This window comes from Pyrus communis, chromosome 8, assembly GCF_963583255.1.
Source record: "Pyrus communis chromosome 8, drPyrComm1.1, whole genome shotgun sequence".
Taxonomy (NCBI): domain Eukaryota; kingdom Viridiplantae; phylum Streptophyta; class Magnoliopsida; order Rosales; family Rosaceae; genus Pyrus; species Pyrus communis.
In genome coordinates, this window is record NC_084810.1 from 26,357,547 (window position 1) to 26,428,100 (window position 70,554).

Here is a 70,554-nt window from a genome sequence, read left to right on the forward strand (position 1 = left end):
CTAAGGATTGTTTTTAAAAATATTTTCACCAAAAACGCTTTCAATTATTTTAGAAATGTGATTTTTCGTTAAAATGAATAATACCGCGAGTTTTTCGTTAAAACTCTTATAATAAAAGGCATTTATGATGCTTAGGATCCGTTAGACAGAGAATTAAAAATTGTTTCTGAAAGACTACTTGCGTCTAAAGTAGGGAACAAAAATTAAAAAGTAGAGAAGTCTATGCGTAGACTTCCTCAGGTCTACAAGTAGAGAGAATTATCTGATGAGCGAATAGCTGTGCTAACACCCCATCCCAACAGCAACCTAGTCGAAGTTCAACTGGATGGCCATGGCGACGGAGAGTTGGTGAATCAAAGCTCAGATCATCAAGTTGTCAGGTATAGAGAGAAAACGCAGATGTACAACCTGTTAAAAATTATGTATTTAATTTACTTGATTAGAAATTGGCTTCAATTTTTTTTATTTTTTTTGGCAAACTGATCATTATGTGTTATATCAACATGAGTTCGAGAGGTGTTAATAAATAGAAAAGAGGAAAGTACTTTTGAGTGAATGAATTAAGGTTGTCATTTTGTTTTCTAAAGGGATTTTCTTAATTCTCTGTCAATTTAAAACTACTAAGTAATTTTAAAATTATGGATTTTAATTTTTTAGAATTTGTGGACTTTCTTATTTGTCTAAGGATCTAATAATATAATAAATGTAAATACGGAAGGTGGTAGTTGGTAGTTGGTAAATGTGCTAGGGACTACGGTGATGATCTGAGTGATGGAGGCAGTTTGATGATGGGTGGTGGGGATGGTGGCAGTGTTGGTAGGGGAAGCTATAGTTGTGGTGTTGTACAACGATGGTGGTGGGAGTGGAGGTAACGGTTGCGTCGGTGGCACCTGCGGCGATAATGGTGTGCTAGGGCTGGTGATAGCAAGGTGTTTGTGGCATGATGGTGGGGTAGAGGTGAGGATGAGGATGATGAGTGTGTAAGAGTGAAGGTACCGTGATGATAACTCTCACTTATAGAAATTTAGAAATGAAATTAAGGCATTTAGATCTAGCCCCAAAAAAGCAACATAGGTTGAGTCCAATATTATACTAGACATCATAGTATTGTCATAAAGATAAATTCAACATAAATCCAATTTTGTGAGTTATTATTAGGAATAGTCCACATTTTAAAAATTGGTCTAAGAAATATTATCTTTTTGTTAAGTTTTTGACAAAACTGAAAATTTTAAGGAATTGTAATATCCTAAATCACAAAAAATAAATTCCTTCAACAGTGCATTCAATCTTTTTACTTATTTAATATACCCATATTATAGATTTTTTGCCAATAATCTACCTATATCACAGATAAATCGTTTTTAGTTACCTATATTGTAGATTTTTTTGCTTATAAGCTACCTCTTCAAAATTAGTTATATTCAATTATATCAATATATTTCTCTTGAAAAATTTTGTAGTCTTATTATGATATAAGTATGTTACAATTGAACTCGGTTTAAAAAAACAACTCGAGTTTTTGGACCTGGATCTATACTACCCCTTTTTAATAGGAAACTACATTATTATCCCTTAATAAGATCTATTATATCTGTGCATTTGATATAGGATGAAAGATAAAGGAGAATGGAGAAGAAAGGGAGAAAATGAATGAAAAACAATTAATGAGATGGAGAGAGATTAAAAGGCTTTTAGAATTTCATTCCCAATCTATTATTATTTTAATAAAGAAAATTAATTGAATTAATTAGATTACATCTCAACCCATAAAAAAATGTACAAATCTAATGACTTAAAACTTATGTCAAAACTTGTGTAAAATATGTGGTGCCACCGATTCGTCCCATATATATAGAGGAAGAAGGCAAAATTAGTGAATCCCATAATCTAAAAATTGCCCTTCTCTCTATAGGATTTCAAAAGAAAAAATAAATTCACAAAATTGCCCTTTGAAAATTATGGTATTTATTGTTTTGTTCATTGTGTGTGCATATTAGTTCATTTGTTTGGTTTTGTGCATTGTATGAACAAATTTTTATGTACAATTTATTTCTCATTAACAAAATATTTTTAAAAGTCTTCATTTTAAATTCCTAAAATTTGATTTGTAGAAGTCGAAATTCCTATTTTTAAAGCTTAATTGATGATCAAATTAGGAATATTAGAAAGAAAATTCAAAAATAATAAAAGTGGGCAAGGCATTTCATATGACGTGATAATGAAATTAAAATAAAAATAATAAACATATGACGTGATAATGAAATTGAAAAATAATAAAAGTGGGCGACGGTATTTCATATGACGCGATAATGAGTTTTAAATGTTGGACTAAAGTTAAATTTATAAAAGCATAAAAAATAATATTATTTAGGCCCTTAAGTCTAAAGGAATAGGATATTCTTCCGATCTTCTTTGTGGAGATCTAGATGATCAATTAATCGTGTTCGTTCATCGTACATCATGTGATTAAAAATTATTTTAAAATTTAAATTTTAAATTGAATATAAATATTACTTAACGAAAACTGACCGCACTATGTACGATAAACGGACATAATTAATTGATCTCTAAATCTCCACAAAAAGGATCCAAGAGGATCCTTGTCCAAGTCTAAATGACCCTTTTTTGAATTAACAAACAACTAAAATGTCACAGTTGAAGTTTGGCTAAAATTTAATTTAACTTCAAGATAGGAAGGATGATTGGAGATGTTCGAAATTGTTTAACGAGTCTAGTCCCAGTCCTACTCCGAAAACTGCAAACCAATAAAATATTAGTTCTTCTTTTCTCTGCTGATCCTTCGTCTACCGTTTCTGTAATCAGACATCAGAAGAACCAAGCTTAACCATCCGCACATTTTCCATGACATTCGTCCAAGGCACAAAACGTTTTAAAGTCTGTACCAGTTGAAGCTAAGGAAGATCCAGGTTAGTCATCTAGTTATCAAATTCCTACATAGTTTTTCTCCGTTTTTGGTGGTATCTATTTTATTGTTTGAACTTTGAATCTTATATTTTTCTCCCTGTTAATGTTTTATTTTAAAAAGGAAAGGTATGGAAATTGTTAATCTCGTACTACAAGTCGGTGAGTTGTTATGGACTCCAGTGAAGCGTAATGTGGGTTACTTGGTGCATTACAAGAGACACATACAGTCTCTTGAAGTTCTGGTAGGAAAGCTTGAGACCACGCAGAATGATTACCAGCGAAGCGTAGATGCGGCGTTAATGAATGGAGACGAAGTTAAGTCCGAAGTTCAAAAATGGCTCAAGGATGCTGACAAGGCCATAATCGATGCCAAAAGACTGAATAATGAAGCCGGAGAAAACAAAACATGCCTTGGGGGCTGCTGCCCGAATTTGAAATGGCGTTGCACTTTAAGCAAGAGAGCAGTTAATGCGACAGAAGAAATGAACAAGCTTAATGAAGAGAAAAGGTTTGAAACAGTTACACTTCAAGTTCGCCTGCCTGTTGAGTTTGAGTCCACCATGTCAACAGGAGATTTTGAAGTATTTGAAGCAACAAGGCAAGCCATGGATGGGGTCATGAAGGCGCTGAAAGACAATAACATCACTGTCATCGGGGTTCACGGAATGGGAGGCATAGGCAAGACAACCATGGTGAAACATGTTGGTTTGCAAGCGTGTAAAGACAAGCTCTTTAATCATGTGATTATGGCTGTCATTTCCCAAAACCCGAACCTGGTTAAGATTCAACAACAGCTTGCAGAAATGCTGGCCTTGAATTTGAATGAGCAGACAGAAATAGCCAGAGCAGCTAGATTGAAGGAGAGAATAATGAGAGGGAAAAAGATCCTTATAATTTTAGACGATATTTGGAGGGCAATAGATTTGTCTCTCATAGGGATCCCCGACGACTACGAGCTCCAAAACTGCAATTCCAAGGTCCTTCTCACCACAAGGTTACAGAATGTATGTCATGCAATGAAGAGCCAAGAAATGATCCATCTCGATTTCCTAACAGAAGAAGATTCTTGGGCCTTGTTTGTGAAAAAGGCTAACAGGTCTTTTGAATCAACCAATTTCTATGACATAGCGAGGAAGGCAGCTGGAGAATGCGGTGGTCTCCCAATTGCTTTGATTGAAGTTGCAAGAACACTCGGAGATAAGGACTCGGAAGAATGGAGAAAAGCAACTCGACGACCAGAGATGTTCCAAATTACCAACCTTGATGGCGAGGGAGATGTGTTCAGATGTATAAAGTTGAGCTACGATTACTTGAATAGCAATGATGCCAAGTTATTCTTCTTACTTTGCTGCTTATTCCCGAAGGACTCTGATATTCATATCGAAGACTTGCTGAAGTGTGGTATCGGGAAGGGATTGTTTCGAGATGTCGACTCAATGCAAGAGGCCAGAAGTACGGCACATTTGGTGGCCAAGTACCTTAAAGCTTGTAGCTTGGTTTTGGATGGTGAACATGACGGATGTGTAAGAATGCATGAAGTGATCCGGGACGTGGCAATACTAATTGCATCATCTGGGGATGGCCAAGGGTTCTTTTAAAGGATTGGCCAAAGAATTCAATCGAATTAATCTAAAACATATTCCGTTCCTGTAATGAAAAAAAAAAAAAAAAAAAAAAAAAAACAAAACAAAACAAAACTGCAACCAGTGATGCATAGCATATACACTTTAGAATTTTCTAAAGAAATGGAGAATGGAGAAGCCAAAGAAATGGAGAGCCGAGAGGCCAAAGAAAATTATAAATAAGTTCCTCAAAAAAAAAAAAAAAATTATAAATAATGGCACATATCTTATTTAATGCAATAATAGTACTAGACTTGTATTGGAAGTACTCTTAAAGATATTTACTACACGAATTTCGAAATTCAGACTTATTTAAATATGATAAATATGATGGTAAATATACAGCATACTAATTGGTGGTGAACAAAAAAACTCTCTAAGATAACTAAAACTTGTATCATAGAAGCACTTATGATCATGTTTGGCAAGTTAAAATGCTTATGAGTTAAAAAAAACAAAGTCTTTCTGCATAAACATTTCATTGTGCTTCTAATAAAAGAAGTTTAAAAGCGTTTATGAATAAAAGTGTTTTTTAAAGAAACACTTGCAATCTAGTTACTTAAAGTACAATGAAAAGTAGATGATCCAAAATCAAGAAAGTGCTACTTAAGGGTGTTCGACAAAGGTAGTAGAGTACGATGAAAAGTAGATGATAATATATGACCTTTTCATATAATGGGAACTTAATAATAATTGTCGATGATAAATAACATTTAGAGTAAATTGTAGCAATGGTGCTTTAATTTTAATCAAGTTGGAGCAATGGTCTCTCAACTAAAAATTCATTAATATTGGTCCCTCAACTTATCAAAACGTGTAGCTATAGTCATTTTCATCAATTTCGTTAAAATTTTGTCAAAATAAGTTATGCTGGAATAACCATTTATATAATAAGAGTCCCTCAACTCATCAAAGTGTGTAAGTATGGTCATTTTCGTCAATTACGTCAAAATTTTTGTTAAAACGAGTTATGTTAGAAGGACTATTGCTACAATTGGGTTAAAGTTAAGGGACCATTTCTCCAGTTGAATTAAAGTTGAAGGATCATAGCTGCACGTTTTGATGAGTTGAGGGACCAATGGTAATGAATTTTTAGTTAAGGGACCATTGCTCCAATTAAGTTAAAGTTAAGGGACCATAATTACAATTTACTCATAACATTTTTATTGTTTATGAGAATTAATATATAACCTACACACAAAAAAGTTCAATAATTATTACAATCTAATTAATATTCAAAAATTATAATTAAATGTCGAGGACTATAGGTATTTTTTCATCTTAGATAAGGTTTTATTTTTTTTATGGATTAGAATAGAATTTTAAATTCATGGTACATACGTCGGGTACCCTACATACATCCAATAAGCCTTTAATAGCCTATTTTAAAGAACAAAGCAGGACAATGCAATATAAAAAAGAACATGGAAGGACTAAGCCTTTAAGAGCAAGTCCATCAGGAGCCCTTAGGCCGTCCTATAGGCCGGCCTAGAATGTGTTGAGCTAAGGCCCGGCCTATGTAACATCATGCTGACGCCATCATGACATCACAGGCTAATTTAAAATTTTTTTATGTCAGGCACATGGGAAGCACACGCGAGTGGGTGCGTGTCCCCGACAAGAAAACGTGGGCGGGGCCAGCATGTGCAAGCGCACTTACGGTTCCAACGGAAAGGCCACGTAGCTCGTTCTAGGCCATTGGATTTCCAGCAGCTAGTTTTTTGGATCGTTGGATTTCCAACAGCCAAAAAAATTTGAATTTGAAAACGAACGGCTAGTAACGTGGCGTGATCTTTGCCGTCTGATCCAAAGATCAACAGTCCACGTTTTTCCCTCAAAAATTAAAAAAAAAAAAGGCACAATGGTCAGAATTATGACTGTTAGCCATGTGTCAACATGTGGATTGTTGGATTTGAATCTTTTTCAAATCCAACGGTCTAAATTAATTAACTAAATTAAAATTATTAAAAATTGTTAAAAAAATACTGAAAAAATTAAAAAAAATATATTTATTTTTTATATAAATACCTAGCCCTCATCTTCCACCTTACACCACATTTCAATATTTTCAACACTTTCCCATCCTCGTTATCTCATCCACTTGATTTGCAGATGCTCCATATGCTAGCATCCGCAAGGCAACAGTAATTTTTTGCTCAGGAAGAAGACCTTGAACATGAAAAATGTCTTTCTGTTTTTTTTTTTTTTTTCACAAAGTATGGATCATGGTTGCAAATAGCATTCATGATTTTGTCGAACAAACTTTGTTCCATTCTAAAATGACGTCTAAAAATATGATCAGGGAATACACAGTTGGGGATAAAATAATCTTCCAAGAGACCTTTACCTCGGTTTTCCCTTTTTCTATCCAAGTTTGCAGCACGTCTGGGTTTAGATATTTGACCCATAGCTTCCATGACATGGCTGGAATGTAAGGCCCTCTGCCTTCTATGTTCATCGTCCTTATCCTTCTCTATTGCGAAAGCCTCATCTCCACCTTCCTCGAGATTGAACAATTCTTCCTGTCGTGCCGACAATCATTTCTGTTGCTCCTCAAACTGTTTGGACAATCTCCTTGAAGAAGACATTGTAAGAACTCAGGATTTAAAAACGATGAAGAAGGATTCTGAGCTAAAAAGAAGGATTGAGTTTGGTATGTGAATGATGATGGATGTAGGGTATATATGGACAAAAAAAGAAAGGTTGAGGTTCTGGACACTGCCACGTGGCACTACGTGATTGGTTGAAAATCTTATCGAAATCTTGGCTAAATTATTGTAAACAAATAATGACATGTGGCGCGTCGGGATTAGTTAAAAATCTAATTGGAAATCTATCCACAAATAGAACATTCGGATAATGACACATGACATGACAAGATTGGTTGAAAATCTTATTGAAATCTTGGCTAAATTATTGTAAACAGATAGCGACATGTGGCGTGACGAGATTGGTTAAAAATTCTATTCGAAATTAAAACTAAATTTAAATGAAATTTATTATTTATAAACAAATTAATAATATTTTAAATGGGCTGGGTGCTAGCACATTTTGTAGGGGTGGAGATCGTTTGTGCCAGTGTATTTTTTAGGGGTGGAAAAGCATTTGGCCAATTTACTGTTCATAGGGTATATCACTGTTTACTGAGTGGATTAAATGAGCTGAGTGTCAACACATTTTTTTAGGGGTGGACTTGCTCTGATAGCCTATTTAAAGAACAAAGTAGGACAATGCAATATAAAAAAGAACATAGAAGGATAGACCTGGGTGGAAGGTGACTTGAACTTGGTGTAATTTAGGGGTTAGGGAAGGGAAATATTAACTATTTCAAATTAAATGAAGAAAATGAGTAACTAAGTATGAAGAGTCGCGAAGAAGAAGCAAAGAATGAGAGAAATGGTTGTGACTTTTCAAATTACTTTCTTTGAATGTAAAGCTTACTTGATATGCTATATATAGTAGTTTACACTAGCCGATGACTAAGCACGTCCTTTCCAGCACATCTTCAACAACCTAACTAACTTCTAAAAAACCAACCAACCACCAATAATCTTAACCATATTTGGCTGACATGGCATATACTCAATCAACTAATGACATGTGTCTACACTTATCATCCCCCTCAATCTTAGTTGGGTAAGCCAAGCTTAAGATTGCAACAATGTTTAAAGAGAGCTGGACCATGCAATCCCTTGGTAAGAATATCTGCAGTCTAGTATTCTGTTGATATGTTTTGAACTCGTATGTCTTTCATTTGAACTTTCTCTCTCACAAAGTGAAAGTCTGCGTCAAGATGTTTGATCCTTATGTGAATAACTGGATTTGAACATAGAGCTAGTGCTGACAGATTGTCATAATGAAGCAAAGGTGGTTCAGAGATAAATTGATGCAAATCTTTCAACAAGAGTCTGGTCCAAACTACATCTGCAGCATAATGCGCTAGTGTTTTATACTCTGCCTCTGTTAAACTTCTAGAAACTGAAGATTGTTTCTTAGACTGCCATGACACTGGATTTTGACCCATGAATACTACAAAACTAGTAACAGAACTTCTAGTGTTGGGATCTGCAGCCCAATCAGAATTTGAGAAATTAGTAATAGAATTGTCTGAAGATGCTGAATATGTAATACCGCAGTGAAGAATGCCCTGTACATATTTCAAAATTCGCTTGACAAGACCAAAATTTTCATTGGTTGGACTAGTCATATATTGACATACCAAATCAACAGCATATGACAAGTCAAGCCTGGTAAATGTTAGGTATTGTAAAGCACCAACAAAACTCCTATATGTACTTGGATCATCCAAAAGAGTACATTCATAAGCAAGAAATTGTGTTTGAAGCTTACATGCAGTAGGCTTGCAATTAACCATACATGCAGTAGGCTTGCAACTAACCATTCTTTAATTGATTGATGAAAATATCCTCATTGTCTCTATATTCAACCTGTAATTCTAGAAAATAGGATAGCTTGCCCATGTCTTTTAAATAAAACACATCACCAAGTTCTTGAATAACAACTTGAACCTTTGAAGCATTGGACTCTGCCAATATTATGTCGTCAACATAGAGTAATAAAGCAATCACATTAGTACCATCATGCTTAACAAAAAGGCTTGTATCAGCTTGTGACATTTGAAATCCCAGAAAGATAGACTGTGAACTTTGAATTCCAGGCCTTTGGTGCCTGTTTCAAACGTACAAAGACTTTACAAGTTTGCAGACATAACTTGGCTGAGATGAGTCCACAAAACCCTGAGGTTGCTTCATATATACTTCTCTTCTAAGTCACCATGCAAAAATGTATTTTTCACATCAAGCTGCCTTAACTCCCATTTGTAACGTGCTGCAAGAAATATAATCAACCTAACTGTAGTGTGTTTAACAATTGGGCTTAAGGTTTTAGAGTAATCCAAACCATGTTCTTGAGTGAACCCTTCTGCCTCTAAATGTGCTTTGTACCTTGAAATAGAACCATCTAGATTTTTCTTCAACTTGTATATGCATTTACTGCCAATGATTGACCTATGTTCTGGTGGAGGCACCAAAATCCAAGTACCTTGACCCTTTAAGGCATTAAACTCCTGTTGCATTGTCTTTTGCCAATGTACGTTTGTTGCTACACTTTGGAAAGATATAGGTTCTGCTATATCACTTATTTGAGATACAAAAGAAAATCCCCCAACAACATACTCATCTTGATCATCTATGTTAAATGTTGATAATTAATGTAAAGTAGCAATAAAACTTGAATAATTATTCCTTTTGTATAGTTACAATTTGTAATCTTGTGTTCATTTTGTGAACTGTGTTGTCAGTGTGCAAATCAGAAGACAAAAGGGGATCAAAAGGTAAATCTAATTGTGTAGGATCCAAGATAGGTAACATTGAGGCTGTAATTAGAAGTGAGTGAGTTGTTTCAGATGTTTGTGATGCTAAAACATTTTCTTGAATACTTGATATTATTGCATAACTTCTTGTTGAACTTGAATTCCCAATATCCACTTATTCATGTTCGATAGACCTTGATTTTGGGACAACTTGCCTTGGCCGTAATGGAATGTTCACTATTACTGGAGAATTTGATGAAGCCTCAGCCTAAGATTCATCCTGAATATGACACCTTGAAGTACCGATGATATTTTTGCTGGGAAACACACTCTCATCATGTATCTTATATCATGATATAATCAGTTTTTGAGTCTGTAAATGATAGCATATAACCCCTTTATACCCAATTGCATATCCAACAAAAATACATAGTGATGAATTTGATTGCAGCACAAAGAAACTAAATTTAAGGATTGAATTTTGGGAAAGTGGAAGACCATAGAAACTAAAGAAAGCAAATAGAAAAAGTGACCACTAGAATCCATAGCGTGAGTGTCACATCCTGGCTGGGGCCCCCCCACCACATCCCGGGCTCGACTCCACTGTAGCACGATATTGTCTGCTTTAGGCTCCGGCCACGCCCTCACGGTTTTGTTTCTGGGAACTCACAGGATAACTTCCCAGTGTGTCACCAATCCTGGGAATGCAGTCGCACGAACTCACTTAACTTCGAAGCTCCTACGGAACCCGAAGCCAATGAGCTCCCAAAAGGCCTTGTGCTAGGTAGAGATGGGAATATACATATAAGGCTTACATGATCAACTCCCCTAGGTGATGTGGGATGTAACAATCCACCCCCTTAGGGCCCCGACGTCCTTGTCGACACACTTCCGCCCAGGGATTGGCTTTGATACCAAATTGTCACATTCCGGCTCGAGCCCCTACCATATCCCGAGCTCGACTCTACTGTAGCACGATATTGTCCACTTTGGACCCCTGCCACGCCCTTACGGTTTTGTTTCTGGGAACTCACACGAGAACTTCCCAGTCCCATCCTGGGAATGCACTTGCGCGAACTCGCTTAACTTTGGAGTTCCTAAGGAACCCGAAGCCAGTGAGCTCCCAAAAGGCCTCAGGCTAGGTAGAGATGAGAATATATAAGGCTTACAAGATCCACTTCCCTGGACGATGTGAGATGTAACAGTGAGCCTAGTGGCTCTGATACCATGTTAACTATTGTAAATCAAATGAAGAAAATGCAGAACTAAGTATGAAGAATAGCAAAGAAGAAGCAGAGAATGAGAAAAATGGTTGTCACTTTTCAGATTACTTTCTTAGAATGTAAAGCTTACAAGATATGCTATATATAGCAGCTTACACTAGCTAATGACTCGACACTTCCTTTCAGCTCATCTTTAACAACCTAACTAACTTCTAACAAACCAACCAACTGTCAACAATCCTAACCATATTTAGCTAACATGGCACATACTCAATCAGCTAATGACGCGTTTATACTTATCAAGAAGGGTGATAGGAATTTTACCACCTGCAAAAGTAGGGATAAAAACACTTAAAATACTTGCAAGAGTACAAGGTAATTGTAGTATAGATGGCTCTAGCAATGTCGTTTTTCGTAGGGATTGAATGTATAATCTATGTTAAATCAAATCTTAATTAATTATTTAAAACAAAGTTTGAGAAAAAGTTGATTTTATGATTTAAAATAATAAAAACGAATTTAATAGAAAATAATTAAATAAAGTGCGAAAATAAAACAAACTAACATAAAACAGTTTTTGAAAATTAAAGTTGTAAAAGCCTAGTGTCACATCCTGCCCCAGGTCCCCACCACATTACGAGTTCAACTCCACCGTAGCACGATATTGTCCGCTTTGGGCCCCGACCATGCCTTCATGGTTTTGTTTCTGGGAACTCACACGAGAACTTCCCACTGGGTCACCCATCATGGGATGGCTCTCGCGCGCTACTCACTTAACTTCGGAGTTCCGATGGAACCCTAAGCCAATGAACTCCCAAAAGGCCTCGTGCTAGGTAGGGATGAGAATATACATATAAGGCTTACATGATCCATTTCCCTGGGCGATGTGGGATGTTACAATCCACCCCCTTAAGGGCCCGACATCCTCGTCGGCACACCACGACCAGGGTTATGCTCTGATACCAAATTGTCACATTCTGACCCGGGCCCCACCACATCCCAGACTCGACTCCACCATAGCACGATATTGTCACCTTTGGGCCCGACCACGTCCTCATGGTTTTGTTTCTGGGAACTTACACGAGAACTTCCCACTGGCTCACCCATCATGGGATTGCTCTCGCGCTCTACTCGCTTAACTTCGGAGTTCTAATTGAACCCGAAACCAGTGAGCTTCCAAAAGGCCTCGTGCTAGGTAGGGATGAGAATATACATATAAGGCTTACATGATCCATTCCCCTGGGCGATGTGGGATGTTACACTTAGGGTTTTGCCATCACCTTAACAATCATATGTAGTTCTTTCAATTACTTATGAATTACCCATGCATATGTTTGAAGGTTAGGTTTTCCTAATATATATCTTACTTGGAACCTCCAACATAGAATGTATATCTAACATGCAACCTGTCCGGACGTTCGGATCAAATATGAACATGAAGGACTCATTATGCTTTATGAAAACCCTTTGAAAAACCATGCAACCTTTAAGACATGGTGTTCATCCTAAGTGAAATTACAATTATTAACCACAAGAAGCCATCTTTAATTTCAGGGAATCTTCCGACCAAAATTGCATCAAATTACTTTTGTAAATATCCTAATGGTCGTCAATCACTAAGACACTTAGGCCTGGTTTGGTATTGAGGTGATTATGAAAAAAACTGGTATAAAAAAAAGTTGGGAACTGTTTTTGTGTTTGGTAAACATTTAGCTTCAGTTTTTTTTCACAGTTTTGGATGAAAAAAAAGCCAAAAACAAGAAGCTGCAAAACTCAGCTTCGAAAAACCGGTTTTTTTTTACATCAGTTTTACATAAAAGTTTACCAAACACTATAATATTGCCTTTTTTTTTTTTTTTCAAAAGCACTTTTATAAAAAAGTTTACCAAACACTCTGCTGCTTTATTTCACAGCTGCTTATTCTCATAGCACAGCAAAAACAACTTTTTTTTCAAAGCACAATAATATCAAACCAGCCCTTAGATAGTTTAAAACGATGATTAATAATTTAAAACATGCATGCATAATATCATAAGTAAATTGAAAAGAAACTACATATTCTTGCTAAGGCTCATGGCCTCGCCCTAGCAAACAAGAATTAGTTACTAACAACCATAAACAAAATATTATTAATTACAAGGATAGAAAACACCTTGAAAATAAACTTCAAAAACCATCTAAAGTAGTGCGTGCGTTTCCTCCACTCTTCTCCTCCTTAACCCTAATGGCTAAATATCTTATTTATACTACTACAAAATAAAACCCTAGAAGGTCTTAGAATAAAACTAGGAAACATAATAAAAAAATAAAATAGTAAATAAAAGGTTTCCTATTTGAACTAAAATTTAGACTTCTCAAAAAATCATACTTTTGACTGACCAAATTAACTCCAATTTGATCCCAAAAGGTCCCTTTTGAAAGCTGAAGACGTCCCCTACAAATCCTCAGAAGGAATCTTCCTCAAAATATGCCATCTTGATCTCCAAAATACCCAAAACGTCTAGGAACGTCAATCTAGGAAAACTGCGCGTTGGGCCTTAATTTCATCACCACAGTCAAACGGCTGAGTAGAAAAATCTAGAATTTTGATACAATCATCTTAAAAGGCACACGAACATCCTTCAATTGGAATCACTCCAAAATTCATCATTTTGACTACTTTTTGCTCCAGAGAAAGTCGAATGTCCTATATTAAGAATATAAAACAAAATATCAAAATTCTCATAAAATAACTAATAAATTAATACTAAGTATAAAGTAAAATATATTGTATAATATCGGCTCATCAAAAGGAATATTGGGATATCCACTTGACTGGCAAAGAAGGACAACGCAAAAACATAGAGGGGCAGACCCGCGTGGAACGTGACTTGAACCTGCTACAGTTTAGGGTTTAGGGAAAGGGAAAGAAACATTGCCATACCCACTTCACTTGACAAAGCAAAGAAGGACAATGCAATATAAAAAAGAACGTAGAAGGCGAGGAGGGTAACTTGAACCTGCTACAGTATAGGGTTCAGGGAAGAGAAAGGCTTGACACGCCCACTTGACCTTCACACTGGTTTATTTATTTTTCCCGTACACCAACCACTTCGGATTGTTTTCTAATAGTTATAATACCACCACGTACGTTTGATATATAAAAAACAAATAAATTAAACTTCTAATTAATGAAGAAACTTACTTAAATTCATCAAAATGTGTTATTTTAACAAACAATAGAACTTCAACATCTGTGTAACACAACTTTGAATGTTTGTATACACTTAATACAAAGTGTGCATTATTTTTTTTTCGTCAAAAAAATTTATTTATGCTGTTTTTTTTAACTTCGATGGTACGAAGATCATTTTTATTCATTTTTCACACAATTCTCTCTTAGTTGAAACCATATACTAGCTTCAATTCTCGCTGGTGACAATTTATTTAATTTTTCTTGTTGGTGGGGGAGGGAGGGCAAAGTCAGCTAGTGGAGATTCTCTCTTGGAACTAAAAATCTAAGATATAGTCTAATGGCATTATTCATCCAATAAATACTTGACACGTGTTCAAAAAATGAATCACTTGTTCAATAAACTCTTATCACATGATAAATTAATGACATTAAAGTATCTATCTAGCTTTGTGGGCCTTTGCGTGTTAGCGCAAGTTTGGGCAATTTGTTATCACATATTTTGAGGCTCTTAGGTATCGTTTGGTATGCAGACGGGACGGGACGGAACGGAATGGGACGGGACGGGACGGAACGGAACGGAGTGGGAGCAAAGATGCCCTCGGATGGAAACAAGGAGGAAGAAGAAGGAGACGGAGAGGTTATAATTTTGTGTTCCACGGATGTGGAACGAGTCGTTCTAGGGGGGTGAGGTGGAACGAAAATTCACCCAAAACTCGTCCTGTGGAACAGCTCGTTCCACCCGTTTTAGGTGCACCAAACGTGGGACGAAACGTTTTATCCCACTCTGTTCCGTCCCGTCCCACGTACCAAACGGTACCTTAGGTTTGGCAGTTAGCCCTCCCCAACCAGCTTTTGATAAATTGTATCTTCAACTTTACCCTTTACTTATATATAAAAGTCATTTTCAATTCTTAATTCAACTCATGCCACTTGCACCTTTCAAGTATTACAATTTAAATTTTGGTGTTTTTGTCCTTATACAGTTTTGTTTTTGGTTAACAATATATTAGCCCAAACTCCTTTTAAAAGAAAGGATTTTGAGGATCTTAGAGATACTTAAATTGTTTTCGTTTATTGTATATCGTACGGTTAAAAATTATTTAAAATATTTTTATTTAAAATTAAACATAAACAATACTTGACAAAAATTAATCGTACAATATACAATAAATGAGAACGATTTAAAAATTCCCGAGATTTTCGCAAAGAAGATCCGGAGAGGCTCCTCTTTCCTTTTAAAATTCTTGCCCACGTCCTTATTTGACAAGTGCCAAGTCAGTGCATGGCATCTTTTCATAGACTTTTGTGTCCAGTTTGTCCTTGATAATTGGAAAAAGAGAGTCCATGAGTATTTGCATATTGTTTAAACAATTGTTGCTTCCTTCCTTTCATATCAACGCACACCCGAACAACCAATCAAAACAAGGACTAAGGCAAAACAGGGGGAGGCCCTCAACAACCCAAGCAGGTAGGCAAGTTTTGCATGCACATGCACCCCTCGGGAAACTATGTGCAGGGGGAGGCCCTCAACAACCCAAACAGGTAGGCAAGTTTTGCATGCACATGCACCCCTCGGGAAACTATGTGGCGACCTGAGTCAATATGTACCGATAAGTGTAAATATCTCTTTCTATAATATCATGTTATTAATTTAGAATGTCAATACAGTGACAGTGACAGTGACGAACTCGATATACATAAGTTCTAAGTGATGACTGCAGGAGAAATATAGATCACCATCCAACAAGAATGCGGAGAAAGAGCCTATATTCTATACTGAACTCTAAAGTTATATGGGTATTTTGCGTTTGATTGGCCTCTTAATTTTTTTTTTTTTTTGAATAAACGATATTATCTACACTAAGAGGGTAAGAAAATTGATTAAGCCCCACAATAGGTCAGCAATAACGTGGTTCAAATTCGCCTTTGGCGATAATCAAACCTAAGACCTCTCACTTACAAGTAAAGAGGAAGTAAATTTATTTATTTACCCAAAAAGGGAGCTTTTAGAGATAAGGGCTTAAATAAGATGATTCTTAGAATATAACTTGAAAGGTTTTCTATATCTAAAGAAAAAGAACATTTATTTTAATGCATGATGACATGTCACTTATAATAAAACCATAGATTTTGCCATTTACAAGAATGACATCCTTATTGTTTAATTACAACGTAACCTCCTTCATCGAAGTTTGAAAAATGTAACCGTAAATTCATTATCACCCATAAACATAATGTCCATATTCATTGTCTCAAAAAAAAATGTCATTTTATTGTCTATAATATCTACTTTCTATTTTTTTTTATATTTATTCAAATTTGAATGTTGTATAACCAGTTCCATTAATGATATTGTGTGGAGAATACTAATGATAGTTTTGTTACAGTTAATTAGGTTGTGATTTCAATTAGGTAAATTATATAGTTTAGGTTCGATAGATTCGGTACTATCAATTTGGTCTGATTTGTATTTGTTATGTTTTAGTTCATTAGGTACGGTCAATTTGGTACGCTTTTTATTTTTTATGTTTTAGTTCATTAGGTCCGATAATTTTTGCATTATTAATTCGTTAGACCTTGTACATTACTTATGATTTACAAAACCTGATGTTTTTCAAATTTTTTTTTGTGTTTGAATCCCTAAAACAATTGTACCTAAGGGTAATATATACAAACTAAAAATATAATAAATTTATAAAAAAAATAATTAAATCTGACATGAAATATATATAAATATGAGTCAAGGAACTATTTTTAATTTTTCATCTTACATATAGTATTATTAAAAACTTGATCTTTTCAAGGATTAAAGGGAAGTTTTCTATAATTTTCTGAGCAACTAAAGATACGAGAGGATTTTATGCTTACTTTTAGTGCAACTTGTAAAATAAAAGGCATTTATGATGTTTAGGGTCTGTTTGGCAGAGAATTAATTAAAAATTGTCTTTGAGAGAGTACTAACATCCAAAGTACTAAAGTTGGGAACAAAAATTTTAACAGCAGAGAGGTCTATGCTTGCATAAACTTCTGCAGAGAGAGTCCATCGACAGCTTTACAACTGGAGAGAATTATTTGATGAGTGAATAGCTGTAAGTGCTAAAACCCCACCCCAATAGGCAACATCAACCTACTCGAAGTTGAACTGGCCGGCCATGGCGGCGGAGTCGAGTTGGTGAATCAAAGCTCAGATCATCAAGTTGTCAGGTATAAAGAGAAAACGCAGATGTACAACCTGTTGAAAATTATGTATCTAATTTATTTGATTAGAAATTGGCTTCCAATTTTTTTTGGCAAACTGATCATGATGTGGTATATCAATATGAGTTCGAGAGGTGTTAGAAAATACAAAAGAGGAAAGTATTTTTGAGTGAGTAAATTAAGGATGTCATTTTATTTTGTTTCTTAACTCTTTGTCTAGAAGAGAAAATTAAAATTATCAAGTAATTTCAAAATTATGGAATTTGAAAGGATGGATTTTAATTTTTTTTAGAATTTGTAAGTTACTTATTTGTCTAATAATATAATAATATAATGAAATTTAAACAAGAAAGGTGGCAATTGGGTAAATGTGCTAGGGTTACGGTGATGATCTGATGAGGGGTGGAGGCGGTTTGATATTGGGTGGTGGTGGTGGTGGCGGCGGCAGTAGTGTTGGTAGTGGAAGCCATAGTTGTGGTGTTGTACAATGATGGTGGTGCAGGTAACGGTTGTGGCGGCAGCATCAACAACAATAATGGTGGGTGTGGTGGTAGTGATGCAAGGTGATTGTGGCATGGTGGGGGTAGAGACGAGGGTGGTGGGTGTTTAAGACTACAGGTGATGATAGCTCTCACTTATATAAATTTAGAAATTAACAAAACTATTTACATGAATTTTAAAGTCCAAATTTGCAAACTCAACCCCAACCATTCTTCATACTAGTAGTTCTTTATAAAGAGTAATGATACATTTATCACAAATTTATATTATCATTGGTAATATTTTTATCCTATAAATAGATTATAGATATATTTTTTTAATGGTCATAAATATTCGTAAAATATTCGTCACGCATTCTAAACTATAATCACCAAATTATAATCGCCATATAAACACCGTTTTTTAATTTCTATCGGCAGCTAGTCATTATAACTCTCAGAAACTGGGCAGCATAGTAAAGTAACAAACAACTAGAAAGTCCAGTTGAAGTTTTGCTAAAATTTAATTTAACTTCCAAATAAGAATACGAACATGGATACAGGGATACAACACGATATGATATGGAAATATGTGAAATTTCTAAAAACTAGAACACAATACGTTAGGGATACGGCAATTAAAAAAAAATATATATCTAAAACATTATAAAATAAACATTCAAATTTATTTCAATAAACTCTGAATAGTTAGAAAGATAGTTCATCCAACAATCAATTAGTCTTAAAACTTGAAAATGTAAAAAGATCATCCAAACAAAGAAAAAAAAAAAGAAAAAAAGGTCTCATTCAACTTTTACGTTCATGACGTCTCCTCCAATAATCAAAGTAGTCTCCAATGATTGTTCATCAAGTGAAAGGTTATTTTAAGAGATAAAAAACACATCATAAAGGCATATGCATTAAATTATTATAATCTAAATATTTAAACCACTACATAATAATATATTATAATATACAAAATAAAAGAATGTTATAATAGTACAAAAAGTTGAAAGCAGAAAAGCAACGATCTTCATCAGATTCGAATGGATCACGGGCAGTGGTTTGGGTATTATAATATATTATTGTGGGTAATGGTATGGATATGATAATGTTAGTCTCGACTTTCAGAAAAGCAAAAGGCTTTATATTTTATTATCAGATTAAACTTTTAGTTTCAGTAGTCACTATCCAGGAGTGTTGCAGACAGAGACGAAGGAGACGACGGAGCACTTGTGGACGGAGAAGATGGAGACGACGGAGATGACGGAACGGTTGCAGATGACGGTCTGATTCATGAAAGTCTCCCAAGCAGAGTGATTTATGTAATGAGGTTCGAGAGGTAAATCCGAATTTTATTTTATTTTTCTAATTATCTTCCGATTTTAGAGTGATTTCAGTTAGCGAACTTCGATCAATCACGATTCTGTGCAGATTTATTGTGATTATTTTTTATTTTTCTTCTGATTATCCTCCTATTTTAGTTTCAAACGCATCCGAAAAGTAGGATACTTGTATCTGCACAATACGATACGCGTATCTTATCAGTCCTAAACGTATCTATGCTGATCCTTCGTCTACCTTTTCTGTTATCAGATATCAGAAGAACCAAGCTTAACCATCCTCTCATAGTCATTGACATTCATCCAAGGCACAGAACGTTCTCAACTAAGGAAGATCCAGGTTGGTCATCTAGTTATCCAAATCCTACATAGTTTTTCTCCGTTTTTGGTGGTACCTATTTTATTGTTTGAACTTTGAATCTTACAATTTATTTTCTCTGTTAATTAAAAAAAAAAAAAAAAAAAAAGGACAGGTATGGAAATTGTTAATTTCGTACTACAAGTTGCTGGGTTGGTATGGACTCCAGTGAAGCGTAATGTGGGTTACTTGGTGCATTACAAGAGACACATACAGTCTCTTGAAGTTCTGGTAGAAAAGCTTGAGACCACGCAGAATGATTACCAGCGAAGCGTGGATGCGGCGTTAATGAATGGAGACGAAGTTAAGTCCGAGGTTCAAAAATGGCTCAAGGATGCTGACAAGGCCATAATCGATGCGAAAAGACTGAATAATGAAGCCGGAGAAAACAAAACATGCCTTGGAGGCTGCTGCCCGAATTTGAAATGGCGTTACACTTTAAGCAAGAGAGCAGTTAATGGGACAGAAGAATTGAACAAGCTTAAAGAAGAGAAAAGGTTTGAAACAGTTAAGCTTCAAGTTCGCCGGCCCGTTGAGTTTGAGTCCACCATGTCAACAGGAGATTTCGAAGCATTTGAAGCAACAAGGCAAGCCATGGATGGGGTCATGAAGGCACTGAAAGATGATAACGTCACTGTCATCGGGGTTCATGGAATGGGCGGCATAGGCAAGACAACCATGGTGAAACATGTTGGTTTGCAAGCGTGTAAAGACAGGCTCTTTGATCATGTGATTATGGCTGTCATTTCCCAAAACCCGAACCTGGTTAAGATTCAACAACAGCTTGCAGAAATGCTGGCCTTGAATTTGAATGAGCAGACAGAAATGGTCAGAGCAGCTAGGTTGAAGGAGAGAATAATGAGAGGAAAAAAGATCCTTATAATTTTCGACGATATTTGGAGGGCAATAGATTTGTCTCTCATAGGGATCCCCGACGACTACGAGCTCCAAAACTGCAATTCCAAGGTCATTCTCACGACAAGGTTACAGAATGTATGTCATGCCATGAACAGCCAAGAAAAGATCCATCTCCATACCCTATCAGAAGAAGATTCTTGGGCCTTGTTTGTGAAAAAGGCAAACAGGTCTTTTGAATCAACCAATTTCTATGACATAGCCAGGAAGGTAGCTGGAGAATGCCGTGGTCTCCCAATTGCTTTGATTGCAGTTGCAAGAGCACTCGGAGATAAGGACTTGGAAGAATGGAGAGAAGCAGCTCGACGACTAGAGATGTCCCAAACTACCAACCTTGATGACGAGGGAGATGTGTTCAGATGTATAAAGCTGAGCTACGATTACTTGAAAGGCAATGACGCCAAGTCATTTTTCTTACTTTGCTGCTTATTCCCGGAGGACTCTGATATCCAAATCGAAGACTTGCTGAAGTATGGCATCGGGAAAGGATTGTTTCGAGATGCCAATTCAATGCAAGAAGCCAGAAGCACAGCGCATTTGGTGGCCAAGTACCTTAAAGCTTGTAGCTTGGTTTTGGATGGTGAACAAGACGGATGTGTAAGAATGCATGATGTGATTCGGGACATGGCAATACTAATTGCATCATCTGGGGATGGTGGCCAAGGATTCTTAGTAAAAGCTGGCTGCGACTTAAAGGATTGGCCAAAGAATTCACTCGAAGATTACTCCGCAATCTCCCTAATGGGGAATGAAATCCGCAATCTTCCTGACGAGTTGGTATGTCCAAAACTCGAGATTTTATTACTACAATCAAATTTTGAAATAGAGGAGATCCCAGAAGATTTTTTCCAAAGCCCAAATGCATTAAGGGTGTTTGACATAAGTAGTACCGAAATTATATCATTACCCTCATCATTTAATCTCTTAACCAAACTCCAAACGCTGCATCTAGATCGTTGTCAGTCAATAACGGATGTATCAATTCTCGGAGAATTGAAAAAACTGGAGGTTCTTAGTATGAGAGAATCTGGTATTGAGGAATTGCCAGAAGAAATTGGACATTTGACCAATTTAAGGATGTTGGATCTCACTATGAGTACCTACATTGCAGTAATTCCATCCAATGTGATATCGCGGCTGTCCAAATTAGAAGAACTATACATGCAACTGAGTTTTGCTGATTGGGGCAAGAAAGTTGAAGGAGAAGATGACAAAACTAATGCTAGTTTTGATGAGCTAATTTGCTTGCCTTACTTAAACAGTTTGAAGGTTGACATATCTGATGCAGAATGCCTTCCGGAAAATGTAGGGTTCTTTCGAAATTGGGTAAATTTCGATATATGTATCAGCAGAGACCCAGTACATCGGTCCATGAATGTGCACTTATCAAAGAATATTGTTACTCCATATTCAAGAGCCTTGTTTCTGGACACAACAATCAATACACTGCCGGATTGGTTTAACAGCACAGTGACAGAGAGAGTGGAGAAAATAATCTACTTGGAGCCTAGAAGTTTAACTGACATTCTTGAGGAGTACAATCATGGGAAGTTGCATGGACTCAAGTTTTTGCATCTCCAAGAGTGCCGTGAGATAGTAACTTTGATGAACACAGAAACTAGGGTTCCAAATAAGCCTGTGTTCGAGAGCTTGGACGAGTTGCATGTCTTCTGCTGGGAGCGCTTGCAACAGTTATGTGTTGGTGAATTACTGCAGGGGTCGCTTGGAAATCTCAAGTTCTTGGAGGTGGAGCAGTGTGAAGGTGTGGCGGATGCGCTTGTTCCATCTAATCTGTTGCAGAGACTACAAAATCTTGAAGTACTAATTGTATGTGCCACTGGTATGGTTTATATATTCAAATCTCAAGGGCTTGAACAAGGAGAAACGGTCTTGACAAAATTGAGAGAGATGAAACTGGAGAATCTACCGGAACTGACGAACATATTGAACGGTCCTGCTCAGCCTGCAATGTTCCATAACCTTAAAACTCTGGCGATTTCCAAGTGCAAGAAATTGAAAACTCTCTTCACATTCGACATAGCTCAATGTCTGCAGCAATTGGAAGAGCTTTGGGTGGAGGAATGCCATAGCTTGGACAAACTTTTCGGCCTAAGCGAGGGATTAATAGTGCAGGATGACGAGATCATTTTTCCACAACTGAAGAACTTAGCATTGCAAAGTCTTTCAAAGCTGACAAGCGTACTCGCTGGAAATGCTACACTTTTGTGCCCTTCATTGGAATACTTGCATGTGCTGGACTGCCCCAAGTTTTCAACCTCTACTTCTGACTTCCACAGCAAAATGGAAGTCCAAGTAAACAATGAGCAACATTTCCACCTTCTAAGGAAAAGGTACGTCTCTGTCATGCATAAATTTTCATTTGTCATTTCCTTTTCTATCTATTTTCTCTATTTCCTTCTAAGGAAATGGCTAAAATCATCACAAATCAAATACCAATTGTTGAATTGATCAAAATTAATTACCGACGACATATCAATATGACACTGAAATTTAAAAATAAATTGAAAAAGGGTCCAATGATCTCCAACAATTGAGTAACTTATTATGATAATGCACCTAATTGTTTATCTTTTGCTTTGAATTTTTTTTTTAAAGCTTAACATTACAGAATGCTTTATAAATTTGTTTGGAGAGCAAAAACCAAAGCAAATTGCTGAGTTATACTTCTCCTTTATTTTGAATTGACCTAAAGGTTGTGGGAGCAGAGGTAATTAAGTTTCCTGGAAGAAGAAGCTGATGAACAAAGAAGCAAGAGGAATTTCTCAAGGTCCACAAGAAGAATAATATTCCTCAAATATTTTCCTATATTTTTTTTAATAGTGCTCCATTTTCTTTCTACTCAAACAGAAAATATTTTCTTTTGTACCTAAAATACATTTAAGTTTTATATTTTTGGTTGTTGGGAGATTAATGTTTCTAGGTTTTTTTCTGCCTACCCTTCCATCCATGGATGGAGCCAGAAACTTTCTCAGAAGAGGCAACATTACTACAAAATTATTTATAACTAGCGGTCCAAAAACCAACAAAAAACGTATATTACTGTGGGATTTTAAGCAAAATCTGACAGAAAATGGATGTAGTGGCGGATATAATAAGCGACAGAATTGTCAACGTCAGGAAATGAATTTTCCTCATCTCTATCAACTTCGAAATATAAAGGTTGGTTTCTTTTCCTTTTCTGAATCAAATTATTCAAGAAGCAATGTTAGCATCATGTCCCTCGACTTTTTTCTTTAAATCTCTTTCAACCTTTCTCAAAACTTTGTCAGTACATCCAACATCTGCAATTCCACTTCCCTCATTCTTCATTATTCTGAATTGTTGACTTGTAGGTACATTTGCACTACTTAGTCTTTCCATGTAAAGCTTCTTTGCTTTCGAAACTTTGCGGTGTAAATGTAGCAGGTGTACCTTTGTAGGGGCTGAAAGTACATGATCATGACATTGTTCAAAGTTACAAGTAGACCACTTTGTCCTAGACTTGTCGCGAGAAATGTTTAACTTGGCCTTACAACACACACACGTTGATCCAAGATTCCTTTCTTTTTTGGTTGACGTATTCTTCTTTGTCTTCTGATAAGTCTTATTCGGTACATCTTTTAAACAAACAAATTATTTGTAGGTAATTTCATTCGTTCCTTTTTTCTTCTAACTTGAACTCATTCTGACCCTAAATCCAACTTCTCATGCATAATGATTGTCAAAATCATATGCTTACGTTATTGATGTAAGTTCTTGGCCAACTTTGGGTTTACGTTCATCTGCAACTTGTTCTTCCATAGTACAATTTGCAAATTAACATTGACAAAATCCTTTTTAAAATATAGTTTACTTATTTCAAGAAAAAATTTCCTAAAATTTTTTAATCTGAAACCTCTATTTCTTTTTAATTTTTTATATTTTAATACATCGATATTTTTACACTATGAGAGGGGGAGTTCGATTAAGCCACACAATGGGCAACCTAATTTGGTGTCGAATTTGCCATTCACCAGATTCGAGCCTAAAACTTCTCACTTCCAAGTGAAAAAGAATATTACCAGACCGTAGTACCGAGTGGCAAAAAAACAAAAATTAAAACTAATGTGAAAAAAAAAGGAGTTGGGCTTGAACCCGTACCACGTCAATTTTTTTATTTTTTATGTAGTGATATTTAAACACATATTTTTACCTTCCACATACTCTTGTTAATTTTTTGTTATTGTTCTTCTTCAATTAACTCGATCTATCAGCTAGAAATTGAAAGAAGTGTGTAAGAGGTAAAAGTAGGTGTATGGATAAGCACTGCCTTTTTTTATCAACAACAAGAAGAATCTAAAATTGAAGAATCAAGTTGAGACGGCGTTAATGAAATCATGCAATCGCTCACGAGTTCAAGAACAACTCAAAGAAAGGTTGAAATCAATACAACCACAAAGAAAATACCTTAATTTTTTAGGAAGTATGTGCACGCTGCCTCTGTGTTGACTAAAAAGAATTAACACGTGAACCCTTAATTTTTTAGGAAAATTGATGAAAATTTTTTGAAAACTTTAAGTTTTAACGATAAGAACAAAATAAAAGATAAAGTGAATAATACCATGATTGATTTTTTAGTGTTAAAATGTGGTTTTTTGTTAAAGTAAACAGTACCAGAAACTTTTCGTTAAAATTCCCTAATTTTTTTTTAATTAACCCACTCTATGCAATTTGTTTAGGTATAACAAGATTACATAACCTCATCATTTTGTTATCCTTAAATTGATCTAATAGCTCATATAAAAGACGTCTCACGTGTCCTCAAAATGAGGACCTTATAAAAGATCTATACTAGTATATTGTTATGTGCAAATATGTATCATTAAATCAAAGAGTCCTCGTATATTAAAAAGGTTTGATGTGGCATGAAAACTCCTCCGCTTAGGAGAAATTTTTAGTTGTGACAAGAATACAAGTGGTACACCATGTGTTTTAATAAGAGTGATGGGAAATTTTATTTTTTAAGTTATTAACTTTTTAGCATACATATCCCACAATTTGTATAATGACACGTGATGTACCATCCCGTATATCGGCCACATTAAAAAATCTCTCCTGTGATTTGTCCAATGGCAAGCATGTGGGGCCCACATTTGAGCGCCACATGGATTCCCGAAATAAAAACCAACAGCCAATAGGAAACTCGGAACTGAAACTGAACTATTAACTGAAAACATTAGGGCGCCACAGGAACTAGTTTGAAGTCCGCGACTTCCCTTCCGACCTATCTCCAATCCCCAATCTCCAATCCGTCCGCCGGAATTCAATTTCTTCGAATTCACACTCCAAGTCCAATCCCCACTCTCTTCACCCCGCATCCCCTCGAAATTCTATTTATGCCCCACAATTAGAGCAGGTGTTCCAATTCCCAATTCGCTCGCATTGACGTCAATCGATCGCCTTCTCCATCACTCTTGGTGCCCTAATTTCAACTTCTATGAGGTTTTGGGACCACACTGTGCTTGAAATTAGGTAAAATTCGGCGAATTGATCTGTTTTGGAGGGTACCAGTGGGTGCAAGTTCAAGTTCTCGATGAAACTGATCGAATTTTCGACGTGGGTTCGCTAAATTGATCGACTTTCGACGTGGGTGTGCTAGGTTTTTAGCGAAAGTCTTGGTTTTAAGGAGCGGTGATGGACTACGAGCTCTCTGATAGCAGTGGTAAGCTAAGTTGAATTTGCTTATCTGTTTTTCAATTTTGGTTTTTAAGTACCTTTGTTCTTCCATTGTGTAATCTATTGGTTCTCAGAGTAATTTTGACTCAAATTCTTGAATTTATGTTAGGTGTGGTAGAATTTGGGTTTAATTACTGCTCTGGATGTACTTTTTTACTGTTGAATTCATCATTTTAGTGGGTTTGTCTTGAAATTTAACCTCTTTGGTCGACCATGGTAGAATTAGAAGAAAATTTAATTGTAATGTAGTGTACCCGGCTTGTGCTCCGAGGTAATAGGATTTTGTATTCGGCTTTGCTCTTTCTTTTACTTCTTATAAGTTGGTTTGGAAGCACCATGTAAGACCTTTAAGTTCTCCCACAACATGTACTTAGATGCCATTATTTGGAGATTGACTCCGATTCGGGTATTCCATTCTTCCCGTCTGTAAGTTGGTCTTGCTTATTGTTTTGAACCTTGTATATTTGCATTCTGAACACTGGGTGGACACCCAAAAGATAGTTACTCTTTTTTGTTGCTTGGAATTGTTTTTTCATCCTCTAGGGATTAAAGTCACTCATAATTCTCTGTGGAATTTGGTTAATGGTAGTTAGGTCCTACTATCCTGATTCTAGCCAAGGTCACTGTGTTGGAGAAAGAAGCTAATTGTTTGGGAAAAGAAACCTACTGGCATTAAGAGTTTTCATATTGGCCACATTTCGTGTGGTTGTTGTTGTTTTGGTTTTAGCGATTCAGTAAAGTTGATAATTAATGCTATGTTATGGCTTATATTAGTTTAACCAAGGATGCTTTAGTTTAGTGTAGAAAAAATGAAGGATGCATTTTAAGCATATTATAATGTTTTTGTTTTAAATACCTGCAAGGCTGTTATTTAACGTTGATACTGCTCTTAGATGCTATAGCAACATTCTTAGTGCACCGTGCATGCTTCTAGAACCCATCTTCTGTATTATCAGAACATGTTGGTAAGATTTTCATTTTTAGTTCTTTTTATGCTAGTGTCAGGATACATTTTGAGGAAGGAACACATTCTTATGTGGCTTGCCTGGCCTCTGGAATATAAGATCCTTATTTCTATATACATATAGTTGATGCCTACCTTGTGAGGCACAGATACAAGAAATAGCATGCCATTATATGTGGCATGCATATAGACATGTATATAATTGAAAAAGTTGGCTATTGGCAGGGACAAGGGCCGTAGAAATAAAAAGGATTTTATGCTTTGCTATTGCAAAGTTCTTAAAATACCTAAGGGGCTTGTTACTGAAGCTAGAAATAATAGTGTGCTATGCTCTGAAACATTTGCAGGAACGGACGATGACTTTCCGCCGTCTCATCAAAACAGGTTTCAAAGAGGAGGCCGAACTTCTGGGAATGGAAGATCTGCTGCCGTCAGTTCTGCTCCATTACCTAGGATGCATGGTGACATGGAAACCCAGATTCACCGCATTGAGCAAGAAGCGTACTGTTCACTTCTAAGGGCATTTAGTGCTCAATCTGATGCCATCACCTGGGTAGCTGTTTGATTAATTATTTGTTGTTTCTTCTTTCGCTTGTCCTTTGGATCAAAGTATTATTTGTGTTAACTTAGGCTTGAAAGTCAGTTCTAATGTACTTTACAGGATAAGGAAACTTTAATGACAAATCTTAGAAAGGAGCTGAGAGTATCTGATGAGGAGCACAGAGAACTTTTGTCGAGGGTCCATGCCGATGACATGATCCAGAGAATAAGGTCTGATAATATTATCCCATGTTGGTTTGAGCACCAAATATGTATTACATTTGGATAGCTCTGCATTTTTTACGAGACATGTTATATTATATACTATTAGGCAATGGAGAAAAAGTGGGCTTCAACCTGGTACACTTAATGCTGCTCAGCCTGTTCATGACCCCCTACCTAGTCCAACTGTTTCAGCATCACGTAAGAAACAGAAAACATCACAGTCCTTATCCCTCGGTGCTCCAACTCCTGCACTGCCTCCATCCATGCAACCATCCTCTTCAGCCTTGAGGCGAGGTCCTCCTCCAGGACCTCGGAACAAGAAACCAAAATCTGTAAGTTGAAATAATTCTGGGTTGAGAAAATGGTCCTATGCTGTTTATATGTTCTTAGATTTGTTTTTACCTATTCTTTTTCAATGGAGTTTGTTGCCTGCTTTTGAAGTCCACACAATACCCTTCCGCAAATATTCCTTTAAGGCCCCAGGCCGCTAATCGAGGTCCTGCTGGTGCCTTTGTGGGGAGTGAGCCTGCTGAGGGAGAAACTAGTGATCCGTTAGTAGGAAGAAAGGTTTGGACAAGGTGGCCTGAAGACAACCACTTCTATGAGGCTGTTATAACTAATGTCAACCGTGCTGAGGTATGCTCTTGTTGTGAATTCTTCTGAACCTGATTAAGCATTAGTAATTAGCAGTTTGACCACACGATTCCAATATAAATCTTTGTGAAGTCTAACAATTGTCAAATGTTGGCAGGGTTTACATGCTCTGGTTTATGATATTGGTACAGTGGATGAGACATGGGAATGGGTCAATCTAAAAGAGGTATACTGCAACTGATTCTCGTTTCTTTCGTAGGCCTTTTATCCTTTTGTAGGATATAGTCTGTCTCATAAATAATTAAATTTCAAATCTCAAAATCAAAGTTCTTTTTTTTTTTGGTTACGTTTTTGCACATTATGACAAATGAGTTTGTGCGGGTTTATAGCTCTGGTGGTGAAGAGAATTTACCTCTATACCTGAGGTCCCAGCTTGATTCCCCTGCCGTATCCCATCTATTGTTGACTGAAAACCGAAAAAACAAATGATTTCCACTCAGGAAAATCTGAAGTTGCTTTGCTTTTCTGTGCTGATTTTTGCAATTGATTTTAATGGAATAGGTTTTTGAGTTACAAAAAAAACATTGAAGTACGTCCAGCACTACTGGTGGCATTAAGATGATTGAAACTTAATGCCAAGTTTTTCAATTCATTAACCATTTTATTTATAATAAAGCTGTGAATGCAGATTGATTTAGCTACCTCATAATCAGTATGTAAATCTTCATATCAAAAGCTTGTGTTTTTTGATACCGAGCAGTGTTCTGATACATTTCACCATTGGTGCGTTTGATAACCACATAGTTTTTAGTTTTTTATTTCTCACTTTTTGTGCTTAAGATATGGGGAAGAAGGATGAACAAGGGTGTTGGGAGACCGAATACATGCTTAACATTGTACTGATAGTGTAATGGATTGTGGACCTTGTGGCCCATTGAATTGTGTTTGTGATTTGCCTTGTGAGCTCATTTCCCGATTGCTTTTAGCTAATCGTTATTGAACCTTCTAATGGCATAGATATCTCCTGAAGATATTCGGTGGGAAGCTGATGATCCTGGGATTTCTCGTAAAGGTGGTCGACCTGGACCTGGACCTGGCCGAGGGAATAAAAAGTCCACGGCACGTGGTGGTGCAGTTTCAGGTGCAGGAAGAGGTAGAGGGACTGCAAAGGGTTCCAAGAAGGATTTGCCCCCGCAGCTAAATGGCATTGGCAGGAAGGCAATGAGCGATATTGAAATACTTCATACAGACTCGTTGATTAAAGAGGTATGTGTACAACTATTAAGTTTTTTCTTACCCGCTTTTCCTCCAATTAGCTGGTGGTAACTTGTTTTTCCCTCTTTGCTTGAAACTATAGGTGGAAAGGGTTTTCAGAGCCAGCCATCCTGACCCCATGGAGATTGAGAAAGCCAAGAAAGTTCTCAAAGTATGAATTCAAGCATCTTTTTGCTTTATTTGCTGATGCTCTTTTATTGCTGGGATTGTAATGGTTTATTTAAAATGCAGGAGCATGAACAGGCACTGGTCGATGCAATTACAAGACTCGAAGATGCATCTGACGTTGAAAGCGGTAATAACTAATTGCATTAACCCATGTTCTATAATACATAATAAAGCTCCACTGCCTTGTGTTGTATCTTTAGTCCTGATTAGGCAGATTTGACTGGTACTTACTGAGTACAACTCCAGTTAAATTTTATCTCTAATTTTTTTAATCAAGGTTAAAAATAATAACAAATCTTGTATTTTACATTAGTGAGGTTGAATCACGAAATTATGTTGTCTTGCTACCGTGTTACATATATATTTTTCAGCAAATTATTGCAGTGAATGTATCTCTGAAGCAGCATGGCTGTGCAACGTCTAGTTAATTTTTGCTTATGACCAATGTGCCATTTTTCTTCCTTCTTTGGCTTCAAAACAGATGAACATACATTCTCTCAAAGACAATCACTAGACCAAGAACGAGGATGGAGAAAGCGGCAGTATGATGAAATGGCTGAAGGTCGGGCAGTTGACGGCTCAAATGGCAATAAAATGACAAGAGAGGGCAGAATTGCATCAGATGACCAACGTTTTGAGGACAACGACATATGACATTTGAGAAATGTAACATCCAGTTACATTCCTTCTTGTACTATTTGTGCCATATTCTGAATCGATGACAAGTCAAGCGGATGCTTTAGCCTAAGTTCTAGGTTTCGTTTCAGTTTTAGTTTAACCGTAAGTTGAGATAACGCTTGCTGTAACTTATGTTTTCGGGGTTGTACTGGTTGACACTTGACCGTGTAAAGATTGATTTAATGGTGCTCTCTCTCTCTCTCACTCTCTCTCTCTCTCTCAAATTTACTGAGACAGCAGCTTAAATTATACACTGAAGGCACATAGGAAACCAACTAAGCTCCTGCAAACTACACACGGTAACAAGTTAGCGTATACACACAACGGCGTGGAAAGATCCGATCAGTTCTGAAAGGAACAACTCCATTACGGATGGTTGATCATCTACAATGAAGCAATAAATTCAAGGATAAGATTCACCATCTGTGCATCATAAGCAGGGCCTTCCATTTGGAAGTGGCTTGCTCCTTCAATCAGGTGCGTTTCAACACGACCGGCTGCAGAACTTAGCTTGTTCTGTAACTGCTTCACGCTCGTGAACCCATCCTGAGTCCCCATTACGAAGAGTTTGGGTTTTGAGGATTGTAGTACGGCTTTGTGGTGTCTCCCGAAAAGGATTGAGGCAAGCATGCCGAAAGGATACCCCAGACTAACATAGCCCACGACTTGTTCTATCTGAGCTACTGCGGAGCCTGCAATTGGAGCACCTACACCAAACACCAGACAAAATTTTTTGATTATACATACAAGGAAATTATGTTACCCCCGACTTGTATGATCGTTGAACTAACAAAACTGACAGGACTACGAATAACATCTTATATTTACCGACCAAGCCTACAATGATGCTACGCAGTTCATACCAGAAAGATCCTAGATCATGCTTCATAGTTTATCGCAAGATTATTTGCAGAAAAACCATCAATTTCTCACTAAAACTGTTTGACCTCAGGACTTTACTTATGTCCTCCTATTTATGTTCATATTGGAATTACTGGAGACCATAAACAAGTCGCCAATTACCAAAAATCGCAATTTGGAATCAGAACCAACAGAGAGTTATGTAAGTGAAGGAGCAGCAGTGCGAGGCTGTAGTAATAGACCTATCCAAAACGTTCATCAATTTACAGAGCAATTCGAAATTATAACGCTACTGGATTTTATCGAATCACAGCTCAAGTACTTTTGTAATTAAGCAAATTGGGTAATGAGTCAATCTCAAAGTCACTAGACCACAATCAGTAGAAACTTAGGCTCTTATGATCATTTATCATTTCTTACAACACATACAATTGCCGGTTGACCTAGAGAAATCTATCATAGTTGCACATAACATTCTTCACCACAGTTCCATTTGCTTTGAATGTGATCAAAATCCCAACTTTTGAATGATCGAAATACAGTTTGATCAGCAACACGAAACTCAGAAATACTCCAAAGAACATTACCAAATGAAATCCCAACTTCATGTTCATCACACCATATGAGAAATCTAACATTACAAAACGAAATCCTAGCCTCAAACAATCAATTCTCCTTGAAATCCAAAGCGTACTTTAATTTTTCGCCGGTGCTTCCAAAATTAATTAGTTGGTATCTAAATAAATTCTGATCACTTCTGCAAACTAATATTCAAATTACAGATCCACAAACCAATTCACCAAACCAATAAAAGAGGCAATCTTTTAACCACCAAAAACTAAAACACAATCCACAGATCCACAAAATCATCAACCTAAACCAATTAAACAAGGAATCCATCCACTACTTACATGTAAATAACCCATTTAATTTATAACCAACACGCTTAATCCAATAAAAATTGCAGAAACATATTCTAAAAGTGCAGAAAAACTTAAAAAATATTTATACCTGCAGAAGAACCCACCAACATAATCCTGTCAGCAGATAGATTCTCACAAACCCATTTGCACACAGAAATCACATCCTTAATTTCTGCAAACCCAGTGAGAGAAGCCCTCCCTGTTGACCTCCCAACCCCTCTCATGTCAAAGGTCAAAGCTTTATAACCACTGTCTGCCAACCCAGCTGCTATTCCTCTCAACAGGCCTTGGCAGCCGCCAAGGACGGAGTATGGGTGCACCAGAACCACCACAGGGCTGCCCTCCTTGATGTCTTCTTCTTCTCTGGGTTTGAAGAGCCGAGTGCTGAGCTTGACTCCATCGCTGGTCTCAACTGTGCAGGACTCCACCGTACAGTTTGACATCCAGGATGGGGAGAGAGAGAGAGAGAGAGAGAGAGAGAGAGGAGGAGGAGGAGGTGACTGCTATCAAGTTGGTTGGGCAATGTAGAATGGAAGTTGTTGGGCTAGCTAGTGAGAAAACTGGTAGAGCCCCTACACTAGACATGGGATTGGGATAGGGATGCATGCTTTGTGTTCCTTTTGGGCTTAAACTAACCGAAAACTACTTAATGATTATGTGTGTTAGAGCATATTACTGTTTTTGGGTGGATCCATTTCTTTATTTGTCAGTACGTAATTTCCTCCTCAAATATAAAAGAATATTTTTGCTCATCACGACGTGATGATGATGCTTATCACTCTACCACCGTTGGATGAATTTAAACTTCAAAACTTGTGTAGTAGATAAACACAAATCTCAAAATTCAAATTCATTCGATGATAATAACTAGGGTGGTGAACATTATCACCATTGGAGGGTGATAGAGCAAAAATGCACCCAAATCTAAAGAGTTATTTCTCGTTACAATTGTAGTTTAACATGTGTACATTTTTTTCTTTTGTAGTTTTAAGGAGTTACTTTTATATACTTGCTAGATGATGATTTTATAGTAAAGGAAGGATGATTTTCTTACATGTAAGGAGCAAAGTAGTGTCTTTAGTTGTCACTGTCAAGACATTTTCTAACTATGGAGATTCCCTATAAAGGACATCACGTGATTAACGTTCTTTCTTATAGGAAAAACATTTCTAGAATATCTCATCTTATGACCAATTTTATGTAACTTTAATCTCATTTATTGACATAGTTGATTATTTAAGGGATATAATTGCTCTTTAAGCTTTGGATTCTAGATTTTAGAACCCTAGCCTAGAATCTTAGGGCTCGTTTGATTTCTAGATTGACTTAGCTTAGATAATTCACTAGATTTATTGAATTTTAAATGAAAATAAGGATATCAAATTGCATATTTTGTCAAAGTGAAGATGGAAGATAAAGAAATCATGAAGAGAACTTGTCCCTCTCAATCCTACTATTTTTGTGGGGATTAGGAGGGAGAAGTATTCTTCTTTCTCATCTTCTACCTTTACTTAGACAAAATGTGCAAGTTGACATTCAAATTTTCATCCATTATTCATTGAATTTAATGAGTTGTCCAAGCGAAGCCAAACATAAACATCAAAGGAGGCCTTAAAGTTTAAGATTTAAATGGTGATTCTTACCTTAAGACGATCAACCGTGTTAATAAATAAGATCAAAGCTGAAAAAAAAAGAGCAAACATGAAGTTTTCTCAACATATCACTGCCCAAAGAATAACTAGTGGTAATTATTTTGCTTCTTAATTTGGTCACTTGGATTGGCATGATGACAGTGTAGAAAGTTTAAATGCGTTTAGACTGAAAAACATGGTCAATAAGACTGGTTTTATGTTCATGACTGGGTTTTTTTCTTATGAAGTTACATCAAACGGATCGTCTAAAGTATATGGTTTCTAATTCATGTTTTTAGTATGGAAATTAGATTGTTTATGTGCAGTAGCAATATGATTTACGGGAAGGAGGATTCGAAGTTGGAAGTAAGGGATGAGGCGGGCACGCTATCCTACTAATTTTGGTTTGTCAAATTAAAATTGGTGTATCACCGTAGGACCAAAAATAAATTTGGCCTAATGAATAACAGTAATGAATTAATAGCCTATGCCTAATTGAGGTTTGCAGATTTTGAGCTGTATGGAAAGTATTAGTCTTCATTGTAGGTTTCATGAATTGCATCCTCTCCACTACTGTGGTAATGAGTCACTTGCAAAGATTAGTCAATTGTTGTCACCTGAGTTTGTTTGTTATTCTGCTTAGCCTTATTTTGTAGCGAATGTTGTACTATACTTGCAATAGTTTATACTTCAACAAACTTTGATGGCAACATTTTTTTTTTTTTTTGTAATTTACCCAATTTTTATTTCAATCATTTACTTGTGAGACAAGCTAGACCTAGTAGTTTGGTTGAGAAAGTGCATTTAACTTAGGCAAAAACACCTGTTTTTTTTTTTTTTTTTGGTTGTATAATGTGTATGTGGAGTAGAATATAATAATATCCTCAGGTGAGCGCGACCCTTTGGGTGTTTGATTGCGGGTCTATGAAAATGAACCCCAAAGCTTGATTCGACCCCAATCTTTGGTTGGTTAACCACAACATATTTATTTCTAAATGAATCATCATAATCTATGTCCTTTAGTTCTTTTCACTTTCAGATAAAACGTGCTGGTTACGTTATTTTTAGAATATTCACAAAAATGTAAATTTGTGTATGTTTGTCACATTCAACATGAAAGTTGTCTTTAAGTACATTTCCGCTAAAGTTTTTATTCTATCGACACATTATTTGATGAATATAATTGAAGAGTCCGACTTTCCTCTGACCCCATTTAACTTTTGTCGGGTAATAGGAGCTTTGATTGGGACAACCCAGATGGCATAAAATGTGCAAAAGAAACCACACCAGTTTAGAACATGACAACCCCGTCGGAAGTGGCCCAAATTATTCGGGAAAATGCAATTTTTTATTTTTGTGAAATATTTTTGTCATGTTAAGGAAAGTTTTATAAAGCATTTGAAAGTGGTTTTATAGTTTATTGAGCCACAAATATATATTTAATAGAGTACTTATGCCGAAAATTGAAAAATAAATGGACAAATATGGCATTGGGGCCCAAAACATTGCCGGAACGGGACTTCATCCACAAGAATATCAACAAAATTCTTACATGAACTCTCAAAACCTCATGCATGGTATGGTGCAGGTGAAAAATTAAGATTTTATGAAGATTTTTTTTTATTTTCAGGAAATATTTCATGTGGTCATTAAGAGATGCTTTGTAAGGTATTTAAAGAGGTTTTACCATTTATTGAGCCACAAATATATATTTAATAGAATATTTTATCTGAAAATTGAAAAATAAATGGAAACAAATAGTAGTGGGATCCAAAACATTAACGAAACTATACTCTATACTCAAGAATATCAACGAAAAGTTCTACATGAATTTTCAAAACATCACAGTACATGAAGGTGAAAACATATAGAGCTTATGACGATTTTTGAACAGCTTTTTAAAACCGCTTAAAAACCATGATGGTTAGACCATTTTTTTGAGAAAAGTGCAATTTTTTATTCTTGCTAAATATTTTCCGTCATGTTTAAGGAAAAATTTATAAAAAATTTGAAAGTGGCTTTGCCATATATTGAGTCACAAATGTATATTTAATAGAATATTTTATCTAAAAACTAAAAAAAATAAACGAACAAAAATATTACTGAAGCCCAAAACATAGTGAAACAGGACTTCAGCTACAAGAATATCAACAAAAGGTCTTACATGAACTTTCAAAACGTCATGGCAGTGAAGGTGAGAACATATAATATTAATGACCATTTTTTAACACTTTTGCAAAGCCACCTAAAAACCGTGATAGTTAGCTCACATTTTTTTTTTTTTTGAGAAAATGCAAATTTTTATTTTTGCGAACATTATCCATTATGATTAACAATAATCTTTTAAGGCAATTGAAAGATATTTTACTATTTGTTGAGCCCCAAATGTATTTTTAATGGAATAATTAAGCCAAAAACTGAAAATAAATGGACAAAATTTTTTGGGATTGGAATAAGCTAATCCGGGTTGCGGATGTAAGTATTGCAAGGAAAATATGTGGTATTCGTTTCTCATTTCGCCCTCAGGCATTGAATTTTCAATGGTCTTCTCATCTGGACTTCTAGTTTGAATACTCATTAGCGACAAACGAATGGACTTCATTTCTTTGTACATATGCATATGTGATATCGATATGGCTGGCAACTAACCTTCGTTATTTGTAACGTACCAAGTCTCAGAATGGTAGGTGGTCAGTTACAAACATACAAGAGTAGGGAGATATACAAATAACATGTATGCGAGGAGGGAAAACTAAGCAAGAAAATGGGAACTGAAATTATTCCCACTCATATGTTTCTTGTGTGTTTTCCAGGACAGGGACACATAAACCCTATGCTCAGATTAGGCAAACGCCTAGCTGCAAAGGGGTTTTTGGTCAGCTTCTCCACCACTGAAAACTTTGGCAAAGAGATGAGAGCAGCCAACAGTGGCATCAGTGATGAACCCACACCCGTCGGCGATGGTTTTATCAGGTTTGAGTTTTTTGACGACGGTCTTACAGAACAGGACCCTAAACGCACGGACTTCGACTACTATGTGCCACTGCTTGAACTTGTGGGCAAGGATTTGGTAACCCAGATAATCAAACGGCATGCCAATGAAGGTCGTCCAGTTTCATGCCTTGTGAACAACCCATTCATTCCATGGGTTTGTGACATTGGCACTGAGCTTGGAATCCCTTGTGCCACGCTTTGGGTTCAGTCGTGTGCTGTGTTCTCGGCTTATTACCATTATCACAGCAAGACAGTGCCATTTCCGACAGAAACCGAGCCAAACTTGGATGTTCAGCTGCCAAGTATGCCACTTTTGAAGCACGATGAGATACCCAGCTTCTTGCACCCTTCCGACCGATTTCAGGTGAGTGTACACTATACACGGAAATGATCTCTTATACTTATGTTCATGCAGATTGTCAGTCTATACCACAAATTTAGGCAAGAATCAACGTGATCAATGGTTCAAATTCCACGGTCTAGCATCATAAGTACCTTGTGCATGGATAAACAGTCAAGGAAGCGATCATTTCCCACTTTATATACTACCAAAACAGTTTCTAAAGTTTTAGAACAGAACTACCATGTTTCTCATTGTATTTAGTCTAGCTAATTTGAAACTTACGTTATTCTTTCTACTATGTTAGGAAAAGGTACCCTGTATGAATTTCCACATAGACCTAAGGGGAAAAAACAGTTGTTACCTTATACTTAGCAAATAATTTTCAGGTTTTTGGGAGGGCGATTTTAGGCCAGTTCAAGAAGTTATCAAAATCAATGTATGTGTTGATAGACACGTTCCAAGAGCTCGAGCCAGAGGTCATCGAGCACATGTCCCAGTTCTGCATAGTGAAGCCCGTTGGCCCCTTATTCAAGAACCCAAAACCTCCCAAAACAACCATAAGTGGAGACCTAATGAAAGCTGATGATTGTCTTGAGTGGCTCGATTCCAAGCCTCCAACATCTGTTGTATACATCTCTTTTGGTAGTCTTGTGTACTTAAAGCAAGAACAAGTTGATGAGATTGCTCATGGATTATTGAGCTCTGGAGTCTCATTTTTATGGGTTATGAAGCCACCCAGCAAAGCGTTTGGATTCAAAGAACATGTTTTACCTGATAAGTTCTTAGAAAAAGTTGGAGATAAAGGAAAAGTGGTGAAATGGAGTCCACAAGAACAGGTTTTAGCTCACCCATCTGTCGCATGTTTTGTAACTCACTGTGGCTGGAACTCTTCAGTTGAAGCACTCACTTCAGGCGTGCCAGTTGTGACATTTCCTCAGTGGGGTGACCAAGTCACCAATGCAAAGTTCTTAGTGGATGTGTTTGGTGTAGGGCTTAGATTGAGCCGTGGGGTGGCTGAGAATAGATTGAGCATGAGAGACGAGGTGGGGAAGTGTTTGTTGGAGGCAACAGTTGGACAGAGGGCAATAGAATTGAAGCAAAACGCATTGAAATGGAAGCTGGCAGCGGAGGCGGCGGTGGCTGAGGGCTGCTCCTCCGACCAGAATCTTCAAGATTTTCTGGATGAGATTAGTAAGACCTGTGCTGCTTAAGAGTAATTTTCATTTTCCAAACTGCTTGTGTGAATTTTGTGTCTCTCTTAGTACTATAGTTCGGTATTGTTATAGCTTTTTCGATAAATTAATTGTGTATGCTATGCTTTGAGAATAATTCATTGAAAACTAGATTTAGTAGTTTAGTGTTTGATAATTTGAAATATTAACAGCATTGTGAATCAGGAAAAATAGTGTCATGGCATTTGGTATATTTAGGAGCCAAGTTAATTTCTTATCGTCAACTAGCCATAGAATCAGCTAATCATCAATCCATTAGTCAACTAACTTCAATCTAGTAATAATTACCTTAAAAAAAAAAAAACCTCTGGTAATCAAACGAGAAAACTAACATAGTCAAGCCAAATTTTTTTCTTCCCGAAAGTTCACTTATAGGACAAACACTAGAAATTAGTACCCGCGCGTTACTGCGGGATTACAAATCGTATGAAAAATTATGCTTCAAATATACAAAAGATCGTGTCATATAAGATTAATATCATTTAAAAAAAAATTGGACTATTAACATTAGAAAGGAGTGGTATACCAACCTTTTACAATCTGCACCATAGGCCATTGTTGTGACCAGGAGCATCGTAATCCACCCGGTATCCCATATTTTCGTATAGCCATGCTTTTATTTTTCCATTTACTGATGTTGAAAAGAAAAACTGAAAAACAAAGGCATAAGCTGAATTTCAAAACAGAGTAAATAATTCATAGGTGGCAAATGAAGAGAGACAAATCAAGGGATTAAAAAAATGATAAGGCGAAGTCCTTACATGGATATTTTCCTTGTTATGAGGGCACACAGAATGCACGGGAGCATCATGACCTTCGAAAGTACCTATAAAACACAAATCAATGTATAAGTTTATCGTGTTTTCTACGACCTATTGTATCACCACTTCTTCAAAACCAACCTTAATGGCCTTATCATCACCGCAAGGTATGGCACAAAGTTGCATAGCCGGGTTGCATAACGCCAAATCATTAACACTGCCAGCATGAGCATCGATCTAGAAATTGATAGAAGTATTAGAAAAGAGAACAGCAAAATGAAATATACTGAAAAGGTAGAAGATGCAGAACCTACCTCCAAATGCTGGTGAATCTCATTCCCACCAAAATAAGAATATAATTGGATATGCAACTCCTGTTTGAAAGAACAATTGCCCTTAAAATTTTGTAGAAAAAGCTACCGTGGATCGTATTCAAGCTTACCAAATCGAGAACTTACCAAATAGAGTACCATCGGGCTCCATAATATACGCTTTACTGAGACACATGGATCCTTGATCAGAGTTGCCTGGTCATTAGATTCAAATCGGTTAAGATGATTCCAGTGACATTAAATGTAAATGTCGTCTGTATAATGACTCGGTTGATAAGGGAAGATAGCTTCAGCATCATTGAACTCGCTCCGATATCCCATACCTGAAAACTTCTCGACATCAATTTCTCCCTAGAACTAACTTCCCACAAACTTATGTCCCCTGCGTTAGTTCCTATTGGTACAAAAAAACCCTTCTCAACTTGCTGCTTAAAACAAATACATATAATCTAAGAAGTAGTATTTCTTCTCTTTTGATTGAAAAGTAATCGTCTTGTATTCCAACAACATCATTAAAGGAAACCTCAGAGAAACCAACCCAGAAGTAGTGTATGCTGAACAGGATGGAAGTCCATGCTTGTGCTTGCGGCTCAAAGTTTTCAGACGCTCAACCACTGATTCGACCACATCACTGATCTCTTGTTGCAACTCTAATGTTCCAAACATTCGAAAAAATTACAAACACATTTTATTCTAACACCAATCAAGGAGTTGTCAACTCAAACCGGGAAAAAACGAAAAGAGAAAAAAACTTACCCAAAAAATAACAGGACCGCCGGAACTGTTGGTAAATCTGCGACTGACCAAGCGAGGATCAAAACCGCAAAATATCCTCTTAGCCAGGAAAACCCTAGCACAGGATCAGTTACAATTCCATCCAAAATTAACCAAAACACAGCAGTTAGAAAATATACCTCCTTTGCAGAAAATTAACTTCCCGGTGATGCAAAAACAACCGGTGCTCAAACGGAAAACAAAATCAGAAATAGATCCAACCAAAATCTGTGCAAATCAGACATAAACAAACGCAAAAACCACAAAATAATGTGGACTTAACGGATAGAAAAACAGCAACCCATATCGGAAAATACCCAGTTATCACAAATGTAACATATGGAACTCAAAAACTTTAAGAACAAATGACCAAACCCCTCCACTACAGCCGGCAAAGTTTTGGACAATGTAGGAATCGAAGCAAAACCCAAATCCAAGGAAAAGCAAATGGCTTTTCGAATTTGATTTATTTATTTATTTATTTTTTGGAGTTTGGCAGTTGTGATTTGTAGTTTTTAAGAGAAAGAACTGGAAAAATTTCTACTGGGTTGGTTTTTTCAGCAGGAAAGTGAGAGAGAGGAATCGAGATAGTCCCCCACATAAAAATCCAAGACTTTGTACAGAAAGGTTGCAGCTTTACCTTTCTTCAAGAACTACAAGTGAAATTGCAGCAGTTGCATTTGTTGGGTGGTGGGAGTCATTTCTCAGTGCAAGAGTTGCTGAAAATTTACCAAAATTTTAGTAAGATGAAGAACAAAAATACTAATCACATAACTCAAATTTAAAGCATAGTTTTGTAGCTCCTAAATTTTTCTAAAGAATGCAAACACTCTTGCATGTCTCAGGTGGCTATAACTCATGAATCCAAATCTCATTGAACGAGGCCTAAATTTTCTGAACTAAAATTTTTAGGTTTTAATCAATGATTGGAGATGGTCTAATGAATAACAATAACGAATTAATAGCCTATGCCTAACTGAGATAGTGTTGATTATGAATAATAATAAAGAATTAATAGCAACTACCCCAACCCCTCATGAATTGGATCCTCTCCACGATTGCTGTGGTAGAGGGCCACTTGAAAGGGCTAGTCAATTGTTGTCACCTGAGTTTGTTTGTTATTCTTCTTAGCCTTATCTTGTAGTGAATGTTGTGCTATACTTGCAATAGTTTATACTTCAACAAACTTTGATGGCAACATTTTTTTTGTAATTTACCCAATTTTTATTCAATCATTTACTTGTGAGAGAAGCTAGGCCTAGTAGATTGGTTGAGACAGTGCATTTAACTTAGGCAAAAACACCTGTTTTTTGTTTTTGTTTTTGTTTTTTTTTTTTTGGTTGTATAATGTGTATGTGAGTAGAATATAATAATATTCTTAGGTGAGCACAACCTTTTGGGTGTTTGATTGCGGGTCTATGAAAATGAAACCCAGAGTTTGATTCGACTCCAATCTTTGGTTGGTTAACCACAACATATTTATTTCTAAATGAATCATCATAATATATGTCCTTGAGTTCTTTTTCACTTTCAAATAGAATGTGCTGATTACGTTATTTTTAAAATAATCATAAAAATGTAAATCTGTGTACGTTTGTTACATTCAATATGAAAGTTGTTTTAAGTATATTTCTACTAAAATTTTTCTTCTATTGACACGTTATTTGATGAATATAATTGATAGAGTCCGACTTTCTTCCAACTCTATTTAACTTTTGTCGGGTAATAGGAGCTGGGATTGGGACAACCCAGATGACACAAAATGAGCAAAAGAAACCACACCAGTTTAGAACATGACAACCCCATCGAAAGTGGCCCAAAATTTTTGAGAAAAAATGTAATTTTTTATTTTTGCGAAATATTTCTATCATGTTAAGAAAAACTTTGAAAATGATTTTACTGTTTATTAAGCCACAAATATATATTTAATAGAATATTTATGCTGAAAACTGAAAAATAAATGGACAAATATGGTATTAGGGCCCAAAACATTGTCGGAACGGAACTCCATCCACAAGAATATCAACAAAATTCTTACATGAACTTTCAAAACCTCATGGTATGGTGCAGGTGAAAAAATATAGATTTTATGAAGATTTTTGTAATTTTGCAAAACAACCTAATTAAAAATCGTGATGGTTAGCTCACATTTTTCAGAAAAATGTAATTTTTTTTTATTTTTGTGTAATATTTCATGTGGTCATTAAGAGATGCTTTGTAAGGCATTTAAAGAGGTTTTACCATTTATTGAACCACAAATGTATATTTAGTAGAATATTTTATTTGAAAATTGAAAAATAAATGGAAACAAATAGTAGTGGTTCCCAAAACATTAATGAAACTATACTCTATACTTAAGAATATCAACAAAAAGTTCTACATGAATTTTCAAAACACCACAGTGCATGAAGGTGAAAACATATAGAGCTTATGACGATTTTTGAACAATTTTTTAAAACCGCTTAAAAACCATGATGGTTAGACTATTTTTTTGAGAAAAATTCTGTAACATCCCACATCGCCCAGGGGAGTTTAAATGTATATTCTCATCCCTACCTAGCACGAGGCCTTTTGGGAGCTCACTGGCTTCAGGTTCCGTAGGAACTCCGAAGTTAAGCGAGAAGGGGGTTAGAGCAATCCCATGATGGGTGACCCACTGGGAAGTTGCTCGTGAGTTCCCAAAAACAAAACCGTGAGGGAATGGTAAGCCCAAAGCGGACAATATCGTGCTACGGTAGTAGAGCGGGCCCGGAAAGTGATCCGTCCTGGGTCAGGATGTGACAAATTCAATTTTTTATTCTTGCTAAATATTTTCCATCATGTTTAAGGAAAACTTTATAAAAAATTTGAAAGCGGATTTGCCATTTATTGAGTCACAAATATATATTTAGTAGAATATTTTATCTGAAAACTGAAAAAATAAATGGACAAAAATAGTAATGAGGTCCAAAACATTGCGAAACGGAACTCCAACTACAAGAATATCAACACAAGGTCTTACATGAACTTTCAAGATGTCATGGTGCAGTGAAGGTGAAAAAAATATAGTATTTATGACCATTTTTTAACACTTTGTAACCTACCAAGTCTCAGAATGGTAGGTGGTCAGTTACAAACTTACAAGAGTAGGGAGATATACAAATAACATGTATGCGAGGAGGAGAAACTAGGCAAGAAAATGGGAACTGAAATTATTCCCACTCATATGGTTCTTGTGTGTTTTCCAGGACAGAGATACATAAACCCTATGCTCAGATTAGGCAAACGCCTAGCTGCAAAGGGGTTTTTGGTCAGCTTCTCCACCACTGAAAACTTTGGCAAAGAGATGAGAGCAGCCAACAGTGGCATCAGTGATGAACCCACACCTGTCGGCGATGGTTTTATCAGGTTCGAGTTTTTTGACGATGGTCTTACAGAACAGGACCCTAAACGCAGGGACTTGGACTACTATATGCCACAGCTTGAACTTGTGGGCAAGGATTTGGTAACCCAGATGATCAAACGGAATGCCAATGAAGGTCGTCCAGTTTCATGCCTTGTGAACAACCCATTCATTCCATGGGTTTGTTAATAATCATAATAGTCGGTTATGCAGTTGTGAGTTTGTTAAGTAGGATTGGGTTTGTTAGAAAGGATGAGTATATGAAAAGGGTAGTATTGTACTTTTGTTGTAGTTAGTTTCTCTACATAAACAATCCTTGTAAGGCAGTGCGGTTTCCGACCGAAACCGAGCCAAATTTGGATGTTCAGCTGCCCGGTATGCCACTTTTGAAGCACGATGAGATACCCAGCTTCTTGCACCCTTCCTACCGATTCCAGGTGAGTGTACACTATACACGGAAATGATCTCTTATACTTGTGTTCATGCAGATTGTCGGTCTATACCACAAATTCAGGTGCGAATCAACGTGATCCATGGTTCAAATTTCGCAATCTAGCATCGTAAGTACGGAAGTACCTTTTGGATGGACAAACAGTCCAGGAAGCAATCATTTCCCACTTTATACTACCAAAACAATTTCTAAAACCTTAAAACATAACTACCATGTTTCATTCGTTCATTATATTTAGTCTAAAGCTAATTAGAAACTTATGTTATCCTTTCTACTATGTTGGGAAAAGGTACCTTGTCTGAATTTCCACATAGTCCTAACTCCTAAGGGGAAAAAAAGTTGATACCTTATAATTAGCAAAATAATTTTCAGGTTTTGGGGAGGGCGATTTTAGGCCAGTTCAAGAAGTTATCAAAATCAATGTATGTGTTGATAAACACGTTCCAAGAGCTCGAGCCTGAGGTCATCGAGCACATGTCCCAGTTCTGCATGGTGAAGCCCGTTGGCCCCTTATTCAAGAACCCAAAACCTCCCCAAACAACCATAAGTGGAGACCTAATGAAAGCTGATGATTGTCTTGAGTGGCTCGATTCCAAGCCTCCAACATCTGTTGTATACATCTCTTTTCGTAGTGTTGTGTACTTAAAGCAAGAGCAAGTTGATGAGATTGCTCACGGATTATGGGGTCTAATTTTTATGGGTTATGAAGCCACCCATCAAAGAGTATGGATTCGAAGAACACGTTTTACCTGATAAGTTCTTGGGAAAAGTTGGGCATAAAGGAAAATTGGTTAAATGGAGTCCACAAGAGCAGGTTTTAGCTCACCCATCTATCGCATGTTTTGTAACTCACTGTGGCTGGAACTCTTCAGTTGAAGCACTCACTTCAGGCGTGCCAGTTGTGACATTTCCTCAGTGGGGTGACCAAGTCACCAATGCAAAGTTCTTAGTGGATGTGTTTGGTGTAGGGCTTAGATTGAGCCGTGAGGCGGCTGAGAATAGATTGAGCATGAGAGACGAGGTAGGGAAGTGTTTGTTGTAGGCAACAGTTGGACAGAAGGCAATAGAATTGAAGCAAAACGCATTGAAATGGAAGCTGGCAGCGGAAGTGGCGGTGGCTGAGGGCGGCTCCTCAGACCAGAATCTTCAAGATTTTCTGGATGAGATTAGTTAGACATGTGCTGCTTAGAGTAATTTTCATTTTCCAAACTGCTTGTGTGAATTTCATGTCTCTGTCTTAGTACTATAGTTCGGTATTGTTGTAACTTTTTATATAAATTAATTGTTTATGATATGCTTTGAGAATAATTAATGAGTGACTTTGAATGCGGTTCTTATTTATCAACATTCTTTGATTGAAACCTTGTTAGTTTTTAGTTTTTTATTGAAGTCCTGAAATTAATACAATATTGCATTTCTATGTAGGTTGTTATAATTTTAAATTAAAATTTGATTTATTTAGTTACTTATATTAATGAGATTTTCAATAAAATCCAATTCCATGGTTTCATTTCTCTTTCGCACCTGGGTTCACCACAGGATTTTTGGGAGCTTATGGCTCTTTCATGTTTAAGATCCGCAGATTTACGCAGTTCCAATTCCTAGACAACGTACAAAATCTCTACTTCAGTACTTCTTTAGGGCGAAGAAACAGAACATCCTGTGGTATAGCTCCTTCCTATCCATGGGAGATTTTTCAGAGTTTTTGTATATTTTCCAATAATCGTATTGTGATTTATTATCGTGACATGCATCGGAGAAAGTTGAGCTTCTATCATAAATTGACAATATTGGTAATAGTTTAATAACTCATAAGCACATGCAAAACCCATTATTTTCTCGATGTGGGATTCATACTCTCAGCCTCTTCCACATGTGGTGAATTATTAAGTTGAACACATGAATAACACAAATCAGGTGACACGGAGTACATGTGGCTGTTGGGCTTCACACGAGAGACAATTTGTTCAAATGCTATGAAAAAAGTTGAGGTTTCACTATAAAACTAACTGGTAATATAAGTAGTCTAATTACTTATAAACACATGTAAGATCCCTTATTTTCTCGATGTGGAATTCATACTCTCAACATGCGTTCCAAAAGTGTAGAAGACCTCGATCAAGATTCAAGACTTTAATAAACCTTTGAACTCAACCTCGATCAAGATTCTAAGACTTTAATAAACCTTTGAATTCAATCTGCAGTGAGAAATATCAACATAGAAAAGAATCAATATGTGTGACTCTACAGTCCTGAAGATAATGCCTCAACATTCTTGCTGGGAAACTTTCTTCTAGTTAATTATTGTGGCTTGGCTTTTAAAGTCAAGAAAAAGAGTTGCATATAATTGTGAAACAAATTAACATGGTAGGCCATCTAAGTACTGGTGCTACTGCATTTAACAGTAATTGCTTTTTGTTTACGTAAATAAATTCATTGAAGAATAAAAAGTGGAGAATTACGAATGCTGAATGAAATAGTTGTTGATATGATTTTACAATTAATTCTAATCTGAATCAACTAATCCAGTTGAAATGGTTGTTGTCATCTGATAGTTAAATTTTCTAAGTTCTCTTCTTAATTTGAAATACCACTAAACCGTAATACTAAGTGACAATTCACCTCCCATTTTGAAAACTCAAAAAAATTTGCTGTCAATTTTCATTTTTTGGAAACTAAAAACAGGTACCAAATATATATTAAATTTCATTTTTTAATAAAAATGAAAACTAAAAATGAAAACGAAATTATTATCAAGTGGCTCCTATTTACGTTATGCACCAATTTCCTCAATTTAATTGCATCTAAAAACCTGTCCAGTGATTACATGTATTGTGGGATTCATTGTCAAAGTATGTAAAACCTTCTTTTTTACCAAAAAAAAACTATGTAAACCTTCTAATGTGAACTATGTTCACTCACTACTACTGATTTTTCAGTCTATATATTGTGTACATGAAAGCAAAGACTTCAAATTTCAAATATTGTGGACAAATATCTAAAACCACCTACCTTTTTAAACCTACTTTTTGAGTGAAAACTACAGTGATATGAAGGGAAGTGTGAATTAATATGAATTAAAAAACAAGGCTCACTATCTCTTAGTGCAAGATTTGTAAACCCTAGTCGAAGCATGTCTCGCCGGTGTGGCTTTTATGCTACGCATTATTCAATAGTATGGGAGTTTTAATTGTTATATTTGATTTTTGCAACTATTTACATTTTTATTTTCAACCTCATCCAACCATGTCTCACATCAAAAACCTAGAAAACCTCTGTTCATTTGTAGTGGCTCACTACACTAAAGTTTCAAGTTAACCCAACTATATATTGGTTTGCATATGTGGTCAATGTCAATGTTCGACTAGCAGTGAGTTGATAAACCGTCTTTAAAACCTCAGTTGAAGCATGACCCACATCAAAAAATTAAAAACATCGGTTGGGGCACTAGATTATCTTTACCCGAATTGGAACAATGAACTTAAAATGTTGAAGTTGCAGGTTGGCCCAACTATTGGTTTGTACATGCAATCATTATTTTGTTTGATTAGTAGTAAGTTGATGAACCGTCTCTCTGAACTTTGATAACTTTGATGCCCTGTCTCTAAAGTCATCAAAGTCGGAAAGGAATAATCCAAAAACCTTGTATGGACCCTCTTGTGCAACTGATGCTTTGAAGTCTATCTTCATTTTCTACACTTATTTCTCTTCTACATATGTAATGGATCTTAGCGTCGACAACTTCTTTGGCATCATTCCATTCCAGCCTCACCAACTTGGACAGACCATTCTTCTTTTCTTTTAAGGCTCACTCTCTCTGTTTGTTTCTGCATAAATCAGCAAATTGTCGATTTAAATTTCCACATTTTTGTTTTAGGGGAAGAGAATAGCGTGATTCGAGTTTTTTTTCGATGAGTGCATGTAAAGTACCCTACCACTAGAGTTGTTCCACAATTGTTTATTTTTCTTTTTTATTTAGGCTCTCTTTCTGTTTGTTTGTCCATAAATCAGCAGGTTGTCGATTTAAATTTCCACATTTTTGTTCTAGGAGAAGAAAATAGCGAGATTCAAACTTTATTTCGATGAGTGTAGGTAAGTACCTTACACTAGAGTTGTCACACAATTGTTTATTTTTAAAGTCAAGAAAAAGACTTGCATATAATTGTGAAACAAATCAACATGGTAGGCCATCTAAGTACTGGTACTACTGCATTTAACAGTAATTGCTTTTTGTTTAGGTAAATAAATTCATTGAAAAATCAAAAGTGCACAATTACGAATGTTGAATGAAATAGTTGTTGATATGATTTTACCATTAATTCTAATCTGAATCGACTAATCCAGTTGAAATGGTTATTGTCATCTGATAGTTAAATTTTCTAAGGATATTTTGAATGCGGTCCCTAATCCTTAACATTCTTTGATTAAAACCTCAATAGTATTCAAAGTTTGATCAATGTCCCTTAACTTTGTACACCTCATTATATTACTATTATTATTTATATTTTTATAGTTTTGACTTTAATTGTTTGATATTTTATGAGATTTATAATCCTATAAATTTAAAATCCCTCATTATAATACTATTAGAAACGGTTACAATAAAAAAATTCAAACATTTTGATTGAATAAATGGATAAAAACTATGTAAAAATAAGAAATAATAAATGGCAAAAGAATGTAACCATAGTGTTAAAAAATTGGTACATTTCACATATAACAAAGTGGTACATTAATAAAGAAGAATGAGTACATTATAAACAAATTAGGGTACAGATAAAAGATTAAAAATTATGAGTACAAATGAATTTTTAAAAATATAGGCGCTAAAAGAAATTAATACATGGGTACAAAATAAAACTAAAAAGAAAATACTACAAATTAAAAAAAAAATGTTGCAAATTAAAAGTGGGTACAAACTAAAAATATAAATATATTATACAAAGTTTAGGCATAAAACATAAATATACCATATTTAATTTTTCTATCATTGATTAAATATACAATGTCACGTGACGGTATACACATGGGTACAAACACAAATAAAACTTTAAAAAATATCGGCACAAAAAGAAACTAATATATGTGTCCAAATTAAAAATTAAAAGAAAATTGGTACAAATTTAAAAAATATTTGCAAATTAAAATAGGTACAAACTAAAAATAAAAATATATGATAAAAATTTTAGCCATAAATATAAATATACTAATTATAACATTTTTAACACTACAGGAATATATTTAAAAATAAAAATATTTTATTATTTAAATAATTAATGATGTTATTAATACCCAAGGACCTTGACCAAAAATTCAAAATAAATAGGATTTTAATCAATGGAGTAACAAAAAGAAGGATGTGAACCTAATTTTCCCAATTTTCTAAGTTCTCTTCTTAATTTGGAAAATTTTTTTCTTGCTTGTTTGATAATTTTTTCAATTTTCAAAAAATTTAAATAAAAAAACCAATTTAAAAAAAAAGGCCAAATTTTGAAGGAAATTGACAATTGCACACAAATTTAGCTATTTACGTACTCCTGTTTAATTATAGTCGTGGATTCTGTTTGGTTTATTCAATCTCAAAGCTAGAAATAGCCACTTAGTAATACAGTCTAGTGGTAGCAATAATGTGATTCAAATTAACCTTTGGCAAGAATCGAACCTAAAACGTCTTACTTACAAGTGAAGAGAAATACCATTAAACCGTAATACTAAGTGACAATTCACCTCCCATTTTGAAAACTCACAAAATTAGTGTCAATTTTCATTTTTTAAAAACTAAAAACAGTTACCAAATATATATTAAGTTTCATTTTTTAATAAAAATGAAAACTGAAAATGAAAATGAAATTATTATCAAGTGGCTCCTATTTACATTATGCACGAATTTCCTCAACTTGATTGCATCTAAAAACCTGTCTAGTGATTACAGGTATTGTGGGATTCATTGTCCAAGTATGTAAAACCTTCTTTTTTACCAAAAAAAAAAGTATGTAAACCTTCTAATGTGAACTATTTTCACTCACTACTACTGATTTTTCGGTCTATATATTGTGTACATGAAAGCAAAGACTTCAAATTTCAAATATTGTGGACAAATATCTAAAACCACCTACCTTTTTAAACCTACTTTTTGAGTGAAAACTACAGTGATACGAAGGGACGTGTGGATTACTATGAATAAAAAAACAAGGCTCACTATCGCTTAGTGCAAGATTTGAAAACCCTAGTTGAAGCATGTCTTGCCGGTGTGGCTTTTATGCTACACATTATTAAATAGTATGAGAGTTTTAATTGTTATATTTGATTTTTGCAACTATTTACATTTTTATTTTCAACCTCATCCAAACATGTCTCACATCAAAAACCTGGAAAACCTCAATTCATTAGTAGTGGTTCACTAGATTGTCTCTTCCTTAATTGGGACAATAAAATTATTAAAACGCTAGAATTTCAAGTTAACCCAACTATATACTGGTTTGCACATGTGGTCAATGTCAATGTTCGATTAGCAGTGAGCTGATAAACTGTCTTTAAAACCTCAGTTGAAGCATGCCCCACATCAAAAAATTAAAAACATTGGTTGGGGCACTAGATTATCTTTACCTGAATTGGAACAATGAACTTACAATGTTGAAGTTGCGGGTTGGCCCAACTATTGGTTTGTACATGCGATCAGTATTTTGTTCGATTAGTAGTAAGCTAATGAACCGTCTCTCATAACCTTGATAACTTTGATGCCCTGTCTCTAAAGTCATCAAAGTCGGAAAGGAATAATCCAAAAACCGTGTATGGACCCTCTTGTGCAACTGATGCTTTGAAGTCTATCTACATTTTCTACACTTATTTCTCTTCTACATATGTAATGGATCTTAGCGTCGACAACTTCTTTGGCATCATTCCAGACCAGATTCCAGCCTCACCAACTTGGAGAGACGATTCAGACCTCAGGAAATCATCCATCCGATAGAATTCTAGCGTCACTATCGGAGTCTTCGTCCAAGGCCTCAATGCACTATCGTTGAGGGCGACCCGATACATCGAGGGTCCCGCTTTCGAATTAGTGAAAGTAATAATACAAATAAGTACATGGAAGATGTATGTGAAAATTGTAAGTATTGAAAATGAATCTCACATTAAGTAAGTTAGGTTACTCTTCATATTGTCAATTAGTTGTATGATTCAACCTCAACTTTTTTCAATAAATTTACTAGCCTTTGCACCTAAAAGTATCCGTAATTTACAGTTTTTTCACATCACAAAACAACCACTTCACTAGCGAATCAAGAAAAAATAAAAAACTCGAAGACCATTTTGAGGGGCATTTTCGTCCGCACACTGCCCGTGAACAGTGCACCTGAGTTTGGGTTTTAGTATAGGTATAATATATCGAAAAAGTTGATTCTACCATAAAATCAATTAGTAATATGAGAAGTAACTCAATAACTTATAAGCACAAGCAAAGTTTACTCTCCCATTAATTTCGAATTCCCATGTTCAATTGGGGGCCCTATGCAATGGCTCCTATTGCTCCCCTCACAGCAGGGAACGCAAAATTGCAAGGAGAGAGATTTGAACTCGGTGCATGAAAGGGAACACATCCAGTCTATGGAGCTACATCCACGTCCGTCGAGATTCAATAATAAAGTTACTGGAAATGGATGTTTCCTGTCGTTTTTAATCAATTTCCTTCATTTACATCTAAACAACTGTGATATGTACAGTAGTTCTAATGAGATTCCTACCAACCCCTGATGGAGGGTTCAAAAGTTCTACTCCAGTCTTGTCTGGACTCTGGACAACTTCTCATTATTTAAAGTCTATAATTTAAAAGCAACGACTTCAAATATGCTGACAATAGTTGAAACCTTCACCTTCCTCCTCCTCCTTATGTGTATATATACGACCTAAACGCGTGAGCAATAATATAATCCGGAATAGAAATAGCCAATAAAAACCATGCCGGTACCTAGACATATAACGCCTTACGGAGTCCTCTTCAAGTTTTATGTGATCTCAATCCTCATTTCTACAACCCATGCATGCAACAAAGCAGATCGAGAATCTCTTTCATCATCTTTCGATGCCCCTTCTTTAAATTGGTCTTCTAGTGGCGATTGTTGTCACTGGGAAGGCATCACTTGTGATGAGAATGGTAGGGTAACACATTTGTTGTTGCCCTCCAAACGGCTCCAAGGAGGGGTTTCTCGCTCTCTTGGAAACCTCATGCATCTTTCGCACCTCAATCTCTCCCACAATTTGCTTTCAGGCTCTTTTGAAGCTGGAATGTTCTTGTCCTTGAGTTGCCTTGAGATCCTTGATTTGAGCTATAACCTTTTCTTCGGAGAAGTACCATTATCTTTATCATCAGGTTACATCCGAACAGTTGATTTTTCTAGCAATCAATTCAACGGAACAATTCCATCTTCATTCCTCCAGCATGCCTGGAATTTGAGCAGTTTGAATGTCAGCAATAATCATTTTACAGGCCAAATACCATCCTCTATCTGTCTTCGTTCCTCTTCACTTAGAGTCTTGGATTTCTCCCACAATAGTTTCAGTGGCTCAATTCCTCTCGGACTAGGAAACTGTTCAGAATTGGAGGTCTTTCGTGCCAGTGAAAATACTTTGTCAGGGTCCCTTCCTAGTGATATCTACAACGCTCAGGCACTTCAAGAAATTTCATTACATTCCAATAGGCTTTTCGGTCCCATCAGTGAAAATATTGGGAAGCTCTCCAGTTTAAAGCTCATGCTCCTTCATTTCAACAATCTCGAAGGTCCTTTGCCCCCACCTTTGATGAATTGCACAAACCTTGTTGAAATAAATCTGGGATACAACCGTTTTAGTGGGAATATCTCCGTGCTTGATTTCTCTGAACTTACTCAACTTAGTAAACTAGATTTTGTAGCTAATCTGTTCACTGGTATCTTGCCAATAAGCCTTTACACATGCAAATCCCTCAAAGCACTTCGACTGGCTGAAAACAATCTTGAGGGACAAATACAACCTGAGATTCTTTCGTTGAAATCGTTGTCCTTCCTCTCGCTTTCTGAAAACAGATTGACTAATGCCACCGGTGCAATGAAGATATTGATGGGTTGCAAAAGTCTCAGGGTACTCCTTCTGTCAGAAAATTTTCTTGGTGAAGAAATGCCAGATGTTGATATTATGGTTGATTCTTCTGGGTTCCAGAATCTATCCATTTTGAGCTTCTATAGGTGCCAGTTGACAGGTCAAGTACCTTTATGGTTGTTGAAGCTCAAGAAACTCGAAGTCTTGGATCTGTCTTTTAACAGACTCACGGGCCCAATACCTGGATGGTTGGGGACTCTACCAAGTCTTTTCCTTTTAATACTGAATCATAACTTGATTTCAGGAGAATTTCCGAAGGAGCTTTGCAGACTACAAGCATTGGTATCACAAAATGCTGCAACTCAAACAGGCTATGATTATCTCGAGCTTCCCATCTACTACCAACGGGTTAATGCGTCTGTAACTCCCTTGCAGTACAAGTATCTGTCCAACATGCCAAGAGCAATCTCCCTCAGGAATAACAGTTTAAGTGGTAATATACCGTTTGAGATTGGTCAATTGCAACTTCTTCAAGAACTAGATCTTAGCATCAACAACTTGTCTGGAGAAATTCCAAACCAAATATCGAACCTCACAAGTTTGGAAAGATTCGACCTCTCAAGAAATCATCTGTCAGGAGAAATCCCAGCATCAATATCAAGTCTCCACTTCTTGTCTTCATTTACAGTTGCTTACAACAACCTTCAAGGAATAATACCATCCGGCACTCAAATCGAAGGCTTGAATGCCACTGCATTCGAGGGGAACCAAGGACTTTGTGGTGCCCCACTTCCAAACAAATGCCAGCAGATGAATACAAGTAATGACACTACAGATGTGCACACTAGTAATGAAAAAGAAATTCCGTGGTTTCATTTTTCCGTGATTTTTGGTTTTATTTTCGGATTTTGGGGAGTCTGTGGCTCTTTAGTGTTTATTAGGTCTTGGAGACATGCATATTTCCTATTTCTGAGCAATGTTAAAGATATGTTCCTAGCGATGGCAAATTAAGAAATACGATTATTGTTTGTTAATAGTTTTGCCTATATATAATAATTTGATGTCATAAAGCCCCTTTCACTTTCACTGCTAGAAATTACTATTTCCCGATAAAAGGAATTTTGTAAATAAACTTTAATTGTTGGAATTCATATATTCGGTTGCCAAAAACAGTAACGTTTGGTTCTTTAGAGGCTTTTGCTTGGTGAACAGATTTCGACGGGCAAAGACTAAGAGATTTTATTGGTGAAGAAATGCCAGATGGGGATATAACTGTCGATTCCGGATTACAAAATCTCTGTGTTTTCAGTTTATTGAGGTGTGATATGACAGGGCACATACCTGCATGGATTTCAAAGCTCGGGAAACTGGAAGTCCTGGATTTGTCTTTTAACAGACTCACTGGCACAATACCTGGTTGGTTGGGGACTCTTCCGCATCTTTTCTTTTTGTTGTTGAATGACAACGTGATTTCGGGTGAATTTCCAAAGGAGCTTTGCAGACTACAAGCATTAGTATCGCAAAAGGCTGCGAATGAAACAGGCCATTGTTCTCTTGAGTTGCCGGCCTACTTTCAACGCGGTAATAATGCAACTATGCTGTCTTCACAGTACAAGTATCTGTCCAACATGCCAAGAGTAATCTCCCTCAGGAACAACAGTTTAAGCGGCAGCATACCCTTTGAGATTGGCCAATTGCAATTTCTTCAACAACTGGATCTAAGCATCAACAACCTCTCCGGCAACATTCCAGACCAAATAGCCAACCTCCCAAAGTTGGAGAGATTAGAACTCAACAGTAACCATCTGTCAGGCGAAATCCCATCATCACTATCAAATCTCCATTTCTTGTCTACATTTACTGTTGCATACAATAATCTTGAAGGACCAATACCAGCTGGCACTCAGCTCCAAGGCTTCAGTGTCTCTGCATTCGAAAGGAATCCGAAACTTTGCGGTTCCCCACTTTCAAACCAGTGCTTGCCAAGTAATGGCAATGATGCAGATGAGAATGAGAACAACCAGGATTTGGACGATGATGAGGATCAAAGTCTATGGTTTGGGTTATCCGTTGTGCTTGGTTTCTTTGTAGGGTTATTGGGATTCTGTTGCCCTTTGCTTCTCAAGAGGATGTGGAGATATGCATATGCTCTATCTGAAGTGGAGAAGGCTTAGAAGAAGGTAGAGTTCTAGAATCTATACTTTGTGTTCATTTTTTCTTTTTTCGATTTGTTTACAATTCCTAAGTCTTGTTCTTCTTCTTAAAAGGAAAGCCCAAGGCCAAGTCCAAGCCCCAAATCAAAAGGATGAAGTTAAAAGCAGCAAACCGGATAGTGAAACCGAGAGTACAAATCGGTCAGAATATGCAAACAACAGTAACTCTTTCATGGTCCCTGACAACTTCCAAACCACTGTTCCAGTTAATGCTCGCTGCCCAGAAGATGAAAAATTTAAACCAGAAATTCTCTAGTGCAAAATATCTATTTAAGAGGAGGATGTTCATTCCCTAATTGGATTGTAAGCTGAATAGCTCTTTTATTTATTTTCTCTCTTTGTTTAGACCAAAATTATGGACGAGACTATCAATCATCAGGTGAAATCACGATGGAAGTTTGATAACATAACATATTAGATGATTTTACACGTGAATAAAGCCCAAGAGTATGATGTCGTGAAAATCTCCTCGATTTTCATAAACTTGCGCAATCAGTTTGGTTAAGAAGAAAACTGAAACTAACAGAAGGGTCCTGATTGAATTTGATACTACACATCAAAATCTGTGTATATGCCGAATTATTGAGAAGGGTTTGTATTTTTTCCGAAAGTAAAACAAAAAAAATAGCGTAAGTTGGGCTTTCACTTACTTCTTCTAGTTTGCACGGGTTGAAAGTCGGAAATCGTTGAACGAATCCCAACACAAGCAGAAGCCGAAAATCAGAGAGCTCCAACTTTCGCAAGAGGAGGCGGTTCAGGAAATGTGTTACAGTGGCACCTAAGTTCCTAACCCTGCAAATTGGTCATTGTTGGAAACATGAACACAATCTGGGAATCTGAAAAAAAGGGCAAAAGAAAACGGTTCAGGAATTTCATCAAACAGTTTATCTGCAATCTCTTTTCAGAAAGTTTACAATTGCAATCATCTTGTGAGCGTAAGATAGCATATTAAGGAAGAGACATGTAAATGCAGCTTCGTCGTCTACAAACACATGCATGCAACGTAACAGTTTTTTGCTGCTGAAATTTTTGGCAAACAAATGTCTGGGTCTACAGTTTGATGGTGTCTCGAGGTTTTGTCAGGGCCTTTATTTTTTTTTATTTTTTTATTTTTTTTTTTTTTGAATGAGGGTCTGATGCAATATGAAGCGTTTTATGTTCACCTTTTTAGCCTGAGAGACTCTGGCTCCATTTTTCTTTTTATAAAAATAGAGACTAGTTCGGGTCCTATTTCACATCAAATTTCAGCTATTAAAACTATTTATTTTTCAACTTGCGTTTCATCATCTTTAAAAAAAAAATTATTATGCAGGATGGAAATATTTGAGACATGTAATTGAGTTTAAAAAAAATTAACGAACACTATATTCTAAAAATTATTAAAATTTTACCACGACAATCAAATGGATAAATAGTTTCTAATTAAATTATTCTTTTTGAATAAAGCATCTTACCCAACTAAAAAGAAAACAAAATTCTCCATTGGTTTCCCTTGCTCATGACTTAATTAAACCATTGAGAATCAACATAGATAAGCGGCCATTCTTTGTGTTAGTTGTTATATCATTGAAATTTCAAAGTCAAAAAACAAAAAGAAAAAAAGAAAAAAAAAAGAGAAATGCTAAGGAATTCTTTCCGTCACCTTGTAGTTTAATGTTAATATATGTGTCATCATTATAAAACATTGTGCAAAAAAATATGAAGTGACATATAGTCAATGAAAATGTCTACTTTTGAGAGAGTCCCTTGGTATTTCTCAAGAAAAAAATGCATAGTAGTGTAACAAGTCATGCATGGTACGTATACGCCATTCTATATTAAATAATTATTGCGCGTAACTGTGCCATTTTTTTTTATATACAAATGGCATTTAGAGAGGAAAAATCGAGCACATAATCTTGACTTATAAGTCCCTTTCACGTAACACTTATGCTTTTTTTAACCATATAATTAATCGTTTGTTAGTTCATAACGCTTTCTACTCGAAGCATTTTTATCAAACAACCACTTTTTACAACAAAAGTGTCTTTAACTTTTCCAAAAGAACGAACCCAAAGTCAATGTAAACCTTCTAACACTTTCTCCTTGAAGCACTTTTATCAAACAACCATTTTTTACGACAAAAGTGTTTTTAGCTTTTCCGAAAGCACGAACCCAAAGTCAATTTAAACCATGTAATCAGGCCGGCCCTGAGAATTTGGGGACTCTAAGTGAGTCTTCGAAGTGGGGTCCTAAAATTCTCTGATCTCCGGTTCTTTATATATTGATTTGTATAATTAAGAATTCGCTTAATGCATAAAAGGTTCTATTTTCACATCAAATATCATTAAAAATTAATATCAAAGAAAATAAATATACAAATATTACTTAAACATTACATGGTTCACGTTTTTAGACACAAATATACTAAATGTTTATAATCAAGAGTCTAAGATTGAGAGTGAAGAACAATAAAACTTGATGATTAAGAGAGTAAATAACAATAAAACTGGATTGATGAGTATAATAAATTCAACGCCAATTGTTTCTCTTGTGTTTTTTTTTCTTCTAAAATCAACATCACACTAACGAATTGAATATTAAAATAATCCATTGAATAAAAAGTTATTGAAAAGAAAAATAGAAATTCAAAGTTTTGATTACCTTAAAGTACAATCTTTAAGACCATATGATAGTTGGTTTAAACATTCAATAGAAATGGAGAGAATGGGAAGTTGGTTTAAACATTCGATGGAAATGGAGAGACTGAGAAGATGAAAGAAAAAAAATTGCAAAGAGACTTGAGTTTTTTAATTTTATATGCATTTGGACAAATGGATTGACAGTAAATTTGAAAAATAAGAAAAATTTAGTGACTGCAAGGCACGTTCGTGTTTCGACCTCAACCACCCCAAAGAAAAATGAAGCCAACATTTCCACTACACTAACAAATGAATTATGATATTTCTTACATTTTATTTATTTATATGTTAATTACAGGATATAAAATATTTTTGGGGCCCTTCCGAAATGGGGCCCCTAGGCGGGCGCCTACTTGAGCTACTCTCAGGGCCAGCCCTGGATGTAATACGTTCTTAAACTTCTTATTTTTAACTATATAATTATTCATCTGTTAGTTCGTAACACTTTCTACTCAAAGCACTTTTATCAAACAATCATATTTTATGGAGGCAATTACTAAAAAGTCAATCCTGGTACTATTCACTTTACCCTTTATTTTGTCCTTATCATTAAAACTTAAAGTTTTCAAACCCTTTTCATTAGTTTTCCTTAAAAAAAAAAAAAGCCAAATTTTGAAGGAAATTGACAATCGCACACTATTTAGCTATTTCCTTATACCGGGTTGAAAGCCACAACAAAGTTTTTATCGAGGCCTAGTATGCATACTATCCTCAGGATGTACGTGTTCTTTGTTTGCTTAATGAATATCGTACTTTTGTTTCAAAAAATAATAATAATAATTATGGTCGTGAATTCTGTTTGGTTTATTCAATCTAATAGCTAGAAATAGCCATTTAGTAATGCGGTTTAGTGGTATCAATATTGTGATTCAAATTCGCCTTTGGCAAGAATCGAATCTAAAACGTTTCACTTACAAATGAAGAGAAATACCATCAAAATCGTAGTACTAAGTAACAATTCACCTCCCATTTTGAAAACTCAAAAAATTAACTGTCAATTTTCATTTTTTGAAAACTAAAAATAGTTACCAAATATATATTAAGTTTCATTTTTTAATAAAAGTGAAAACTAAAAGAAATTATCATTGAGTGACTCTTATTTACGTTATGCACGAATTTCCTTAACTTGGTTGCATCTAAAAACCTGTCTAGTGATTACAAGCATTTGTGGGACTCATTGTCAAAGTATGTAAAGCCTTCTTTTTTACCCCAAAAAAAAAAGTTATGTAAACCTTCTATTGTGAACTGTTTTCACTCACTACTACTGATTTTTCAGTCTATATATTGTGCACATGTCACATCCTGGTCCGAACCCCCATCACATCCCGGGTTCGACTCCACCGTAGCACAATATTGTCCGATTTGGGCCCCTATCACACCCTCACGGTTTTGTTTCTAAGAACTCACACGAGAACTTCCCAGTGGGTCACCCATCCTAGGAATGCTCTCGCCTAAACTCGCTTAACTTCAGAGTTCCGATGGAACTCCGAAGTCAGCGAGTTCCCAAAAGGCCTCGTGCTAGGTAGAGATGAGAATATACATATAAGGCTTATAGGATCCACTTCCCTGTGCAATGTGGGATGTTACAGTCCCCCACCCTTAGGAGGCTAGACATTCGGCCAGGGATTGGTTCTGATACCAAATTGTCACATCCCGGCCCGGGTCCCCATCACATCTCGGGCTCGATTCCACCATAGCACAATATTGTCCGCTTTGAGCCCCTACCACACCCTCACAGTTTTGTTTCTGGGAACTCACACGAGAACTTCCCAGTGGATCACTCGTCCTGGGAATGCTCTCACCCAAAGTCGCTTAACTTTAGAGTTCCGATGGAACTCCGAAGCCAGTGAGTTCCCAAAGGCCTTGTGCTAGGTAGAGATGAGAATATACATATAAGGCTTACATGATCCACTCCCTTGAACGATGTGGGATGTTACAGTAAATGAAAGCAAAGACTTCAAATTTCAAATATTGTGGACAAATATCTAAACCCACCTACCTTTTTAAACCTACTTTTTTTTCAATGAAAACAATAGCGATACGAAAGGACGTGTGAATTAATATGAATTGAAAATCAGGGCTCACTGTGTCTTAGTGCAAGATTTCAAAACCGTAGTTGAAGCATGTCTCGCCGGTGTGGCTTTTATGCTACGCATTATTCAATGGTATGAGAGCTTTAATTGTTATATTTGATTTTTGCAACTATTTACATTTTTATTTTCAACCTCAACCAACCATGTCTCACATCAAAAACCTAGAAAACCTCGGTTCATTAGTAGTGGCTCACTAGATTGTATCTTCCTTAATTAGGACAATAAATTTGTTAAAACGCTAAAGTTTCAAGTTAACCCAACTTTATATTGGTTTGCACATGTGGTCAATGTTAATGTTCGATTAGTAATGAGCTAATAAACTGTCTCTAAAACCTCAATTGAAGCATGCCCTGCATCAAAAAGTTAAAAACCTCGGGTAGGGCCCTAGATTGTCTTTACCAGAATTGAAACAATGAATTTAAAATGTTGAAGTTGCGGGTTGGCCCGACTATTGGTTTGTACATATTATCAGTATTTTGTTTGATCAGTAGTAAGCTGATGAACCGTATCTCAAACTTTTATAACCCTAAAGCCCTGTCTCTAAAGTCAACAAAGTCGGAAACAATAATCCAAAAACCTTGTATGGACCCTCTTGTGCGTCTGATGCTTTGAAATCTATGTACATTTTCTACACTTAATTTTCTAGTATGTAATGGATCTTAGCGACGACAACTTCTTTGGCAGCATTCCTGACCAGATTCCAGCCTCACCAACTTGGAGAGACGATTCAGACCTCTCCGGAAATCATCTATCCGACATTATCATAGCGTCGCTATAGGAGTCTTCGTTTCTAGGCCTCAATGCACTGCCGTTGAGGGCAACCCGAGATTTCGTGGGTCCCGCTTTTGAATTAGTGCAAGTAATAATACAACTAAGAACGTGGAAGGTGTATGCCAAAATTATCAATGTTAAAACTGAATTTCACATTAAGTAAGTTAGGTTATTGTCAATTAATTTTATAGTAAGATCTCAACTTTCTTCATTGAATTTAATCGGTCTTTGTACCTTAAAGTATACGTAATTTATAGTTATTTCACATCACAATATTCCGTTTTCCGAAAAAAATCAAAAAACAAAAATAAACAATTGTGGGACAACTCAAGTGGTAGGGTGTGGAAACAGTTCGAATCTCGCTCTTCCCTTCACCTGAAAATGTAAATAAACATGAAATTTGATGAATTTTCGCTCGCTGATTTATGCAGAAACAAACAGAGACAGCCTCAAAGAAAAGCAGAGTCGTCCTTTCTAATTTTGGTGTTTCCTTTAAATCTAAGAAAGCTACAGTCCAACCAAAGACTAAGAGATTAAAGAATCTTTCATCGACTTTGAAGTCGTCGCCTTATCGCCCATAATTTACAGTTATTGAATGCGATTGTTGTAACCACTTTCCGTTATGTAATTTATTTGCATTTTATTTTGTTATAAGTTCTTTGTAACCGCTTTTCGTTATGTAATTTATTTGTAATTTATATAGTCATTAGTACAGGATGGTGATGGGAAAAAACTCGTGTATAAATCTTGTACTCATGTACATTTGACTATTAAGGGAAAAACCCCTTCTACATTAACTATATAATTATTCATCTATTACTTCATAACTCTCTATTTTAGTCATCATTATTTAGTCATCAGTATATGATTAAAATATCGTCGTTACTAAAAAAAATTAATAGAAAACTTCATTTTAATCCTTTGCAAAGATGCCTTTTAGATTAAAACCATGAGTAAGATCAAAATCTAATTTTAGTCCCTTGATACATTAATAACCTCATTTATTAATCATTTATTAATTTTTTAATTTTTTCTCTTTTTCTTCTTAATTTTTAATGTATTAATTTTATTTCATTTTCATTTTCATTTCATTTATCATAATATATTTTATTGTAAACATTTAGATAAACTAATTTTTGTTATACAATATATTTTGATGTACTTTGTCTTCTTCACTTAGGTACATTAAATTCATTACAATACATTCCGGTTCATATATTTAGGTACATACATTTCGGTACAAGATTTGGACAATGGAAATCCAATTCCATGGTTTCATTTCTCTTTCGCACCTGGGCTCACCACAGGATTTTTCGGAGCTTATGGCTCTTTCATGTTTAAGATCCGCAGATTTACGCAGCTCCAATTCCTAGACAATGTACAAAATCTCTAATTCAGTACTTCTTTAGGGCGAAGAAACTCAACAACCTGTGGTATAGCTCCTTCCTATCCATGGGAGATTTTTCAGAGTTTTTGTATCTTTTCCAATAATCGTATTGTGATTTATTTACGTGACATGCATCGGAGAAAGTTGAGATTTTATCGTAAATTGACAATATTTGTAATAGTTTAAATACTTATAAGCACATGTAAAGTTTATTCTTTTTTCAATGTGGGATTCATACTCTCAGCCTCTTCCATATGTAGTGAATTATCAAGTCTAGCACTTGAATAACACAAATCATGTGACATCCCACATCACCCAGGGGGTGATCCTTAAATGTATATTCTCATCCTTACCTAGCACGAGGCCTTTTGGGAGCTCACTGGCTTCGGGTTCCGTAGGAACTCCGAAGTTAAGCGAGAAGGGGGCTAGAGCAATCCCATGATGGGTGACCCACTGGGAAGTTGCTCGTGAGTTCCCAAAAACAAAACCGTGAGGGCGTGGTCGGGGCCCAAAGCGGACAATATCGTGCTACGGTGGTGGAGCGGGCCCGAGAAGCGGTTCTGCCCCGGGCTGGGATGTGATCATCCCCTGGGCAATGTGGGATGTCACAATCCACCCCCCTCAGGGGCCCGACGTCATCGTCGGCACACCATGGCCAGGGTTAGGCTCTGATATCATCCCCTGGGTGATGTGGGATGTCACAATCCACCCCGCTCAGGGGCCCGACGTCCTCCTCGGCACACCACGGCCAGGGTTAGGCTATGATACCAAATTGTCACATCCCGGCTCCGGGCTGAACCGATTCCCGGGCCTGCTTGTCACATCCCGGCTCGGGGCTGAACCACTTCCCGAGCCCGCTCCACCACCGTAGCACAATATTGTCCGCTTTGGGCCCCATCACGCCCTCACGGTTTTGTTTTTGGGAACTCAGGAGTAACTTCCCAGTGGGTCACCCATCATGGGATTGCTCTAACCCCCTTCTCGCTTAACTTCGGAGTTCCTACGGAACCCGAAGCCAGTGAGCTCCCAAAAGGCCTCGTGCTAGGTAGGGATGAGAATATACATTTAAGGATCACCCCCTGGGCGATGTGGGATGTCACAAATCAGGTGACGGGAAGTACATGTAGCTGTTGGGCTTCACACGAGAGACAACTTGTCCGAATGCTATGAAAAAAGTTGAAGTTTCACTATAAAACCAACTGGTAATATAATGAGTAGTCTAATTACTGATACACACATACAATATCCCTTCTTTTCTCGATGTGAGATTCATACTCTCAACATGCATTCCAAAAATGCAGAAGACCTCGATCAAGATTCAAGACTTTAATAAACCTTTGAATTCAACCTCGATTAAGATTCTAAGATCATCATATAAAAGAATCAATATGTGTTAGACCTGGCATTCGTGTCGTGTTTCTCGTGTTCGTGTCGTTTTCATGTCATACCCGATAGCTTAACGGGTCGTGTCGTGTAATACCCGTTAAAGTAAACTGGTAATATGACCCGACCCGAAATCAACCCGTTAATATTTTCAGGTAATATGACCCGACCGTTACCCGTTAAGAAAAATATATTTTAAATCAATAAAAATGAAAATGAAAAACATAATTTGACCCAAAAAAATGTAAAACATAATACTAAATCAGTATATGCATACTAAATTTCGGAGTTGACCCCTTAATGAAAGTTGTAAAGCTTTTTATTACGAGTGATTACATTTTTCACACTTCTACAATAATTATTATTAATTTTATTAATTTTTCACTAAAATAAATAACATTGTTCATGAGATTTGGAGGGTTTTAAAAATCTAAACGACCATGTAACCTTGCCAATGGAACTCAAAGCTTACATGTTATTCCTTTTACAAAATCCTCAATTTTCATAGATCATCATGACATAAGATTTTATGGTATATATCCACTTCTGTAAATATTTTAAATTGACGATCAAATTAGTTCATTGTATTCATATAGGATCAAGGAGTGTAGCTGTAAAAAATCATCAAAATCAGAGTTAAAATAACCGTTAAATCGTGATTTTTCGTTTATAACCGTCGAAACATTTTGTTTCGTTACTTGATCTCTGAATGTTTGTTTTTTGCAATTTCTGGCGTATGCGATCTCGAAGCATATATAAACACGTTTGATGGTTGGATCATTGAAATTAGTTTCATATGATGCGTATCCTATCAAAACGATACATTAACTAACACTTAGAGTTTATTTATATTTTCATTAAGTATAACATAAGATTTTGTGGTATCCACTAATGTAAATATTTTAAATTGAAGATCGAATTCATTCATTGTATTCATATAGGGTCAAAGAGTGTAGCTATAAAAAATCATCAAAATCGGAGTTAAAATAACCGTTAAATCGTGATTTTTCATTTATAACCGTCGAAAAGTTTTGTCTCATTATTTGATCTCTGAATGTTTGTTTTTTGCAATTTTTGGCGTATGCGATCTCGAAGCATATATAAATAAGTTTGACGGTTGGATCGTTGAAATTAGTTTTGTAGGATGCGTATCCCATCAAAACGATAAATTCACTAACATTTAAGAGTTTATTTATACTTTCATCAAGTATAACATAAGATTTTGTGGTATCCACTAGTGTAAATATTTCAAATTGAAGATCGAATTCATTCCTTGTATTCATATAGGGTCAAGGAGTGTAGCTGTAAAAAATCATCAAAATCGGAGTTAAAATAATCGTTAAATCGTGATTTTTCGTTTATAACCGTCGAAAAGTTTTGTCTCATTACTTGATCTGTGAATGTTTGTTTTTTTCAATTTTTGGTGTATGCGATCTTGAAGCATATATAAACAAGTTTAACGGTTGGATCGTTGACATTAGTTTCGTAGGAAGCGTATCCCATCAAAACGATAGATTCACTAACACTTGAGAGTTTATTTATATTTTCATTAAGTATAACATAAGATTTTGTGGTATCCACTAGTGTAAATATTTTAAATTGAAGATCGAATTGATTCATTGTATTCATACAGGGTCAAGGAGTGTAGCTGTAAAAAATCATCAAAATTAGAGTTAAAATAACCGTTAAATCATGATTTTTCGTTTATAACCGTTGAAAAGTTTTATCTCGTTACTTGATCTCTAAATGTTTTTTTTTTTTTGCAATTTTTGGCGTATGCGATCTCGAAGCATATATAAACAAGTTTGACGGTTAGATCATTGAAATTAGTTTCGTAGGATGCGTATCCCATCAAAACGATAGATTCACTAACACTTAAGAGTTTATTTATACTTTCATTAAGTATAACATAAGATTTTGTGGTGTCCACTAGTATAAATATTTTAAATTGAAGATCGAATTCATTCATTGTATTCATACAGGGTCAAGGAGTGTAGCTGTAAAAAATAATCAAAATCGGAGTTAAAATAACCGTTAAATCGTGATTTTTCGTTTATAACCGTCAAAATTTTTTGTCTCGTTACTTGATCTCTGAATGTTTGTTTTTTGCAATTTTTGGTGTATGCGATATCGAAGCATATATAAACAAGTTGACGGTTGGATCGTTGAAATTAGTTTTGTAAGATGCGTATCCCATCAAAATGATAAATTCACTAACACTTGAGAGTTTATTTATACTTTTATCAAGTATAACATAAGATTTTGTGGTATCCACCAATGTAAATATTTTAAATTGAAGATCGAATTCATTCATTATACTCATATAGGGTCAAAGAGTATAGCAGTAAAAAATCATCAAAATCAGAGTTAAAACAACCGTTAAATCGTGATTTTTCGTTTATAACCGTTGAAAAGTTTTGTCTTATTTCTTGATCTCTGAATATTTTTTTTTTGCAAATTTTGGCGTATGCGATCTCGAAGCATATATAAACAAGTTTGACGGTTGGATCATTGAAATTTGTTTCATAGGATGTGTATCCCATCAAAACGATACATTAACTAACACTTAGAGTTTCTTTGGGTTAAATATTAGACGGGAAATGGATGGATATAGGCTGCAAAATTTCCCAAACATTTGGCGGGAAATGGATGAATTCTTGAAATATTAGGCGGGAAATTAATTATTATAATTTTTTTATGTGTTTGGTATTTTTATATTACTTGATATTTTTATTTTTAATGTGTTTTATGATTTTTAATCTCAATCTTTGCCTATAATATACTATAAAAATAAATAAATAAATAAAACTTAAAATTTAAAGTTTATATAGAATAATAATTAATAAACAATATATACATATTCATTATATCTATTGCATTTTATAGTAAGTTTTTTTTAGTAGTTTAAAAAATTAAAATCATCAAAATAACATTTTTCTTATCGTGTCGAAACATGTTACCCGCGTGTCACTCTCGTGTAAACCTGTTATTAACGGGTTATTATCGTGTGACCTGATAATGACCCGATTAGTTATCGTGTTGACCTGAAACCCGTTATTTTTGTGTCGTTTATGTGTCGTGTTAACGGATCGTGTAAGAAATTGCCAGGTCTAATATGTGTGACTCTAATCCTGAAGATAATGCCTCAATATTCTTGCTGGGAAACTTTCTTCTAGCTAATTATTGTGGCTTGGCTTTTAAAGTCAAGAAAAAGACTTACATATTGTGAAACAAATCAACATGGTAGGCCATCTAAGTTCTAGTACTATTGCATTTAACCGTAATTGCTTTTTGTTTAAGTAAATAAATTCATTGAAAAATCAAAAGTGCACAATTACAAATGCTGAATGAAATAGTTGTTAGATATGATTTTACAACGAATTCTAATATGAATCGACTAATCCAGTTGAAAAGGTTGTTGTCATCTGATAGTTAAATTTTCTAAGTTCTCTTCTTAATTTGGAAAACTTTTTTCTTACTTGTCTAATAATTATTTCAATTTTCAAAAAAGTTAAATAAACAAAGCAAGTTGAAGGAAATTGACAATCGCATACAAATTTAGCTATTTACATATTCCTGTTTAATTATAGTCATGGATTCTATTTGGTTTATTCAATATAATAGCTAGAAATAGCCACTTAGTACTACAATCTAATAGTATAAATATTGTGATTCAAATTAGCCTTTGGTGAGAATCGAACCTAAAACGTTTTACTTATAAGTGAAGAGAAATACTACTAAACCGTAGTACTAAGTGACAATTCACCTCCCATTTTGAAAACTCAAAAAAATTTGCTGTCAATTTTCCTTTCTAGAAAACTAAAAACAGTTACCAAATACATATTAAGTTTCATTTTTAATAAAAATGAAAACTAAAACTGAAAACGAAATTAACAGAGACAGCCGCAAAGAAAACCTGAAATTTTATTAACAAAAATCTCGCTCTTCTCTTAACCTAAAACAAAAACCTTAAATTTTAATCAACATGAAATTCGATGAATTTTGATTTATGCTGAAACAAACAGAGCGAGCCGCAAAGAAAAGCAGAGTCGTCCTTTCTAATTGTTTTGTTTCCTTTAAATCAACGAAAGCTACAGTCAAACCAAAGACTAAAAGATTAAAGAATCTTTCAACGACTTTGAAGCCATGCGGAAAATGTATATATACTCTGCAAATTCAGACATATATGCATACCTATCTCCGCGTGTAGAAGAAACCTGTGAGTAATCTGAACCTGAGATGGATCATCCATTCTCTCATGGCTTCCTTCTCATCCTCTTGTTTTCTTCCATTTTATTCACAATACATGCATGTGATCTAACCGAACGCAGCGCCCTCAAGTCCTTCGCGAGCGCTCTGTCTTCCCCGGCATTGAACTGGACTGCTTCAGTTGATTGTTGCCAGTGGGAAGGCATCACATGTAATCAGAATGGTTGGATCATCCAATTGCGGTTGCCATCCAAGGGCCTCACAGGAGGCACTTTTTCTTCATCACTTGGAAACCTTAAGCTTCTTTCACACCTCAATCTCTCCCACAATCTGCTTTCCGGCTCTCTTGAAGCCGGGATGTTCTCGTCCTTGAGTAGCCTTGAGATTCTTGATTTGAGCTATAACTTTTTCTCCGGAGAAATACCATTGTCTTTATCATCAAGTTACATCCAAATAGTTGATTTTTCGAGCAATCAATTCAACGGAACAATTCCATCTTCATTCCTCCAGCATGCCTGGAATTTGAGCAGTTTGAATGTCAGCAATAATCATTTTACAGGCCAAATACCTTCCTCTATCTGTCTTCGTTCCTCCTCTCTTAGAGTCTTGGATTTCTCCCACAACAATTTCAGTGGCCCAATTCCTCCCGGACTTGGAAACTGTTCCGAGTTGGAGGTCTTCCGTGCTGGGGACAATACTCTCTCAGGGTCCCTTCCTGCTGATATCTACAATGCTCAGGCACTTCAAGAAATTTCATTATCTACCAATGGGCTTGTCGGACCCATCAGTGAGAATGTTGGGAAGCTCTCCAAATTAAAGCTCATGCACTTTCAATACAACAATCTCGAAGGTCATCTGCCCCCATCTTTGATGAATTGCACAAACCTTGTTGAAATAAATCTGGGATTCAACTTTTTTAGTGGGAATATCTCTGTGCTCGATTTCTCTAAGCTTACTCAACTTAGTAAACTAGATTGTATAAGTAATAATCTCACTGGCACATGGCCAATAAGCCTCTACTCATGCAAGTCCCTCAAAGCCCTTCGACTGTCTTCAAATAATTTCCAGGGCCAAATCCAACCTGAGATTCTTCAATTGAAAAACTTGACCTTCCTCTCGCTTGCTAGTAACGGACTCACCAATGTCACGGGGGCAATGAAGATACTGACGGGTTTCAAAAGTCTCAAGGTGCTCCTTCTTTCAAAAAATTTTATAGGTGAAGAAATGCCAGATGGGGATATAACTGTCGATTCCGGGTTACAAAATCTCTGTGTTTTCAGTTTATTGAGGTGTGATATGACAGGGCACATACCTGCATGGATTTCAAAGCTCGGGAAACTGGAAGTCCTGGATTTGTCTTTTAACAGACTCACTGGCACAATACCTGGTTGGCTGGGGACTCTTCCGCATCTTTTCTTTTTGTTGTTGCATAACAACTTGATTTCTGGTGAATTTCCAAAGGAGCTTTGCAGACTACAAGCATTAGTATCGCAAAAGGCTGCGAATGACACAGGCAATTGTTCTCTTGAGTTGCCGGCCTACTTTCAACGCGGTAATAATGCAACTATGCTGTCTTCACAGTACAAGTATCTGTCCAACATGCCAAGAGTAATCTCCCTCAGGAACAACAGTTTAAGCGGCAGCATACCCTTTGAGATTGGCCAATTGCAATTTCTTCAACAACTGGATCTAAGCATCAACAACCTCTCCGGCAACATTCCAGACCAAATAGCCAACCTCCCAAAGTTGGAGAGATTAGAACTCAACAGTAACCGTCTGTCAGGCGAAATCCCATCATCACTATCAAATCTCCGTTTCTTGTCTATATTTACTGTTGCATACAATAATCTTGAAGGACCAATACCAGCCGGCACTCAGCTCCAAGGCTTCAGTGTCTCTGCATTCGAAGGGAATCCGAAACTGTGCGGTGCCCCACTTTCAAACCAGTGCTTTCCAAGTAATAGCAATGACGCAGATGAGAATGAGAACAACCAGGATTTGGACGATGATGAGGAGCAAAGTCTATGGTTTGGGTTATCCGTTGCGCTTGGTTTCTTTGTAGGGTTATTGGGATTCTGTTGCCCTTTGCTTCTCAAGAGGACGTGGAGATATGCATATTTCCAACTCCTTGACAATATTCAATTCATGCTCTGTCTGAAGTGGAGAAGGCTTCGAAGAAGGTAGTGTTCATTTTTTCTTTTTTCGATTTGTTTACAATTCCTAATTCTTGTTTTTCTTCTTAACAGGAAAGCCCAAGGCCAAGTCCAAGTCCAAGTCCAAGTCCCAAATCAAAAGGACGAAGTTAAAAGTAGCAAACCGGATGGTG

The 70,554-nt window shown here is 36.0% G+C and overlaps 9 protein-coding genes and 1 pseudogene across 11 annotated transcripts in view; 8 read left to right on the top strand and 2 right to left on the bottom strand.

Annotated features, from left to right (window-relative positions):
• LOC137742190 (disease resistance protein At4g27190-like) overlaps positions 1-4,625 on the top strand; it is an 8,005-nt gene extending 3,380 nt beyond the window's left edge. Inside the window, exons 2-4 of the mRNA XM_068481980.1 lie at positions 303-380; positions 2,827-2,930; positions 3,050-4,625. Of these exons, the coding sequence (XP_068338081.1) occupies positions 3,057-4,526 (1,470 nt within the window). The 5' untranslated portion in view covers positions 303-380; positions 2,827-2,930; positions 3,050-3,056 and the 3' untranslated portion in view covers positions 4,527-4,625. The remainder of the gene's footprint in view (positions 1-302; positions 381-2,826; positions 2,931-3,049) is intronic.
• A 14,463-nt stretch (positions 4,626-19,088) lies between these two features.
• Positions 19,089-23,481, top strand: LOC137742189 (probable disease resistance protein At4g27220). Of its 2 annotated transcripts, none has more exons than XM_068481979.1 (4): positions 19,089-19,299; positions 19,554-19,640; positions 19,769-22,924; positions 23,287-23,481. In XM_068481979.1, exons 3-4 carry the CDS (start codon positions 19,776-19,778, stop codon positions 23,303-23,305), a joined length of 3,168 nt encoding a protein of 1,055 aa, XP_068338080.1. In that variant the 5' UTR covers positions 19,089-19,299; positions 19,554-19,640; positions 19,769-19,775; the 3' UTR covers positions 23,306-23,481. The 2 variants fall into 2 exon arrangements, with proteins under 2 accessions (XP_068338080.1, XP_068338079.1); XM_068481978.1 differs by having other exon boundaries at positions 19,774-22,924.
• A 2,298-nt stretch (positions 23,482-25,779) lies between these two features.
• On the top strand, positions 25,780-30,939 carry LOC137742058 (protein EMSY-LIKE 3-like). The gene is made up of 10 exons (XM_068481801.1): positions 25,780-26,274; positions 27,600-27,805; positions 27,914-28,023; positions 28,124-28,349; positions 28,459-28,653; positions 28,769-28,837; positions 29,629-29,877; positions 29,969-30,037; positions 30,118-30,181; positions 30,536-30,939. Exons 1-10 carry the CDS (start codon positions 26,247-26,249, stop codon positions 30,706-30,708), a joined length of 1,389 nt encoding a protein of 462 aa, XP_068337902.1. The 5' UTR covers positions 25,780-26,246; the 3' UTR covers positions 30,709-30,939.
• A 47-nt stretch (positions 30,940-30,986) lies between these two features.
• Positions 30,987-33,082, bottom strand: LOC137742059 (uncharacterized). Its single transcript, XM_068481802.1, has 2 exons — positions 32,605-33,082; positions 30,987-31,439 (listed from the first exon to the last, which is right to left on the bottom strand). Exons 1-2 carry the CDS (start codon positions 32,957-32,959, stop codon positions 31,117-31,119), a joined length of 678 nt encoding a protein of 225 aa, XP_068337903.1. The 5' UTR covers positions 32,960-33,082; the 3' UTR covers positions 30,987-31,116.
• A 3,602-nt stretch (positions 33,083-36,684) lies between these two features.
• On the top strand, positions 36,685-38,822 carry LOC137743366 (putative UDP-glucose glucosyltransferase). Its single transcript, XM_068483249.1, has 2 exons — positions 36,685-37,505; positions 37,871-38,822. The coding sequence occupies exons 1-2, from the start codon at positions 36,912-36,914 to the stop codon at positions 38,693-38,695; spliced, it is 1,419 nt and encodes a 472-aa protein (XP_068339350.1). The 5' UTR covers positions 36,685-36,911; the 3' UTR covers positions 38,696-38,822.
• A 186-nt stretch (positions 38,823-39,008) lies between these two features.
• LOC137743367 (protein TPR3-like) lies at positions 39,009-41,596 on the bottom strand. Of its 2 annotated transcripts, XM_068483250.1 has the most exons (9): positions 41,224-41,596; positions 40,566-40,659; positions 40,348-40,459; positions 40,133-40,203; positions 39,936-40,004; positions 39,792-39,851; positions 39,619-39,714; positions 39,478-39,542; positions 39,009-39,366 (listed from the first exon to the last, which is right to left on the bottom strand). In XM_068483250.1, the coding sequence occupies exons 3-9, from the start codon at positions 40,382-40,384 to the stop codon at positions 39,345-39,347; spliced, it is 420 nt and encodes a 139-aa protein (XP_068339351.1). In that variant the 5' UTR covers positions 40,385-40,459; positions 40,566-40,659; positions 41,224-41,596; the 3' UTR covers positions 39,009-39,344. The 2 variants fall into 2 exon arrangements, with proteins under 2 accessions (XP_068339351.1, XP_068339353.1); XM_068483252.1 differs by having other exon boundaries at positions 40,566-41,596.
• Positions 41,597-43,761: 2,165 nt separating this feature from the next.
• LOC137743368 (putative UDP-glucose glucosyltransferase) lies at positions 43,762-45,757 on the top strand (annotated as a pseudogene).
• A 6,326-nt stretch (positions 45,758-52,083) lies between these two features.
• LOC137742776 (tyrosine-sulfated glycopeptide receptor 1-like) lies at positions 52,084-54,577 on the top strand. Its single transcript, XM_068482724.1, has one exon. It carries the CDS (start codon positions 52,376-52,378, stop codon positions 54,500-54,502), a length of 2,127 nt encoding a protein of 708 aa, XP_068338825.1. The 5' UTR covers positions 52,084-52,375; the 3' UTR covers positions 54,503-54,577.
• A 167-nt stretch (positions 54,578-54,744) lies between these two features.
• LOC137743243 (receptor-like protein 3) lies at positions 54,745-55,665 on the top strand. Its single transcript, XM_068483119.1, has one exon. The coding sequence runs from the start codon at positions 54,745-54,747 to the stop codon at positions 55,663-55,665; it is 921 nt and encodes a 306-aa protein (XP_068339220.1).
• Positions 55,666-68,162: 12,497 nt separating this feature from the next.
• The window catches only part of LOC137743426 (receptor-like protein 2), a 2,899-nt gene continuing 507 nt past the window's right edge, over positions 68,163-70,554 (top strand). The window contains exons 1-2 of the mRNA XM_068483313.1: positions 68,163-70,408; positions 70,475-70,554. The exon at positions 70,475-70,554 is cut by the window's right edge and continues 507 nt beyond it. Coding sequence (XP_068339414.1) covers positions 68,259-70,408; positions 70,475-70,554 — 2,230 coding nt within the window. The 5' untranslated portion in view covers positions 68,163-68,258. The remainder of the gene's footprint in view (positions 70,409-70,474) is intronic.

Bases quoted from the DNA above. Each gene is read 5' to 3' on its own strand.
- LOC137742058 (XM_068481801.1), top strand. From the start codon at position 26,247: ATGGACTACGAGCTCTCTGATAGCAGTG. The intron at 28,350-28,458 runs GTAAGTTGAAAT...CTGCTTTTGAAG, and splicing joins GGAACAAGAAACCAAAATCT to TCCACACAATACCCTTCCGC. The intron at 28,654-28,768 runs GTATGCTCTTGT...AAATGTTGGCAG, and splicing joins CTAATGTCAACCGTGCTGAG to GGTTTACATGCTCTGGTTTA.
- LOC137743367 (XM_068483250.1), bottom strand. From the start codon at position 40,384: ATGGACTTCCATCCTGTTCAGCATACACTACTTCTGG. The intron at 40,005-40,132 runs GTATGGGATATC...TCTAATGACCAG, and splicing joins TGATGTCGAGAAGTTTTCAG to GCAACTCTGATCAAGGATCC. The intron at 39,543-39,618 runs GTTGGTTTTGAA...TGTGTTTTATAG, and splicing joins GTGATGATAAGGCCATTAAG to GTACTTTCGAAGGTCATGAT.
- LOC137742189 (XM_068481979.1), top strand. From the start codon at position 19,776: ATGGAAATTGTTAATTTCGTACTACAAGTTGCTGGGTTGGTATGGACT.
- LOC137742776 (XM_068482724.1), top strand. From the start codon at position 52,376: ATGCCGGTACCTAGACATATAACGCCTTACGGAGTCCTCTTCAAGTTT.
- LOC137743243 (XM_068483119.1), top strand. From the start codon at position 54,745: ATGCCAGATGGGGATATAACTGTCGATTCCGGATTACAAAATCTCTGT.
- LOC137742059 (XM_068481802.1), bottom strand. From the start codon at position 32,959: ATGTCAAACTGTACGGTGGAGTCCTGCACAGTTGAGACCAGCGATGGA. The intron at 31,440-32,604 runs GTATAAATATTT...TGTTTGGTGTAG, and splicing joins GTTGGTGGGTTCTTCTGCAG to GTGCTCCAATTGCAGGCTCC.
- LOC137743366 (XM_068483249.1), top strand. From the start codon at position 36,912: ATGGGAACTGAAATTATTCCCACTCATATGTTTCTTGTGTGTTTTCCA. The intron at 37,506-37,870 runs GTGAGTGTACAC...AATAATTTTCAG, and splicing joins ACCCTTCCGACCGATTTCAG to GTTTTTGGGAGGGCGATTTT.